Here is a 67,785-nt window from a genome sequence, read left to right as displayed (position 1 = left end):
CGCCCTTGGCCGAGCCACCTGTGGGTGGCTCGGCTTTGGCCGAGCCCCCTTAGGCGGGTTTTCCGGTTTCCGTCGTTCGGGTTCTGTCGTTCGGGTTCCGTCGTTCGGGTTCCGATTTGTTGTTGATTTGGACTTTGATTCGGTTGCGTGGTTGACTTGTTCGGATTCGATTTGTTGATCCGGTTCCTGATTAGGCAGTAAGTCCACTTCTGAGTTCGAGTCCGAAACCGATCTTGATTCGATCGTCATATCACCGAGTTCGTTCTTGTTTAGATGACTCGGTGATTCCCCGAAACGTTGGTTCGATTCCGCGTGCGAGTGGATGCGTTCCAATGCTTGGGTGCGATTTGTTGGCTTCGTCGCCTCGTTAATCTGCTCCGTTGCGTATGGTTTGGCTTCGGCGTTAGCGGGATAACGGTAGTGCTTGGATACGTCGCCCGATGGTCCGTTTGTCGAAATTAACGTCATCGAGCTGTATTGTGGGACCTATAGGCAATTTTATACGCCTACAGATACCCCCTCCAAAGTATTTCAGCCTCGTTCTTTTATAGAAGAGTCTGGAATACTTTGGATGTGATTGTCCCAACCTTCAGTCGGCGTAGCGGGACTTTGGAATGGCTTCTGTTCTGGATTCCTTCAATTCCTTCAGTTCATTCAGTGCTTTGTAGAACGCCTGTGAGGATTCCGGTGCTGCATTTATTGTCTGACCGTTGTTAGAATTTTGAACTTGAAACCGATTCTTGATTTCTTGACTTTTAGCTCGAGTTAGTTGCTTCAACATAGAACTGATCATCGATTGACTGCGTTGAATTTTTTTTGTTTACAACGCGTTGTCCGGCGTTTAAAACTTCGTTGCGACGCGTTGTCCGGCGTCCAGGCTTTATTGTGACGTATTGTTCGACGTCTGACACAGTTTATACTCGTACGTCTGCTGGAGTATACACAGTTTAAGCTCTTAAGGTATTTGGAGTGTGGACCTTATCCCCAAGTTGTTGGATGCTCAAGTCACGAGACCAACTCATAAAGTTGATACGTCAATGACTCGCATGTATAGAATTTTTGGCAAATTCTCAGCCATCAACGGATTTGATGAGCCTTTACCGACTACCGTTTGAGTCGGGCTAGCCTGCGGATTGTTTAAACCCGTTCCGCAAGTGACGTTAAGCTAAAAGAGTTAACCCCTTTTAGTGCTACGATATTGAATACGTAGACTTCGTCTTTCTCCTGTGAAAAGACTAAACAGCAACGTGTGTTAGACGTTGACTTTAGGATTTTTGGCAAATTCTCAGCCTTAAACGGATTTGATTAGCCTTTACCGACTACCGTTTGAGTCGGGCTAGCATGCGAATTGTCTAACTCCGTTTCGCATGTAACGTTGTGCTAAAGGGAATGAACTCCCTTAGACTTCGCGCTATGATGTCGAATACATAGACTTCGCCATTGTTACGGGAATAGGCTACCCGGCAACACGTATTAGATGTTGACTTTATCCCTACTTAGGCTTCGGGATAAAATACCCCAGAATCGGACTCTGGTGTCTTTTTGTTCGGAAAAAGACTAAACCGGCGACACGTGTTAGGTGTCGACATATCCTTTCTTAGGATTCAGGATGACATTCCCCATGCGTGTGAGGCATGGATTTTGGTGTTATTAATAACAACCTGTCACAATGTTGAATATGTGAACGGGTGTTCTTTTCAACGGTTTAAGAACTAACCGGCAGCGCGTGTTAGGCGCAGACTTATCCTTACTTAGGTTTCAGGATAGAATACCCCAGAATCGAACTCTGGTGTCTTTTTGTACGGGAAAAGACTAAACCGGCAGCGCGTGTTAGGCGCAGACTTATCCCTGCTTAGGATTCGGGATAAACTTCCTAGGATGAATCCTGAATTCTTCGAAAAGGATTGGTATGGGGAAGGAAGAATTTTATATTCTATTCCCCGAACAAAGAAGGAAAGGAGACTCGAGGTGGGATCTCCACCCCCAGAATCCGGAAAGGTGAAACTAAGAGTGGGATCTCCACTCCGAGAATCAAAAAGATTCGGATAACCCTAACTGTCGGAAGGTTTGATTATCGAACTAAAGATGAATTTCTCGTTTATCGAGAATGAATCGTGGTTTTGGTCCTAACTGTAGGAAGGTTTGACCAAGTGGGAGGTTTGAGGTGACCCTAACTGTAGGAAGGTTTGATCACTCGATTTGAAAGTGGACCTCTCGTTCATTGGAGGAATCGAGAGGGTTTTTTGGTTTTGGTCCTAACTGTAGAAAGGTTTGACCGAATGGAAGGTTTAAGACGATCCTAACTGTAGGAAGGTTTGATCGCTTGATTTGTGGACCTCTCGTTCATTGGGAGAATCGAGAGGGGATTTTGACTGTGGTCCTAACTGTAAGAAGGTTTGACCAATCGGGAACTTTACGTCCAGACTCTAACAGAGAGAGTGTTGAGTGCACAGACACAGTGAGAACTTGAATGGGAGTCCTTATTCATTACATTGCTGTGGTTTTGGGAACTTCCCGTTACATAAATCGTCCACCCCCAGTTTCCTCTGCGGAACTGGTTCGGACATTATTATCAGTTAACTAACCGGGTTATCCTTAAGAATATTAGCTTAATATTCTCCAGGAACTTCCCGTCAAAAGTGGGGAAACAGTTTAGACTCATATACCTATTGGAGTATCAGGGAGTAGTTTAACCTCTTATACCGGTCGGAGGATTGAGAAACAGTTTATACTCGTATACTCTTTGGAGTGTCAGGAAGCAGTTTATACTCTTATACCGGTCGGAGTTTTGCCGTTTTTATTTGGCTTACCTTAGCGTTATAACGCCGGCTTCGACCAAGGTCTGAATGCTATTCCTGAGAGCAAAGCAATCCTTGGTGGGATGAACAACCCTTCTGTGGTATGCACAGTACTTTGGGTCCGTAGTGTTATCAGCTTCCTCCTGATTCGTGATAGGTGGTAGCTTGATCTTGTTGCCTTCGAGGAGCGATTCGAAGATGGTTGGAACGTCTTCGTCCTTGAAGGAATACTCTCTCTGGAGTCTCGGACCCGAAGTCTTCTGCTGCCTTCGGGATTGCTGTTGTGACGCTTGATTAGCACCACCAGCAGCTGCAGGTGCTTTGCCCTTACCACGGGAAGCGAAGTTTGAGTCCAGCAGATTAACCGTCGGTTGGTTCCTTTCGGCCTTCTTCCTTTTAAGGAAGCGTTCGGCTTGTTCACCGCGCACCTTCAGATCCTTCCAAGTGTCAGACGGTGCTGTCCCCATTGCCTCCAATACGTCCAATGCGAGGTTGTTGTGGCAAGTCTGGAGAATGAATTCCTCGGTGATCGGGTCCCGGCAATTCATCGCCTTGTTCCGGAACCTTTTGACGAAGGTGTCGACTAACTCCCCGTCTTTTTGTTTCTCGTCGAGCAACGATCCGATAGAGATCTCGGTGTCGTCGTCGAAGAAATTTGCAAGGAACTTCGTCTCCATGTCATCCCAGCTGTTCACGCTTCCTGGCTTGAGGCGACGATACCAATCGAAGGCAGCTCCGCGAAGAGTGCCGACGAATGACCGCACCATCAGAGGCTCGTTCCCAGAGATAGCACCCAGGTGCGATTTGAAATAAATCAAATGCTGGGTGGGGGAACCCCTTCCATCGAACGGCGTGAAGTTGATTAGACTAAACTTCGCCGGATAGGGGATTGATTCCCATTCCCTCGGGTATGGACAAGGAATGCCCGTTTTCTTTACCTCTTGAGCAGACAGCAACGTATTGATTTTACTCTCGAGGCTTTTGATCTTCAAGTCTTCACTTGTATCCCCGTTGGCATCCTCACTACCACCCCCTGCATTGATGGGAGGGTTATTGGCATTGTGAGCTTCATCCCCATCCGCGTGCTCCTTTTCCTGAGCAACCTGGTTACGGTGGCTTGGTTCACCTTGTTGGTTCCTGAATGCTTGGATTTGCTGTTCATGCATCTCTCTCATCTGCTGCATGGCCGTCTCCATCTCGAATTTAAAACTTTCTTTCTGCTTAGCCAAAGCGTCTTCAAGCATTTTGGCCATTTCTTCCGCGCCTATCATGAATGACTCGCGGGGTTGTCCTTCGCTGGACACTGTATTGTCCGATGCGACAGCAGAGCAGGAATCCGATTCTTCATCTTCCGAAGGCAATCTTATCCGAACCCTACCATAAGTTCCTCGTGCGATGGCTCCGGACTGCAGACGGGTTACACGCCGGGACGCTTCCAGAAACGATTTGAGATCAATCTGTGTCGATGTCTCTTTGCTGGTCATGTTGGCGGTGACCTTCGGAAATTCTCCATCCTTAACCACTGTTCTTCTTTGCCGGAAGCGCCTATGCCTTGGTTTTGGCGTTTCGGTGCCGAGCCTTTCGAACACTGAAATTCTCTCGGGGACTCCCTTGATGCAGTTGCATTGAGACAGTACTACCCGAATGAGCTTGGCACATGGGCACTGAGTTTCGAGCCCTTGAGGGCTTCTTTTTCTTGTTTTGTTCGTACCCCCAGCACGATAGTACAACTCGTCCATTTGATCGGAGTAACCTATCGCGTGTTGGCATGATTTCCCAGGTATAACGTTATCATCCTCGGATGACAACGTTTCCTTCTGAGAGCAAACTGCCTTATTTGGACTTCCGAGAGTCACTCGCCTCGAAACACGCCTTTGTAGACATGAATTCTCAGCGGGCTCCCGAACTTCGATGCGCAAGGTAGTGCGCTTGGGTGCCGTAAACTCTTTGTCATGTTGAGGGTTGTGTCGACCCCCAGCATGTTGATTAGTTCGGAGCCTCTTCATCGGGCCCGAGCGTTCATGGACTTCGTTGCGCTCGTCGGGAATTGGACCGAGGCGCTCCAAGATTGACCTCCTTCCTCGGGATGGTTCGGGAGGTTGAACTCGTTTTGAAGGCTGTAAAGGTCGATCCTCGGCCTGACTCACCACTTTGGACTTTGGCCTCCATATTTTGTGAGTTAGTGGTGATTTCTTGGCTACTCCATTCTGCCACCTTCTACGGGCTTCTTGAACTTGAGCTCGTGCTTGTGCTGAGAGTGCGCGGCGCTTCTGAATGCGATCCTCCAGCGTTGAACGGTTCCGTTTGACACGGATCCATTCGTTCGTTGGTGGCTTGGAGGAGTTGCCATTCATTGGTTGTTGAGGTCGTTCGCCTCTTCTGTTCTTCAGATCCGTGTTGTAACGGATCCCGTCCACAGATTCCATTGCCTTTGCGATTTGTTTCGCAAGGCGCTGACGTTGCCTTTGGCGGGCTCTCTTTGAGAGAGTCACTACGCCCTCGGCAACGGAAGATTCGGCCAGAGCAGATCTGACCTGGTTGGAAGGAGAGATCTCACCCGATGCAGCTTCGGCATCAAACGGGGCGAGATCTTCGTTGGCAGCTTCAACTTCTTCGTACCAACGAAGTTTTCTCTTGGAAGAGAGCTTTGGAGACTTGGACTTGCGAGGGGAGGTGGATTCGGACGAGGATGACAGATACTCCTCGAACTTTTGTTGGTCGAATTCGTACTCGACCTCCTCCTCGACCGGGATCGGGATCCGCGGCTGCGACGCGACAGCTTCGGCAGTAAAGCTGTTGGCTCCCACTGTGGTCGCCAGATTGTTCGCGGGAAAAATCGTAGCTTTCTTCATTGTTGATATCATTGCTATCTCAGTTAACAACTTTATGCGTTACAAAGATCCGGTCTTTTTATAAGATCCGGTTACAATGAAAAATCAAAGAAAACAAAGTAAAGATTACAATTTTCCTTATTTGTCGAACTAATCGCGAGCTCCTGTTTTGCGGTCGCTCGCTTTGGTGGGTTCTTTGCCTGCGCCGGGGTTATTTGCCGTGGACCACCGCGTGATCTCGATCCGGTCGGATCTACACGATATGACGGGTAATATTCCACCAAGGGAATAATAGCCGGGAGGGATTGTTTCACCAAGGAAACAACCGCTCGAATCTCGGGATCTAAGAACCAAGCTTAGATCCGGAGTGTGATCGTGTAGATCTCAAATCCAATCCTCTCGAACTCCTGCCTTATTTGGCGTTGGTGATCGCCGAGCACCGGATCTGAAAGTCCAAGTCTCCAAGCCTTCAAAGTTGTGATCTTTTTTAGATCTGAGTCTTCAATCCAGCAGGGCTTCGCCTCTCTCCAAAATTTCCAACCTCTGAAACAAATGAGCACAAGGCCTATTTATAGGCACTCAGAACTGTGCATTTGCACAGTTCCTGGCCGAGCCACCTACAGGTGGCTCGGCCTTGGCCGAGCCACCTACAGGTGGCTCGGCTTTGGCCGAGCCCCCTTAGGCGGGTTTTCCGGTTTCCGTCGTTCGGGTTCCGTCGTTCGGGTTCCGATTTGTTGTTGATTTGGACTTTGATTCGGTTGCGTGGTTGACTTGTTCGGATTCGATTTGTTGATCCGGTTCCTGATTAGGCAGTAAGTCCACTTCTGAGTTCGAGTCCGAAACCGATCTTGATTCGATCGTCATATCACCGAGTTCGTTCTTGTTTAGATGACTCGGTGATTCCCCGAAACGTTGGTTCGATTCCGCGTGCGAGTGGATGCGTTCCAATGCTTGGGTGCGATTTGTTGGCTTCGTCGCCTCGTTAATCTGCTCCGTTGCGTATGGTTTGGCTTCGGCGTTAGCGGGATAACGGTAGTGCTTGGATACGTCGCCCGATGGTCCGTTTGTCGAAATTAACGTCATCGAGCTGTATTGTGGGACCTATAGGCAATTTTATACGCCTACAATAACTTGCGTAACCGATTAAAAAGGTAGTGTTTGTCGGCCTTCAGCTGGACGACTAGAGAGGCAGTGTATCCTCGAATCACCTGCCGATAATCAGTTACCATCACATTAAATGCTCTGACAAAGTCATCATGGCTCTTCTGCCCCCAAAAGTCTTTGCATCACATTAAATGCTCTGACAAAGTCATCATGGCTCTTCTGTCCCCAAAAGTCTTTGCACTAACATCATGGATGACCATCTTCATAAGCGGCCGACACCTGTTATCACACAGGTGACTCATACCACTCACAGCCAACACCTATCAGTTGTCCACCTATTCAGCTACCTGCCTGGACTCAGCCATAGTTCCATATCTACCTCTCTTAACTAGGTATAAACATGGGCTCATCACCTGCTAATCAGGGGGATCCTCAAGCCGCCAGGGGGACACATGTATGCAACTTCTGCATACTTAGAACTACTTTCAGTTCATTGATATTGTTATGGCATTTTCAGTCGTCAAATTATGGCCCCTTATCAACAACAGACAAATATCCCCCGTTACGCACCATTTAGTCAACTTGACACTTAGGACAGCCAGAGTCTCAACCTAGCTGACTTGTCGAATCGACACCTCACTAGGTCGACTCGAATGATGGTACTTGTTGGTCCTCTCATCAAAGATGACTTGCTGTAAGTCCACTCAATTAGTTACCTAGCCAGCATATCGTCTGGTCGACTCAAAAGATGTTACTTCTCGACACCGCTCGATACAAGTCAAAAGACCACTTTGACCTTGAAACCCCGTTAACAGCATGTCGACATCACATTAAATGCTTGACATGCGTCATCATTTCTCCATCCCCGGTACTATTTATAACACATCGCACAACGCCGGCTTCGTACACTACCTATCACATCTCATTAATGCCAAATGACCGTGCCTATTCCGTGATCACTCCACGGCCGACACTTGTAAAGTCAGCGCCGACTCAGCCGCCAGCTCAGACCTGAAAAAGACTAAAATGCCCCTCCTACATGGTTATAAGAGGGAAAACTATTCCCAATGTGAAGGTAAGCAATTTCTTAGAATTTTTTTCTTCACTGCACTTGAGAACTCGCACAATTCGCCACTTTCCCACTCAAGTACATCATTTTCTTGATCGTCAGAGGAACAACGGGGTGTAGGCATCAAAAATTACCTATAGGTTTTCGCACACAACTCAAAATAAAGAGAAGGTGATGAACGCTATTATCCGAGTCAAAATAGGATTATCCGATACCGTAGAGAAGCAAAGTGAGTCGGCAAAGCATACAAGTCAAAGAAATGTCGAAACATCGAAACGTGTGCAAAACGACCGAACAAGACCAAAATCGAGAAATCGGTAAGACCTAGCCACTTCAACGTGACCCACACTCATGCTAGCCACTTCGACGTGACCTACACTCATGCTAGTCACCTCGATGTGACTCTCACTCATGCTAGCCACCTCGATGTGACTCTCACTCATGCTAGCCACTTCGAGACGAAGCAATGATGATGAACGTCATCACCTGAGTCAAACAAGATTATTCAGTACCATAAAAGATCTAATGAGTGCATGAATCAAGTCAACAAAGCATACGGGTCAATGAAACGATGAAATACATAAAACGACAGAACAAGACCAAACCAAAAAATCCGGAGAAGCCCCTGGCAGCCGAGTCGCATCAAAACAACTCGGCCAAGGCCGAGCCACCCTAGGGTGGCTCGCGTCCAGAAACGCTCAAAATATGTTTTCGATGATATTCTAGGGATTCTTTCATTCCAGAACCTCCCCAACTGCTTTGATATCATCCCTAAATGTGATTAAGTGGTTATTAACCGAAGATAAGGCCAAATCACTTCTTCCTATCTAAAAACACTGCATCCAAAGCCTATAAATATAAGCCTAAGGCAATTTACACGGGAGAATGGAAAATTAGAGGCGAGGTGCTGTCAAATTGGAGAGGGAACCACAAATTTCAGAGGAGGACTAGCAGATCTTGGTGAACTCCAGCATAAAGAGGGAGCTATTCGAAGGATCTGAGGCCTGTTTCATCATTCCTTAAGATCAAACTTTGTTTTGATCTTGAGAAGAGTAGTAATCTCACTTTGTTGAGATTATTTACTTCTGTGATTGTTTCCTTTATGAAGCAAGAGTATTGATCTTTTATTCAGATCGACCAGATCTGATCCGCGGTGGTCCACGGACTAACGTGTTTCCGGCACAGGCAAAGATCCCACGCAAGCAGCGGGTGATAAACGTCCTCTGTGTGTGTTTCTAGGAAGTTATAATTTTCTTCATTTTATTTGTGTAAGAGAAATCTTATAAAAAGACTCACTCTTTTGAACTTGTTATAAGTTGATAAACGATTATAACGAGTTCCCAAATAAAATCAATTTTCGATGCAAACACGGGGGAAATAGTCCCTGTCCTCTTACGAGTTGCTATTTGTGCAGGGAAGAGCAGTGCAAGTCAAAACCATATATTTGGAAAAGTTAGCGGCCCCTAATCAACCTCACCCCCATTACATTATATGTGTGATTATTACCATTAACATATATCTTCTCCACTCAAGCTCAAAATATTGATTTGACCATCGGAGGAACCATCAGATAATCCAACTCTAGTCCTCTAACGAGTGTTATTATTCAACTCTTTTATGCAGACAAGGTACCAGACTTCAAGAGAGATGAGGGAACCTACATAACAAGCTCCTTCGCTTAACTCGGGATTACCCGCTAATCTCATCCATGTTTGATAGCTAACATCAACAGAGAGATAAACCAAACACAGTTTTGAGAAAACTCTAAAAACCAATTAATTACAAAATTACCACTATCAGAGGGTTTCTGTAAAAGTTTCTATAAAATTAGTGAACGAAACATCCTCTATATTAAGGCCCTATTTGGTTGGTCCAAAAACTGCAGAAAAAAGCCCATTAGAATACTGACACAGTAATATTTTACTGTTCCCCCCACAATTAGCTGTTTGGCTTGTCAAAAATAAAGAGGAAAGAGGGAGAAGATTTAGGCGCAAACTAGGATTTTCTGGCTAAAACTTTTCCGCCCTTGTAAGCCCAATTATGGAGAAAAAACACTCACTTTTCTCTCCACCTACTTTCCACTTCCCCCTCTTTCCATATTCCTCCTTCCCCATCCCTCCTGCCTTGCAAAGACAACTGGAAAGCTAGTAATCTTGTCGGGTATTGGTGGCGGCAACTGACGAAGACCGATCCACTCGTTGCTTTCAGGTCAGAAACTTCTTTTAATTTGTTATTTTATAGTTTTTTTTATGTTACTAGATCTTTGATAATTTGTTCATTTTAGGGGGTTTTAGTGTTGGCTTTTCAATTGGTGGGTTTCATGTATCCATCTATGTTATGATTTACTATCGGTGTTTATGTTTGATTAATTTGTCTGTGATATTGAGGTCTGATTGGCACTTTGTAATATGTGAGATGGCAGACTCTGTTTAGAAACTTGCTTAACAGCAAATAACAGTTGGTAGTTTGTGATATTTTGTTTCTAGGATATCCATAGGACTACGTATTTTGTTTTTGCACAATCCACGAGACTAGTAGTCCTGTTTACTATGCTGCACCTTTTCGTGCACATCAATGGGGCTGATAGTCCCATGGATTTTGTTTTTGCATAATTCATGAGAGTAGCAGTCCCGTGAACTCTCAATTATGATATTTTTTTTTTGGCTTCATTCCAAACATTGGTATGCTAATTTGATAAATAGTTTTCATAAAAGTCCTGCAAATCTCTAAGATATTCATATTACTTAATCAATTAATAAATACTTGCCATTATTCCCTCAAATACTTTAAAATTTTGAAAATTACTTCATCAAACTTAAAATTAATCTCTCAAATCTTTAGAGGTATGGAATTACTGTCTTAAATGGTCATAATTAGTTGAAAGTAGTCCTTAATGTCTCTAAACATTTTCCAAATAACTACCTCAAATTTAAAACTAGTCCCTCAAATTTTTAGTCAATTTGAATTTCCTCCCTCAAATGTTTATATTTTGAATTTAGTCTCTCAAATGGGTTCATAAAAACTTAAATTAGTCTCTCGAAATATTTAAAGATTACAAATTACTCCCTTAAATGTTCATAATTAGTTGAAATTGGTAGCTCAAATCTTTATAAATTTTACAAATTACTACCTTATATTTAAATTTAGTCCGTCGATTCGTTAACCATTTTAAAATTCCTCCCTCAAGTTTTTATATTTTGGAATTAGTCTCTCAAATGGTTAGTATCCTCACCCCACTTATGTTTGACAATAATTTTGTCTTATTCAGGTCATAAACACCACAGTCATAGTTTTTTAGTTTGAACCAAATACTAGAAAATAAGGAAATCAATTCACACATCAACTACTTTCTTGTCGTTTTAATTGAACCAAATTAAAGAAAGTGATGGAAAGTAATTATGCCCCATGTCTTTTGACGAAACAAACATGAAAAATACTATTCCAAGAACATCAAGAAAACACCAATAAGTAAAAGAAAGTACGTAGTATCTACTCCTCTATAGAAATGGGAGAACACAAGATTCACTATTCATACCACATGAAATGCTACAATAGCATTTATTGTAGCAAACAGGGGACGAGACACTGTAGTTTTTTTTAAAAATATTACTGTAGCACACGAGAATGTTGTACCGTTTTTAAAAACACTGCAACAGAGGCGGAATACTATAACAATCAAAAAATCAAAAAATTACTATAGTATTTAAACATGAACTACTGTAGCAGGGAAAAAAAATGATATCTCGTGCTTTGTATATTCTCACTAGTTTGGAAAATGAAGCAAAGCAACCAAACAACCCCTAAAAAGATTTTATATAGCGGGCCCTTGCATGATTTTTTCCCCCCTAACAGGGCCCTATGCTCTCCTGGATTCTAAGTCAAATTATTTGAGCGCCGGTTGGTCGAAGATAGACCGGAGAAATTTCGGTAAAAGGGTCGATATCGGGTCCCACACCGCTGCTTTCAGCTGGCCACGTTCGGCCGGTGGTGATGACTCAGCGTTTCACTGCTGTTGCCCCGGTCGCGCCAGCACCTAGTACTCCGGGTGACGTGGCGTAGGCAAACTAGGCTGCTCGTTGGGCCCCGCACTTGTATCGTACCCGGGACCCACTAGACTCCTCGGCTGACAGCGAATTGTGGCTGTGCTTTGGACGCTATACGAAGGAAAGGGGGTAAAAAAAAATAAAAAAAAGCGGCGTTCGCATTGCAATCCCACCAAACCGTTATACCTTTCCAACTGGGGACTATTAGATCAGCTGCGTACACCGAACACCATCTATCATTACAACGGATAAATGGTAGCCACGTCAACTCCCTTGTTTTATTTGCAGTTTGCAGCAGTCTGAGACAGCCGCGACCAACACCATCCAAAAATTTACGCTCGTATTACAAAACAGACAACAGCCTTACCATCCACTCTTAAAACCACACGACTCCAAACAGCGGTCTCGATTACACGTGGAGGAAAGCTAGAGGCTTCCAGCTCACTACGTCTCCGCCAAAGCGGGGTTCTCCATGCTGGCCCCCACTCCTCTCTCGTCCACCCTTTTCGGCATCACTGGGGCCGGTGGCCGACCCCGACCTCCTTCTCCCACCCTTTCTGAAAATTCCAAAAAAGCTCCATATTTTCACTCCCTTTTACAATTTTCGCCCGCAGTCAGTATTCAGTAGAATTTTTATTTACACAAAGAGGATATTCCTTTTATTTTATCTATCTATCTATTTATTTATTTATTTATTTGTTACAGTCAATCCTCAGTAGTTGCCGCTGCCCTCCGTAGTGATAAGCACGCTAGACCCTCATCATTCGCCTTCTGCCTCTCTCCTTTTTCTTTTAATTAATTAATTATTTAATTCTGTTTTTTTTCCCTTGATATCTTGTTGTCAAAAGATTTCAAAGCTCGCTTTCTCCTTTCACTCAGATCAATTCCTAGGGTTTCCCCCTCCCCCCTGCGACCTCTTCTACCAGCGCCGCTCGAATTTGAACGCGAATAATTAAGGTAAAACGAATTCTGCTCGCGAGTTTTTTAATTGAGCGCAGAAAAATGTGGTTGCTGTATTTATTTAATTAGGGAAAGGGACGGGGGGTTCGCTGTAGGGTTTTTATTGCAACGCGGGATGAGTCTGAGCTGTCAGCTTACGGATCCGATCTGGTCTTCTCTTGTTTCTGTGATTTCTCGATTGAATTCGGATGATGAAGAAGCCGATGCCGGTCATTAAGGTAGGGATGCTTGGTACTTGTTTGATTTGAACGAAGTTGTGTGAACTTGTGATAAATTTTGATTTTTTTTTTAAAAGAAGTAATTCACGTGTTAGATTGTATAAAGATTGCTTGTTAGAGGAATAAAATTTGATGGATTAGTCGAATTTGAAATTCGATACAGAGGAAGATCTGCTGAGTTTACGAGTTCTCTGTAGTTGGATCTCTTTTGACCGGGGGGAAAAATCTTGATTTCTGCTGGTGTCAGTGCCTTTTTGGTTCTTTTTGTCAAAAACTATCATAGTTTCTTTTCATTTAGGGTATTGATATTATGCTATTGACGGTTACTGATAGTCGTTTTCGTCATTCTTACAAGTTTCTAATTGTCTTCAACTGTTTGTCATTTGTAAGCTCTCCTTTGGAATTCTCTATGCTGGCAGAGTATCATTTTGCTTATATTTACTTCCAAACCCTTTGCTGTGGACAGTCCACAGAGGTTCTGCATTCTGTTCCTATCGGTCTTGATGCTGGAAGTGAAATGTTTTGTCATGTGGTATGCAACATTTGACACCAAGAATTTTAAAATTCTTGCTTCGTGCTTAAAGCAGCGTGTTGTATAAGCATGTGGGTTTGCGCGATTGCTGCTGCCTCCCAGCACTTTGAGTGTTTCTCTGGCTAAACCACTTGGCTGATTTCTTGGGAGGACTTTTTGGGTGATGAATGTGATGTTACTTTTTTTTCTCCTTGGATGATAACCGAAGGTGATGTTACTTGGTTTCACAATTTTGCTGCTTGGGAAGGTTTTACTCATTATATCCTGTGGCTGAAAGAACAGAAGAAGCCAATGATTTGGGTGTTTTGTTTTCCTTCAATTTCTGATGAATTGAAATTCACCTTTGTAATTAATCGGCATATTTACGGTCGTGATAGGTCCTCATTTGCTTCATTCCCTTCACCAAGTTATGCGTCATTCTTTCCAGGAATGTCAACCGCTTGGTTTCGTGTTTCTCAGAGTCAAAATTTGAATTCTTTTCTTAGGTCGCTAGGAATTAGGATGTGTATGTTGCCTTTGAAAATTTTCTACTACTCTTCCTGCATGAGTCATTTGTTTTTTTTTTCCTATTAGAAATTTGAATTCTTATAGCTTACTCGGTGAAATTGCCAGTATGAATGTTTATGCTTGCTTCAGACTGACTATATATCTATTCATGCAGAAGCCATCTGCTTCCTTCTTCGAGCCAAAATCAGCAAACACTGCTTTTATAAAGCCAAAGGATAACATGGCAGTTTCCATGAGGGATGTCGATTCTGCTTTCCAAGGGGCTGGACAAAAGGCGTATCCTTATATTTTGTTCTTACGTTTAAGTTTGATTGTTTTCAGTTTTACTACTAGATTTTATTTCTTGGACTTATGCAATCATGTGTCGCTGTACAAACTTCTACTTCAGACACGATTGAGATGTTATTTTTTAGCTATTCCAGAAAATGTGGAGAAGAAACGAGAATAAGCTTTGACTTTACACATGTTCTGGGATGTTATTTGGTAATTACTTGAAGAAAATCTATGGAAGTGATTAGAGGCTGTGTGATACGAAATTTAGAACTCTGAACGAAACCTGTTAGAAATCAGATGATGAATGGAGAAAACAATCCTTGTAGCCACCTTCGGAAGAGAAAACCCTGAAAGTAAGAAGAGGAATACCTTTTTTTTCCCTTCTTTTTTTAAGGGTCACATTGCATACTTGGAAGATGCCTGAAATTTGGTTAAGAATATGTAGAGGCTTGTAGAGCCAAGCTCAAGTGCGTGGATGCTCATGGTTACTCTGAGCTAAAAATTATGAAATATTTATGTATTCTTTTCTTAATAAGTGCAAGAGCTTGTTTTTTCTTTGTGGTATTTCAGTCTTGCTATGTTTCTTTGAGCTATTGTATACCTGGGTATATGTATAGTTCCTTGACAGCACACAGTGGAATGGAGATATGGCGAATTGAAAATTTTCAACCTGTTCCTGTTCCGAAGTCCTCATATGGGAAGTTTTTCACTGGAGATTCATATGTCATTCTGAAGGTATGTTTGTGTTAGGCGTTAAGTTACATTAGATTGTCTTTATTTTTTATTAATTAAGTGAGCCACTTACTATTATGAGTGCCCTCAAGTTTGAGTACTGGTATTTGTAAAAGTAATTGTAAATGACTGCCGTTTTGTACCTGAAACATTGTATGGTCTTTGATCCTGTCACTCGTTGGACTACATGTTAGATGTAGTGTGATCTCTTCTGGTCGGTTACTAGAGATGAAGATATAAGCTTATGGATGCTATTTTTTTAATCAAGATCTTTGTAATTTAAACTTGCAGTAATTTTTAAGAGGAGCTTCCAAGTTCTTCTGTGGTCAGTTATCTATAAAATTTATGTTATGATATTGCTCAAAAGCCATTGTTTTATTGTATTCAGAGTGCGCATGAGCTTTCTTGGTATAGACTTGTAATCATGGCTCTCAAGTAACCTGCCTCAACGATTACGATTCAATGTCTGACCATCGTTGTGCTAGTATATTTCCAGCATGAAATATGTTTCTAGCTTGAAATATCTCTCTTCTTAACTATGGTAGCTGACTCCTTATATTTGCCTTTGCTCATTTACAACATTCTTTTCGTACTATCGTACTTTTGTAGTATCCTTTTTTTTTGTAATTATATTGGATTGGCCAGCTCTTTGTTCCTGTGGTCTTTGGGATTTTTTTTTTGTAATACAAGTTGCATATTTCATGCTTTTTGTAGATTAATATTGCTTGCTCAAGATTTTTAGCTTTTGTTATTGTACAGACAACTGCTTTGAAAAATGGTGCTTTTCATCACGATATCCACTATTGGCTTGGTAAAGATACTAGTCAGGTTAGCTGCTAATCCTTCTATTACATATATATTTATGTTGATACTTCTCCTTCCCTAGCAGTCACATGTTATGGTCATGTCACAATTTTCGTTTTTTCAATATAATTAGGATGAAGCGGGTACTGCTGCCATCAAGACTATTGAACTGGATGCAGCCCTTGGAGGTCGAGCTGTTCAATATCGTGAGGTGCAAGGTCATGAGACCGAGAAATTCCTCTCATATTTCAAGCCATGTATTCTACCACAACGGGGTGGAGTCTCATCTGGGTTCAAACATACGGAAATAAATGAACATGAGCATGAGACTCGTTTATATGTTTGCAAAGGGAAGCACGTTGTCCATGTAAAAGAGGCAAGTTAGATATGTAGTCAAACTTCACACAAATTTACTTCTTTGAGATGCTGGCTGAATGTCTTGAACGAATTGTTTGTAATGACCAGGTTCCTTTTGCTCGATCATCTCTCAATCACGACGACATATTTATTCTAGACACCAAGTCCAAGATTTTTCAATTCAATGGTTCCAACTCATCGATTCAGGAGAGGGCTAAAGCGCTTGAAGTAGTCCAATACATCAAGGATACTTATCATGAAGGAAAGTGTGAAGTGGCAGTTGTTGGTAAGTGAATTTATTCAGAGGCCTGTTGAGTTTGAGGCAGGCAGACTGTCTTGTGTTGATTGCTTTACATGTTTTAACAGAGGATGGGAAGTTGATGGCTGATGCGGAGGCTGGAGAATTTTGGGGCTTGTTTGGTGGCTTTGCTCCTCTTCCAAGAAAGTCAGCGTCTGAGAATGATAGAAGGGTGGACACCTTTTCTGTAAATCTTCTCTGGTAGTCTGTCAATCAGAAACCCCTCAACATTGCATCACACTTTAGAATTTTCATCTCAAATGTTCTTTTTCTAAAAACTTTTATCTGACCAATTGTATTTTGGGTATTTTCTAACATAAACTTTTTTCCTTCTAGTGTTGAGAAAGGACAGCCAGCCCCAGTTGCTGCTGATCCATTGACAAGAGAATTGTTAAATACAAACAAGTGTTACCTGCTGGATTGCGGGGTTGAAGTTTTTGTTTGGATGGGCAGAAATACATCTCTTCAAGAGAGAAAAACCGCAAGCACTGCTGCAGAAGTATTATCCATCCTTCTCTTTTCAATGTTTTCTAGGTTTCTTTGATTCAATTTCCAAATACATTTTATTTCTCTGTGCAGGAATTGCTTCATAGTCCCGGCCGGCCACCAGCTCATATAATTCGTGTTATAGAGGGATTTGAGACTGTGGTTTTCCGTTCAAAATTTGCTTCATGGCCTCAAACAACTGATATTTCCATATCTGAGGATGGCAGAGGCAAAGTTGCTGGTAACACAGCTTGCTAACCTTATCTTCTTGCTGTATTGACCCTTTTTTTCAATTTCTGTTCATAAGTTACTTGAAAGTTGTTTAAATTATTTATATCCTTCTCTTATGTAGCCCTCCTAAAACGACAAGGTTTAAATGTGAAGGGACTTATGAAAGCTGCTCCTGTAAAGGAGGAACCTCAACCGTTCATTGACTGCACAGGCAATCTGCAGGTACTGTTGATGATCTTATAGTTCAATGTTTGACTATCACATTCTCAAAGCTATTAGCCCGTCATTCAGCAGTTACTGATAAATCTTCATGAGTAGCCAAGTTGATGTAGATCTTGAATATTTCATCCAAGGAAGGAACTGCTTGCTTGCTTTAATTTTGATGCTCCGGCTAAAAGTAATTTCTGCCTAACATATAGGTTTGGCGTGTAAATGGCAATGAGAAGACTCTTCTTTCATCCTCTGACCAGTCGAAGTTCTACAGCGGAGACTGCTATATCTTTCAATACTCATATCCTGGAGAAGAACAAGAGGAATATCTTGTTGGGACTTGGTTTGGGAAGAAGAGTGTTGAGGTAAAGCAAACAACTTATACATACTCATGCAAGTAAGGTCTAGAAAAACTTCCGTGAATGCAATGGCATGTGGTTCTAATGGTTCTGCTGCTTCTATTTGCAAATGTATATTATAACAAACCATATTAGTATTTACATTGACTAATATTGTTATGAATCAATGACATTAAATGGGTAACAAGGAAGATTGATGTAGACATTATTCTGAAGCATCTTTAAATACAGGAGGAGAGGACTGCAGCTATCTCACTTGCTAGCAAGATGGTTGAATCTTTGAAGTCACTGGCTGTTCAGGTACACTGATTGATTTTTAAAAAAATATTATTGGCAACTTTCTCAAGATATGATCTAATGGTTTCTTGGTTCACTCTTTCAGGCTCGCCTTTATGAAGGAAAGGAACCAATTCAATTTTTTTCGATCTTCCAGAGCTTTATTGTATTCAAGGTTATTTTTCTAAAATGTATTATAAATGCCCAAGGGGTGGTCCTTCTGGTTTATATGGTGTTTTATAGTCCCTTCAACTGAAAACTTGCTGAAAGTGTTTTATTTATCTGGAATGACAGGGTGGTGTGAGCTCTGGATACAAGAAGTTTATTGAAGACAATGCCATTGAAGACGATACCTATACAGAAGATGGCGTTGCTCTTTTCCGAGTTCAAGGTTCTGGACCATATAATATGCAAGCAATTCAAGTTGAACCGGTACTGTTGTCTGTTTACTTTTCCTTGTTCTCCATAGAACCGGAACTAAATTCGAACCCACACTGCATTAAGTCCAAATCCAAAATCATTTTGTCTTTATATAAACACGCTGCTTATTTTCCTTCTATACGTTGACCAGGTGGCGTCGTGTTTGAGTTCTTCTAATTGTTATATACTTCATAGTGGCAACACTGTTTTTACATGGTCTGGGAGTCTCACAAACACGGATGACCAGGAGCTCGTAGAAAGACAGCTTGATCTGATAAAGGTATCTCTATCTGGCTTAGAAATAACAGTATCAGTTATTAAAGGTTCCTAATTATCATTTAACGGATAGTCTCAAGATTAGGTAATTCCGTTATTTTCTATTAGTTCTTCAAAAGATTTCTAATTTCATGTGTCTCATTCGAGAATGGAAAAACACTACTCTATTTTACTAAAAATAGATTATATTGTTTGTTAATTCTGTAAACTATTAAAGCTTAAATGGTGAAAATGAAGTTTTAATATTGTTTCTTAATTCAGCTTACATGGTGATTTCATTTCAAACATCGAGAGAGACTTATATCATGGCTAAGGGAAAGCCTACATATTGCAGGGTTTAAATATAATGTTGATTAACTTGGAAAGTACTCAATAGTTACATAAAATTGAAAGAGCTTATTTACTTACAATAAGAGGGCCTAAAATCATCGTATAAACGATGCCACATCCATGCTTCTGTTTACTAAATGATTTAATTCCTATCAAAATAAATTGTAACTTAGCATATATATTATAAAAATCTAAAGATAAGTATATTAGATTAATGCATAGTTGTTATGATAAGGATATAGATATCGACTAATGTTTTTTGGAGGGCAGACACGCAGTAAGTGTTTTGAGGGTAAAATAAGCAAAATGCTACTAAGGGGGTGTATATGGAAACAATCCTCTCTTATACTTAGTTCAAAGGTCAGCCGAGGATATTGAAAGTGTGAGTCATACTTTTATGTTTCAAAATTTCCTCCTAGAGTCTTTTGTTGAGGTCAATTTTCTGGCATTTGTAATTTTCAATTGAGGAGTTACATTCTAAAATCCATGTTAAAAGCTTAATCTGGCACTTAAATTTCATGTAGCATAGTCTTACAGCTACATAGATAAATTTATAGCCATCTTTATCCAAGGATGGAAAAGAAACTTTTATGGATTGCTTCTTGTAGTTTTTTTTGCAAGATGTTTTGAAGACCTAAGCGTTATCCAAATTATAGAAGGAAATGATTTTGTTTTCCTTCCAGACAGCAAGAAAATTAAACCTAATGTGGCCTATGATAACTAGTACCTCATGACCTAAACATTTAAAACTTATTTTCTTCTCTTCTGTGTTGATTTTTACAGCCAAACATACAGTGCAAACCACTGAAAGAAGGAACTGAAACTGAACAGTTTTGGAGTTTACTGGGAGGGAAATGTGAATATCCCAGTCAGAAGACTGTGAAAGAACCGGAAAATGATCCCCATCTATTCTCTTGCACTTACTCGAGAGGTAAGAGTTCTGGGAAGAACTTCATTTGCTTCTATTCGTTTCCTATGTAACTGTTTCTCCTTACTTGTTACATGGGATCATGCTGTGCTGCGTATTATATGGGGTTCATCCAGGCAATCTAAAGGTGTGTGGTGAGGATAACCTTGCTGCTTATTTCCTGATTGTAAATTGCATCTCTGTCACTAATAGTGAATAATTGATAACAAATTTGGATCCTCTGCCAATGCAGGTGACAGAGATATACAACTTCAGCCAAGATGATCTTATGACTGAAGACGTATTCATTCTTGACTGCCGTTCAGACATCTTTGTTTGGGTTGGGCAACAAGTGGACTCAAAGAGCAGATTGCAAGCTCTAAATATCGGAGAGGTATTAAATGTTAGCATGTTTAACTAGAAGAATTTTTTTAATGCTTTTGGAGAAAAGTTGGCCTTTGTTTTGTTCCTTTTCTGAAAGGAGCAATTTCTTGATTCTTCTCTCTTCTGTTTCTTAACAGAAATTCCTGGAACATGATTTCCTTATGGAAAATCTATCTCGTGAAACTCCTGTTTTTGTTGTGATGGAAGGAAGTGAGCCAACCTTTTTCACTCGATTCTTCAATTGGGATTCTGCAAAATCTGCAGTAAGAATATACTCTATTTAAGTGAAGTTCAATACTTTGATAGTTGTATATCCTGGGCAATTCTTCCCTCGTTATTATTTTTTTTTAAAAAGAATTGGATTTTCTAAAGGAAAATTTTCAATTTTGTTTGTGTGGATGTTAAGTTGTCAGATTTTATTTTTGGTTGCAGATGCATGGAAATTCATTCGAGAGGAAGCTTGCAATAGTAAAGAATGGAGCGACACCCGCAGTAGATGTAAGATTAAATTTATGTTCTTGATTGCAAATAACTGATAGATGCTCCCTTTGAGGATGTATGTTTGGTTCACTTGACACTAGTTAGTGAGGGAATACATTGCCATCAAAACTATACCATCACTGCGGCAAATGAATGAGAGAAACAGAAAATTACGAAATTCAACTTCAGCCCAACGTTTTAAAGCCTGGATTGCCACCATCACTGACATCTGTAATTTCAATTCAAATTTGACTCAAATTATTGACTGACCATAATTTCCACTGCGAGTTTGAGGGAACACTCCAAGACAAAGTTCACACTCTAGAAACTTGGGTATGATCAAACAATGTACGGACTTCTCTTATGAAATGGAGTGCTTCCTCTCAACAGGTCCTAAAAAGATCGAACTGGCTCGTTGCAAACTCAGTTATTTGGTTGAGTAGGGTCTTATATTTTATAGCCCATGAGAATCATTTGAGGTTTCTAGATTGAAATTCTTGCTAGGTTAGTGAAGGTTTACTAACTATTGTTAAAACAAGCTGGTACCTTTGTTCTCCATCCAGCTCTATTTAGGGTAATTTTCTAAGGTATAAACTGACATTCTTTTATTTTCTGAATACAAGTTTGTTTTTCATCCACAACTCATCCTAGTCAAGGTTTAGTTTTCTTGATTCACATTGTCAGTTGGCAATCCATCAGTAGGAAATTGTGTGAACTGATTGTCATATGAAGTTCTCCATCTAGCTCTAACTTTCTAAGTTATAAACTGGCATTCTTTCTTTCTTTCTTTATTTTCTAAATACAAGTTTGTTTTTCATCCACAACTCATCCCAGTCAATGTTTAGTTTTCTTGATTCACATTGTCAGTTGACAATCTGTCAGTAGGAAATTGTGTGGACTGGCCGTCATATGAAGTTCTAAATTCAAATCTCATCGATGACTGTTTGAATCTTAAGTGTTTCGTTGATCCCATGTATTTTGCATTTTCATGTCACGTGTCCATCTTACAGATCTTTCCACGTGACTAATGACTCACATGAAGAGTTTTTAAGTGTTAAATTTGCTTCATCTACATTCTTAGTCCATAATCCCTAGGCTCAAGCTTCTGGATGAAATGGTTCTCTGATAGTCAATCACAATCCTATCACTCTGATGATGTGTCCCTATGGTGCCAACAATTTTGCGATGATTTGCCGTCATCTCATCCTCAATTTCTTAATATACCTAATGTGGAATGGACCAATCTATCATTTTGTTGTTTACAAATATATTAATTAAGCTTGTAAATCATGAACAAACACAATATTGAAATTGAGTTTCAAATCACTGGTTTTCAGATTTCTCAATTAAGAGCGCCGCTTATTCCTGAATAAATTCTTGCTCTGTAATAATAAGAGCCTTGAATTTAACTCTACGAAGGAATTTCACGTCAATATTTTTCCTTTTGTCTTCCTCAGAAACCTAAGCGGCGGTCACCAGCATCATATGGAGGAAGATCAGCTGTGCAAGACAAATCTTCTCAGCGCTCTAGAAGCATGTCCTTCAGCCCTGAGCGTGTTCGTGTGAGAGGGAGGTCTCCTGCCTTCAATGCATTAGCTGCTAATTTTGAGAACCCAAACCCCCCAAGTACTCGGAATCTTTCAACCCCTCCTCCAGTGGTTAGAAAGCTTTACCCAAAATCTGTATCTCCTGATTCAGCAAAAGCAGCGCCCAAGTCAACATCGATTGCAGCCCTTGGTGCTTCATTTGAGTCCTCGAAAGAAAGCATCAAACCTAACATTATTCCTAAGTCGTTAAAAGGTAAGGAGCTATGTCTAACTTAAGAGTAAGTTACACTTGTTGGAGTAACAACTATAAAATATTTGATGAAGCTATTTTTTTTAAAAAGAACTGTAGTATGCTAATTTATCTATTATAATTTAACCTATTCCTTATCCATATTTTCATTCTCCTTATGTCTAAACTTTGGAAAGGATAAATTAATTTACCCTTGAACTTATAACAGAAGTATGACCTTTCTCACATGTAAGTAATTAACCTTGCATTTCTCGTTGTTGAAGTGAGCCCTGTGGCTAAAAAAACAAACTCAGAGACGGCCAACAAAGCAAACTCTGAGGCAAATGCTAAGGACAGTATCACCAGAATGTCCAGTAGAATTGAATCCCTCACCATTAAAGAAGACGTGAAGGAGGGTGAGGCTGAGGATGAAGAAGGGCTTCCTGTGTTCCCCTACGAGCGCCTAACAGTGAATTGTGCCGACCCAGTTACTGAAATCGACATCACCAAACGAGAGGTAAACCACCGAAAACATTTGATTTTTAGGTTAATTGTGGATATACCCCGTGTAGTACTGCTGTTTGTTGCGGGGTGGGGGTGGGGGGTGGCGGGGATCTCTATCTGAGGGTAAAAGAGGCAACAAATTTCACTCAGGTGCTCTATCTGTGTTGAAAACTAGAGTTGGTAGTGTTGGGGATTGGTGATCCCCAGTTCCAATTGATACTATGGGGTCTATCCACAGTTAACCCTTGATTCTATCCCGGAATCTATATTAGCTTCTGATACATTAATTGGTGTCAATTGCAGACTTACTTATCTTCAGCCGAATTCAAAGAGAAATTCGGCATGACAAAGGATGCTTTCTATAAGCTACCCAAATGGAGGCAGAACAAGCTGAAAATGACCCTGCAATTGTTCTAAGCTTCCCACAATGTACCTTTACAGTCGAACTTGTGATTAGAGTCATCATCGTTAGTTAGTATGGATCCATCTTGTGCCGTTGCGGAGGGCAGATCCATAATGTAGGTGTGAAGGGGACAGTGTCGGTGCTTTTTTAGCTGCTTCTGCTCCCAAAAATACTCGATGGTTTGTTGGTTTTCCCCCTTCTGCCTCTACCATGTTGTTTGTATATCCAGGTTTGCTATGTCAGAGCATTCTGGTGTTCTTTGTGGTTAGAGGTTGGTCGTGAGCTTGCATTTTTGATTTTTTGTTTTTGTTTTTTCTTTCTTTGGGTTTGATTTATTTAACAATTGTTTCATAAGTTATAAAAAGAAAAAAAAAAAGAGAAAAATAAAAAAAGAGTGTATGATGTGATTGAGGGAATGAGAAGCTTGTACAGAAGTGTGTGAGCATATTGCTGGAAGTGTCCAGCTCGCATCAGGGTTGCTTCATCAATAAAGTCTTTATTCTTTTTTGTTTTCCCCTCCTTGTATTGCTGGCTAGTTGAATTTGGTCATTTTAAGTTTGTATTCTATGTAGTGATTGCATCTATATTTTATCTAAGCTAGTCCTTTTTTTTTTCTTCTCCCTACAACAAGTATTACGTGTCTTTTCTATATCAAAAACTGTAATTTAGGAAGGGCGTTTTTCTTCAAATTTTCTGTTTTTACTATTTGAAGTGCAAAAATGTCCCGTGTTTTCGACCATGCACAGAGCCGAGACGTTTTGCGTGTGCGTGTGATTTAGGATGTTACCTAATAGTTTCAGTCAATTTGACGCCGCGCCCGTCTTTAGAGTGAGCTGACCTGGTCATTTTGGAACAGCTAATGGGGGCAGCGGGATTTAATTGCCTCACATTTTGTAACTAACCTCTCTTTCCCAAACCACCAATTCCCCTTCTCTCTCTCTCTCTCTCTCTCTCTCTCTCTCTCTCTGTGCATCTGCAAGCTTCTTCCTCTTTGTTCATCTCCCCCGCATTGAGATTGAGATGATCTCTCAGAGAGATGCCATGAGTGAGCTTTGATATTTGATCAGTTTGATAAGCTCCTCGTTTCCTCTTGTAATCAAGGTACACATTTTCGTTGCACAGGTTCATAGGGGATAATTCATTTGTTACTAAGTTGAGGTTTTGATCTACTTGAGAGCTCCTCTTTTTTTCCCCTTTTGTCTGAATAACATTTTTTTTATATATAAAAATCATAGTGTATGCATGATTATTCTTGTATTATATATGTGGGGAAATGCCCTCTTCGTGGGGACCCTTCTACTGTTTAATTTCCTGGCCAACCCTAATTTGATTAATAAATGAAAATTTTACTGTTAAACGGCCACGAACCCTCGTGCAATTTTTAACAGCATGAGTTTACCTGAGGATTGGCTCAGCTTTTATCTATTTGCATCAAAAGGTTCCAAATCACCTGATCAGCGTTTAAATCTCTGGGACTGTAAAGATTCAATGCTTTCAAATACCATATTGTCAAGCAAGCAACAACTTTAGATCCAAAGATTCACATTCATACGAGGATCATTAATCATCTTCTTATGCCACTCACATTTTCATTCTACATTGTCGTTAATGCACAGCTAGCAGACGATCGAGCTCCATGTCTACAGAAGCAAAGGAAGTCGTTTATGAGCTCAAGACTACAAAGTGCGTACCAGCTCATCCGTCGAGTACCCCTCCTGCACCATCCCAAAGAAGGCGAAATCCCACCGGAGGACCAACAGAAACCCCTTCGGTAGACGCCACGTCGTCAACAACGAAGAACGACCAACAATCATAAGCTCACACAAAAACGCCTCAAGACATCCACAGCCTCCATCTCCTACTCCAAGATCCGACGCTGCCGCCAAGAAACCGATCGAGAAGACCTCATCACATCCATCATCCTCGTCTCAACCCAAGGACAAAACACGAGCGATACGGTCCTCGTTGTTGAAAACAACCAATTCTTCATTGAAAGTGCATGCAAATAGCAAGAGCATTTCAAAGGAAACAACTGCTCCTGCAAAGAGAAAAGATGCCAAGGCACAAGCACAAGCACAAGCACAAGCACAAGAAGAGATGGCGTCCTCTGTTTCAAAGAGAGGAGAAGAAGAAGAAGAAGGCAAGGTCGACGGTGAAGAGAAGAAAGACGATGAGGTGAATATTATGAAGGAAGAAGCCGACAGTAAGTCGAAAAGCTGATTTAGCGAAAGAAACATGAGCTATCTCAGCCAAGAACGAAGTTGAAGTGAAATAGCAGAACGCAAAAAGAGAACAAAGTGAAGCTGTTGGCGCTTTTGAAACCGTCATCTCGTTGCAGGAGCCAGAAAAGACTCGGAGCCCACAGAAGCGAGGAAGTCCACATTGTCAACACAAGGAAGAAGAGAAGGCCGAGGAAGGCGAGAGTGGTCAACTCAGTAGTCGACGTGAAGAGACGGGTGATGAACGTGTTCAACATAACACCGAAGAGCAAGAGGCGTCGCCAAAGGATGTAGTGAAGGATCAAGAAGGAGAGGTAGAAAAATGAGGAAGAGAACAAAGTGGGGATGGATGAACAAAATCAGAAAGGGGCCGGAGGACAAAGAGTTAATTCTGACCCTTTTAGAGAGCTCGTTTTTCACTAGAATGTCATTAAAAAATAATATCGACAGCAAATGATATATAATATTTTACAGCAGTCTTTAGTTACCATCTTATAGCTGTAATGAACCAAACAACCAGTGATATGTCGAGTTTATCCTACAGCTTTATCATTGGAGATTCATGATGTAATATGTGCTTGATGAAGAAAAACAAATATGAATATGCTGTTGAAGAACCCTCATCAGAATTTTATTTCAGACCTTGAACACAGATCAGGTTTTCCTATAACAAATCTCATCTTCTTATAAATATTGCTAATTACCAGCCTTGTGGTCAATTGCTTCATTGTCTATTGCTATATGTATACTCTAAATCAAAACCTTTTGAGTTTGACCTTCTCCACTAGTAGAAAATCGTACATCCTAGACAGAATATCCTAGACAGAATTTTTTCCGTTTAGAATGATATTAAACTAGACAGAATATCATGTTATATAACCCTATTGAATGTTATATAACCCATTTGAATGGATATTCTAAATCAAAACCTTTTGAGTTTGACCTTCTCAGAGCTTGCCACTTTAAGCTCTTCTCTTCTCAAAATCCTTTGCCACCTGTGCCTAATCTAAAACATCCATCTTAGTCTTAATCTTAATTAACTTATATCTTGAAAAATCTTAATTATGAAAAAAATCCTAATTACAAAAATTTATTATAGAATATAATGTAATTAATATCTTATCAAGTAATATCTTATCAAAATTTAAAATCGGGAATATTTACCAAATCTTTAATTACAACACTAGTAAAAAACTAGGCATTGGCGACGGATTTGAAATCCGTCGCCAATACAAACATTGGCGACAGAAACAACCCTGTCGCCAATACCCCGTCGCCAATGTTTGCATTGGCGACGAATTCGATCCGTCACCAATACGTATTGGCGACAGATGCGTTCCGTCACCAATACTTATTGGCGACTGATGCGTTCCGTCGCCAATAAGTATTGGCGACGGATCGAATCTGTCGCCTATAAGTATTGGCGATGGAATACATTCGTCGCCAAATACTAATGTGCCCATCGTAAAAAAATTAATATTAGTGATCGATTATCCCATTATTAATGAGTTCCCCCCACAAAAAATTAAGAACTATTTTAATATTAGTCCCTCAAATTTATAATATTTTAAAAGTAGTCCAACAAATTATGTAAATTGCTAACTGTTGATGTCCAAGATCACACAGTTGATGGAAGCTATCCGTTGATGACGAAGAGTGAGGGGATGAGAGATGAGGCCCACTCCTCCTCCGACTTTATGCTCGATTCTTGGACTGAGATTCCTGATTCTTCTGTATAAACAAGAAGAACGAACCTGTAAGAGGGCGGGGCTTGTTTCCCCCGTGGTACCTCTGACGGTCAAGTCAACTGGTGAGCTTGAGTGGGGTTTGAGGGAGAGTCTCAGGACCATTGAGGTCCTTGTAAGGGGGTACTCTTTTAGAGTTATTAGTAAAAAGAAAATAGATCAAGAGAGAGAAATGATCCCCCGAATTTAATGAAGGCCCAACCTCTTAGTAGAGTCAAGATTAAAAGAAAGAAGAAAAACCCCCTTTCTTTACCATCCTTCCTCCCTTTGATAGTCCTTCGCCCCTGAGATTCTAACCCTTGGCTTTGACTATGCACGGGAGGGTGGTGGTGGGGTGAGCAGACAGGCTGCTGAGTCATCCTCCACTTTACAGATGTTGGCTGGCGACTGGAGGGGAAGTCATTCAAGCACAGGAGAGGATGTCTCTAACATATCCCGGATTTGACAGATGAGGCATGGCAGAAGATAGGATGGCTGCTTAGTCATTCTTTGCTTTACAGATATCGGCTGGCGACTGGAAGGAAAGTCATTCGAGCACAGGAGAGGATATCTTAGTGATATCTAGAAAGTGACTTGTGAGCAAAGTAAGCTGTTTATGCCTGAGATTTGTCAGAGTTGAGATCTTGATGTGATCGATTAATACTGTAGTGTTGATTGATGTATATCTGAAGGGAGCTGAGTTGGATTTTATCCCCTTAGTAGAGGCGGGTTGGTTTTCGAGTCGTCCCTATGATTTGCTGACCAGATAGTCGAGTGAGCTTCTGGACGAGGAGACAGCCGAGTAGATGGTCAAGCCGACTATTTGAGGAGTCGTATCGATTTATTAGGGGTCGACTAATCCCATACTTCGCATCGGTAAAGATGCCTCGTTTGCTCGGCGGGTCAATAGACTCGTTCTTGGCTGGGCTTTAGGCCGCTAAGCTGGTTTGGGCCATACCTCTTTTGGGCCTATGAAGACATAGTTTCTTAATATTTTTTTCTTTAAATGGTGAATTACCCTAACAGATGGCCCTTTTCACTCAAAGCTAACTTTAGTCGGGTTTGAGTGAAATAGATGAGAGCTTTCGATCAGCATAAACTCGCTCAAGATGTTGAGGGTTTTTAGCCAGTTGATCGTGGCTGAAGACGTAGTATAGGAATTTTTGTCTAACCATCATCTCCTATGAACTGATATCTTAAACTGCTTTTTTAGAGGAGACGAAGCGTTGTGGACAGAACGAGTGGCGTTCCATTGCCAATTTATTAGCATGGAATAATGTGCAGGAGCGGCGGTTGGTATTTTGAGCAATCCGTTTTAGATTCTCAAAGTGAATCTTTCTTGGTCGCTTCAAGATTGTGCCTCTTAAGTTCTTCTGCACACTTCTTTGGAGACTTTATAAATATTCTAGGGGCTGAGAGGATTTTCTCACAGACTTTTTATCTTCAAAATCGTTGAACTTTGTAAAGAAGGAACTTTTCCATGGCTTCTCCAGTTCCCGCTTCTAGCCATCGCGAAGAAAAGCTTGTCGTACTTCAGCGTCTGCGTTCAAGGGTCCTTAGGGATCAGTTGAAATGGGCATGGGAGAGGTTCGATATTCCTCGAGCCGTAACGCTTGAGGAGCCCAAGCTGACGGAGCCTATATATAATCATGGTGAGGGGCGAGTGCCACTGTACTTGGTACATCTAGAGCAGGGTCTGTAGCTGCCTCTTCATCCCTTTGTTAGGGGACTACATGTAGCTCGGGGGGTTTCCCCCATGCAGTTTTATCCGAATGCGATAGGAGCTTTGATGGCCTTCGTGGTCGTCTGCTACCGAGTTGGAGTACGGCCCAGCATGAAAGTGCTAGGTCATTTGTTGAGTGTAGGATCGACTGAAGGGGACCCACATTATTTTTATCATATTGATGATAATTTCAAGCTCTCCTTAGATCTTCCTGAGTTGGAGGAGGATTGGAGGGAGCACTTTGTGTGGGCTTATGGAGCTGATGACATATTTGTCTGCTCGACCTGGCTAGAGGCAAATCTGGAGGCCCTAATGCCAGTTGCCGATTTGCAGGCCCTAATGCCAGTTGCCCTTAGCAGTCTGGAGAAGAAGGCCTTGGAGAAGATCTGTTCTTATGCCAGGGCTTTGGACATGGAGGACTTGGTGGAGAACATATCCATGATCTTGTCTTCCACTGGCTTCACGATTAGGGCGAGCTCTCCTATTCCTCCGTCAGTGGAGCTATGTAACAGGAGGCTCGGGGCCAAGAGGGAAGGCTCTGCTGGGGGGTCTCAGAAGAGATTAAGGGGGGCTCTTGATGTGGAGGAGGATTCTGACAGAAGGCCCCACGTGATTGAGGTTGCTCCCTCTTCTGGTGGGACGAGGGATATGAGAAGGTACTTAGCCGACTCTGTGGATGTAGGGTTTGCTGGGGAATCTTCCCCGAGACCTGGACCGTATCGTCGACCCGGTAAAGAACCTCTTGCTTCGGTCGATGAGGTGGATGGTGCAAATGAGTCTTCTCCTGGCCCTGGCGGTGGCGCTGGCGAGGGAAGTTTGAAGGAAATGTCAAGCAATGACATTCATCAAGATTTTCAAGCTTGTCAAGCCCAAGGGGCTTCATTAGAGCTAGCTCTATTCCGCCGGCTCGAACACATGCTGGTCGTAGAGAGATCAACCAGGGAAGAGGCAGAGAGACGGGCTGCTGTCTTGGAGGTTGAACTGGCCGAGACGAAAAGGTTACTGGGGTGCTACCAGACCATCAGCTCTAGACAGTCCAAGACTATCTAGGGACTAGAACAAGAAGTGGATGCACTACCACATATTTGCTCTAACGCAACGGTTCAAAACCGTTGCGCTAGCCATGGAACCGTCGCCCTTGAGCAAGTGCGACGGTTCTCAAACCGCCTCATATGTTGCCGTTGCCCTACCTCTACCGTAATGGTTTTGAACTCTATTGCGACGGTTTTTTGAACCGTTGCCCCCGCATCTAATGCAACGGTTTTAAAAGGTAAGTGGTTTTTAAGCCATTGCAATGGTTTTGATTGAGCTATTGCGACGGTTTTTAAGCTATTGCAGCGGTTTTGATTGAGCTATTGCGACGATTTTCAAGCTACTGCAGCGATTTTTTTAGATATTACAACAATTTTAAAAGATCTAACGCAACGGTTTTAGTAGGCTAAAGCTATGGTTTTGATAGAGCTATTGCAACAGTTGGAGCTATTGCAACAGTTTTAAAAGACCTAACGCAACGATTTTAGTAGGCTATAAGTATGGTTTTGATAAAGCTACGGCGACAGTTGGAGCTATTGCAACAGTTTTAAAAGACCTAACACAACAGTTTGGATTGAGCTATCGCAACAGTTTAGATCGAGCTATCGCAGCGGTTTTGATCGAGCTATCGCAATGGTTTTAATCGAGCTATTGCAACTGCTCAATCGAAGCTGTTCTTGGTTTCCTACGTCAAAATAATTATAGTATTCAATTACCTGGACAATCTTTTTGAGAACATGGCCAAGTCAAATTTTAATACACAATATAAAAGTGATTATGTTGAGCATAATCAACCATAATGATAAGTGCCAACATACATCAGTATAGTATAAAAACTACAAAGTATTAAATCCACACTACCAACATTTCAACTCAGAAAATATCGTACCGAACTAACATTCAAACAATGTACTTCAACATTTGATTACAAAACATGAAACTTCTCGATCAAAGACTATATTCTCTATTTGTTTCCAAAAACTTGTTCCTCAATGTCAAATACTCACTAGGAACCTGTCAGTATCAATCTCAATCTTGGCTTTCATCATTTCTGTACCTGTGTAAATTTCCATGAATCAGCATAATTTTTGCAATGATGATAATAAAATTGGGGAAAAAAGATGTTTGAAAAGGAAGTTAAGAGAACAATGTACATCATGCTTGTTTGTTGCCACAATTCCAAATCCAACCATTTTAACAAAAAAGGGTTTGGATAAATTGGGGAAAAAGTATGTTGTTTCAAGTTGCACATGTGACAAATATTACATGGATGCTTCCCAAACAATGAATTTAGGATTGAGAATTCTAGATTTGAAATTACCTCAAATGATCTCTTCTCTTTTGAACTTGATCTAGAATCACCCACTGTTACAGTTTGTCCAAATACTAGTCAATGTCTGCACATGCATCCCTAAGGGCAAAATTGTCATATCAAGTTTTGTAAAATTCTCTAACCGTTAATTCTTGTGACTTTCTTCACGCTAATGTAGCAATGCCATTTTATCCCTAAAAACTAAAAAATTTATCCCTACTTAGTTTTAAACTCACTTACTCGAGAAGAGATTTTGCTTATAAATCTAATACATTATATATGTATATAACATGAAGTAACTTCATAATGAAAAGCACATACAGTCAATACCTTGCCCATGGTATGAAAACTAAGCTCAAGAAGAAACGATATCAGATCTGTGGGGTCCACGCCACAATCCTTCAAACAATGAGCAAAAACCAAAACATTAGAATATAGAAAAAGTACATTACACATGCACACAAACAGTCACATAAATGTAAGCATGCATACGTCCATACATGTATATATGTATGTATAAATTAATTAATGCATGAATAGTTATACGTGTGCGCATACATAGGTACATTGGACCAACATAAATGCATGTGTATAAGATGTGCATAGATAGATAGAGCATCAACTGTGTCTTCCCCTTAAAATGGAGTTAGATATGGACACAACAAAAGATTTATAAAATTTTATAAAAGTATCAAGTCCTTGATCATCGATGGGCACATGTAACAACAAGAAATATGCTAATCTTGCTGAAAGCTATGGAATGAGTGCTAGAACTTCTTACCTCAGAAGATGAGATATACTCCCCTACTATGTACCACAGTTGGGCATTGGTTTCCATCAGCTGTTTAAAGAAACAACCATAAGGTAATATCAAGGTGAATAACGAACTTATTAATGAAGTTTTAATAGAAACAAACCAGGAACTGAAAACCATACTTAATTAGCGTCGCAGCTTCATTTTCCCTGCATGGCATCAACACTTCTAAATGTTTCATGAATGTTTACGTATTAAATATCTATATGCTGAGAATCCACCAACTTGAATAAGGAAACTTAGAAGCAGAGAACCTTGAACTCAAAAGACCTCACTGAAAAACTCACAGCATAGAGGACCTGAAATTCGTTAACCTCTCTGCTTGAGCTGAGCTTATGAGTTGCAACAAGAAACACTGGTCTACCCCAAGGTGAAAGAACACTATTATCCTTAGGAACATAAAATATGAAGCAGATGGTCCAAACCATATAACTTGGAATAGAGAATAAGATGCAAAACCATTGGAAATAGTGACATCCTTAGCGAGTAATATATAAGAAAAGTACAGGGAGGGACAGAGAGAGAACCTCCCATTGCTCAAGGGCATAGGACTCTAGCTCCTCCAAGCTAGGCAATCTCCCTGTAATACTAGAGGACATTGGTTCTCTAGGTAGAGTTGCACTGCAATAACATAAAGAAATAGAAGTAAATGATTCTCTTGATATGAATGCTGTAAATGTTCCAATACCGTGCTCATTGATGGTAGACTCATATACTAAATTTATTCCAATGCTTCTTTGGAGTCTTCTTGTGGTTAATATTAGTCAAAATTTATCAGTGTCATTTTGGAGTGCTTAAGTATTTTGGCTAGTATGAAAATCAGAATTAATTTATCAGATATGGTTAAGAAATTAAGCTATTATTGTATAAGTTCCAAAAATCCCTTGACATTTTGTTAAGTGATTCTTTGTATTAAACAGTATATAATGTAAAGGAGAGTAGGGATTGTTTCTACAAGAATTTGGGTGATCCGCACGCACTGACATGGCAGGCTCAATTTCAGCAGTCCAAGCAGCAGAATTTGGACTGAGCCAATCCAAGTGTGCAACCATATGTTTTTAAGGACTATAGTGATTCTACTGGTTTGTACAAAATAAACTGCGCATGAAGGGACCAAAATAAAGTGCATAGCTTTTGCTGCAGCAAATCAGAGAGGTAATTCCAAATGAAAAGCTTAAACATTGATTTGCACTATGGAATTTAATATCTCAAGGGATAAAATCATGTTTTCATCAACATGAAGGTCAAAATCAATTTCAATAGGCAACAACTTCTGAAACTATATGATGCACAGATGCATCCAAGATGTTCCCATCTGTACGGGTCAACATGTGTGCATTGGTTCTTTCACTAGTTTAATAAGAAAAATTACATAGCAACTAAGCTTGTCCAACTATTTACAGCTAGTTATGAATTTTGCTCAATAATAGAGCAATCATGTATTATTTCAGTTTATAATACATGATGAAAGTACACTAAACAACAAAACATGCAGATGATTGTCCCTGAACTTCTTTCCTAGAACTCAGAAGAATGATCCTAATCTCAGAATCTTGAGCTCCACACCAAAGTCTCCTTTATAGGTCCATATCTAAGTTAACAATGTTCCGCATTTATATGTCAATTGAACCTTCCGACTTATCAGCCCTATGCTGGTCACAAGTGAACTCTTATGTTTCAGGAATAAAGATGGATTTCTGAATATAATCAATAAAATATGCCACATGTCAATTGCTTATATGAACCCTTTCTTGGCTCAAGAACATAAGATTATACTGATATTAGGCATGACTTATAAAACGTGATATATAACATTATCTTCTTTGTGATGATAAGGATTATATATAGCATACAAGTTTTCTGCAACTCATTTAATTGGGGAACATGACTCAGATACACATCATAACAAATTATCAATTTTTTTGGGACAAAACTTGAGAAATAAAAGTGATATATAACATGCAATAACTAAGCGGGTCATTGAAAAGATTTCATATACATCATCATAGATTTCCCGGCTAATTTATATGCTAGTCAATGATAATCATATTTTATTATAATTTTATACCCTCATTATCTATTTTATATGAATAAATATACTATTAATAATTGTTGTTAGATTAGTTTGCACATAAATGAATGGAAATATAAATAATATTATTAAATGTAAAAACCCCTCAAAATCTCTCTTCTCTATTTTTGTAGCATTTTAGAAGCACATTGAAGCAAAAAGCCAATAGAACCGGACTGCTGGACTTAGTTGTAGAGGCTTGGAATTTCAAAATCAAACATGAACTTGGATGCAAATAGTTGGAATGTAGTGGGCTTTTATGCAAAGATTTGAATTAATGACCGGATGTGGTGGATTTTCACAAAAAAATCACTGCTGCAGACTTTGGACTTTGGGCCGGATTTGTTAGAGTTGATTCCCATTTGGATGCTTTGATTTTAAAGAATGGGCCGGACTTAAATGCAAAAATGACCGGACTTAATTTCTACTCAAGACCGAAGTTGTTTTTCCTTGCTGCTGGATTTTCAAGATGGACCGGTTGCTTCAAAATCAAATGAATTTTAATTCATGGGCCGGACTTGATGACTTAGAGATTTGATGGGCCAGACTTTGCTATTTTGAAAATCAAATGGGAAGTTCCATAAGAGCTGGACTTGTGTGTTGCAACTTGGAAATTTTGCAATCAAATCTCATGACCGGACCTGCTGATCTGCTGCTACTGAGATGTGAATTTTGTTTCATGGACCGGACTTTGGATGCAAGGAGATTTTAATTGAAAATCAAATGAATCAATGGGCCGGTTGCAAACAACAAGGAATTGAATGGGCCGAGTTGCTTATTGTGAAAATCAAATGAGAAAATCAAAAGGAATTAGGCCTGACTTTTTGCTGCAGAATTGAAATTAAATGAAAATCAAATGGGCTTCTCCGGATGTGGACTTGGGTGCTACTACAAATTGGATTTTTGAATTTCTTTTGAAAATCAAATAAATCAAAGGTGAAGATTGTTGCTTGGGGCTCAAGACAAATCCAATGGCTCATATTAATTGAAGATTACTATAAATAAGGGTAGAGAGTGAGGGGTTAAGGGTATGAAAATTTTTGTAACTCCTTTTGGAAAGGAGGGCTACTCTTAATTAAGAAGGCCTTCCAAAATTATAACTTTAGTTGCAATTAATAATAATAATTTTTTCATCACTTTAATTTTTTCTCTTCTTCTCTTTATTGGATGATGAAGATGAAGATGAAGATGGAGAATTATTTGAAGGTTTGCATTTCTTTTCTTTTTCTCTTTTATTGCTTATTAGTGTAGCTTTATTTCTATGCTTGTAGTTTAGATTTTATTTTCTTGTTAAATAGCCAAGAGGCTAGAACCCTCTTGCCTTAGATTTATTTCATGCTTATAGAGTAGATTTATTTTCGTGCATTTAATTCTTGCAATTTTATTTTATAGTTTAGATTTTGCAATTTATTTTGTAGTTAAATTTTAATTTCTTGCACTATTCACCTTGAGGCTAGAACCCTCTTGGGTTTAGTTTTTCTTTTTGTTTATTTTTATTTTGTTTGATTCGCCTTTAGGCTAGAACCCTCTAGGGAATCACCCTTTTCTAAGAAGTGGGTTCAATTTTAGATTACCCATATCTATAATTGAATCCACCATCTTTAATTTCTTGTATTTTCTTTTATTCTTGAATTTTATTTTCTTTATTCTTGATTTTTATTTTCTTTTTCCTTCTTGCCTTATTGATCATATTCATTCTTTGTCACATCCACTCTCACTTACACTTGCACCTATTCACACACCATTTTCACTCTCTCAATCTCTTCACAATCACATTCACTTATCACTCCTACTTGTCACGCACACAACATAAGAACCGATTTCATATTTTCTCCTACAAAACACCTTCCTCGTGGGATCGATATCTTAAATACTATAACTTGACACGGTTGTGCACTTGCAACCTTTTTGGTACATGTTTATGCCGCATCAAGTTTTTGGCGCCGTTGCCGGGGAAGGTGCTTAAGTAGGTTTTAATTATTTTGGTTCTTTAACTTGTGTGTTTATTGTGAAAGAACTACTTGGAGATTAAAGATCAAGAATTGGAGATTGAGGAATTGGATATTCGCTTGTGGTAAGTCTTCTTCCTTATATTTTCAATTCCACACCTTTAGTTAGTTTCTCACAATTAGTGACAATTAGGATCTTAAAAAAAAAAGATTTTATTTCCGTTGACCATAATAAAATTCACCCTTCACTTTGACATTTACTAACAAGATAATAAATTCAAACAAATCCCCCCTTCTCATTTGTTTGATTGTTAACCCTAATTAAAAAAAAAGAAAAAGATTTTTTTTCCCATCCTTTTTAGTTGTTTTTAATTCATTGGGTTGCATTTCATATAGTTAGTAGGAATTCACCAAGTGATTTGAGCATCTTGATTTGGCACACACTTCAAAATATTTTTAAGGGCAAAACCCCATAATCAAGATAAGGTGAGGGATTTCATCACCCTTTCCTTAGCCCAAAAATCACTAATTCCTCACTACACCACCCAAGCCTAATAAAACTCATTAGACGTTGGCCCCTAAGGATTCGAGCTCAATAAGGAACAAGAAATCCTTAAGTGAACCGGTTTAAGTTTTCTCAGATTAGTTGGTGTCTAAGGCAAGGTTTAGGGGTTGCGTAAAGCGCTCCGCAAGGAAAGAGGTACTTAATTGATCTTTGATCACCCTCTAGTACTATCCTTACCTGGCTAACTACCTGGGTAAAACTTTGATCTTTTCACTGTAGGAGTTTTTGGTTAGGAGCTGGTCTAGTTGAGTTAGGCTAAACCCTAGAATTAGAGTTGATTGAAAAGTGATTGTTTTGATTTGTTTTAGTTAGGATTTTTCTTTTTCTTTATCTTCTCAAAAAAAAAACTAATTTTCTTTCTTTTCTTTAAAAAAAAAATTTAAAAATAAAAAGAAATATTTTGGTGTATGCAACAGTGGATTAGGGATAATACACATCGATTAATTCGCTTTGAACCAATCATAGAAATGGAGCATCCTAATCCACCCGTTCTTCATGATATGTGCTATCCCATTAGGAATGCAATCCCCTCATGCATTAGGCTCCCCGAAACAAATGGAATAAGTTTTGAGCTTAGACCGCAATACATAAACATGCTTCCCAAATTCCTTGGTAATGAAACAGAAGACGCATATATTTTTATTTCGGAATTTGAGGAAGTGTGTATTATGATTAAAATGAGAGAATTAAATGAAGATGCGGTTAAGCTTAGATTTATTCCATTTGCTCTTAAGGATAAAGCTAAAAAATGGCTGTACAGCTTACCAACAAATTCCATCTCAACTTGGGATGAATTTGTCACCGTTTTTCTTAAGAAATTTTTTCCTATTCATAAAACGGTAAAGCTTAGGAACAGCATTCAAAACTTTAAAATTATCCCGGGAGAACCTTTTTGGAAGTATTTTGACCGATTTAAAGATCTTCTCATCCAATGTCCTCATCACGGTTTAGAGAAATGGCGATTGTGCCAAATAATTTATGAGGGATTAGATTATTCTGCAAAAACTTCCTTAGAATCAATGTGCCACGGGGATTTTATGAGGAAAAATGCTGATGAAGCTTGGGAGTTTTTGGAGAGTCTTTCTGAAAAAACAATGCAATGGGAACAGTGCGATGACAGGGTTTCATCAGTTCCCCATTCTAAGTCTAGTGGTCTTTCCTTGGAGTCAAACATTGCTTCTGAAGCGAAGATGGCGACAATTCTGCGGAGGTTAGAAGCCTTAGAAATTAAGGAACGAGCTCCAGCTCAACTCAATCATGTTTCTTTCCCAGGATGTCATAATTGTCAGTCTCCTACCCACGTTTCAGAGGAATGCCCTCTCCTAGGAAATAACAACGCAATAGAACAGATGAACGCTGCATTCCAGCACCCTAGAAATGATCCATTTTCTCCAACCTACAATCCAGGTTGGAGAAATCATCCCAACTTTGCATGGAATCTAGGAAATTCTCCCGGAACTCAAAATTTCACTCCCGCTTCGACCCAACATTTTCCTAGGGGAAACACAGTTCCATTCAATTCTCATTCACAATTTCAACAACCCAATCTGCCGTATCAAAATCAGTCTCCTCCTCATCAAGCTGTAATTCAAACTCCTCACAATCCAGATCAAGATAAACGTCTCAATGTCTTGGAAAGGGGTTTAGAAACCATAATTAAGGCCTCTACTCAAACCACGAATATGTTGACTCAAACATCTAGCACGTTGAATTCCTTCATGCAATCAACCGGACAAATGCTCAACTCCAACACTCAAGCTATAGCTAGATTAGAATCCCAACTTGGTCAACTAGCTAGTGCCGTGAGTGAAAGAGAGAAAGGAAAATTTCCGAGTCAACCCGTGGTCAACCCTAATAACACAGGATGCAGTTCATCCTATGAAGCTCAAGTGAATGCAATCCATTCACTTCGGTCAGGTAGACAGGTCGATAATCAAGTGAGAACTCCGCCAAGTCAAACTCTTGATCCTGTACAAATTCCTTCTCCTTCTCCTTCTGATGAATCTATTCAACAATCACTCCCCTCAGATGACCAAGAACCTGAACCCGAACCTGAGCCTGCTTTTGATAGATTTAGACCGGTTGCTCCCTTTCCAGATAGACTCAGGTCTAGGAAACACTCTCCTCAGGAGGAGAAAATCCTAGAGACATTCAAGCAGGTTAAGGTCAACATTCCTCTCTTAGATGTAATTGAACAAATTCCATCTTATGCTAAATTTTTAAAAGAATTGTGCACTAAGAAGAGGAGAATAAATGTCCCAAAGAAAGTCTTTTTAGCCGCCAATATCAGTGAAATGCTGTCAAATCCCATACCTTTGAAACGTAAAGATCCAGGTTCCCCCATCATTTCATGTATCATTGGTAATACTCACATTGATAAGGCGCTTTTAGACTTAGGGGCCAGTGTCAATTTGCTTCCATATTCAGTCTATCAGCAATTGGGTCTAGGTGTACTGAACCCAACCAAATGCACCTTACAGTTGGCTGATAGATCTGTCAAGGTCCCTATGGGTGAGTTAGAGGATGTTCTGATTAAGGTTGGAGATTTTATTTTTCCAGTAGATTTTGTAGTCTTGGAAACACAGCCTGTTTCCAATCCCAAAGGACAGACACCTGTCATCTTAGGACGACCGTTCTTAGCCACTTCTAATGCTCTCATCAACTGTAGAACTGGTCAAATGAAGCTGTCCTTTGGGAATTTGACTGCTGATCTCAACATTTTTAATCCAGGGGACCAACCAAATAATCAGCCTCTAGAAATAAACTACATTCAGGAAAGATCAGAAGAAGAAGAAGAAGAAGAAGAGTGTGATTTAAGTTTTGAGGAAATTTTTGATGAAGAGTTAGAGTTTTTAGAAAAAAAAAAAAGAAGAAAAAAAAAGAAAAAAAAGAAAAAAAAAAGAAAGAAAAGAAGAAGAAGAAGAAGAATAAATTGTTGTTTTCATCCTCCTCAGACCAAAGGTAATTGCAGATTTTTATCAACCGACCAAATATAAGTGTTTCACTTCTTATCTGCTTTCCTTTATGCATCATAGAGTTTGCATTGAGGACAATGCAAAATTTAGGTGTGGGGATGGAAATTAGTTATTTTTTTCGCTGTATTTTACATTTTTAGTTACATTTTTGTTCTTTTTCCTTTTTAAAAAAAAATTTTAAAAATATCATCACTTGCCAAATTGATTGAGTTAAGTAATAATTAAATTATTTGATAAATTTGAAATTTTCTAATTCCTAGTTAGTTATTTACTTAAGTTTACTTTTTATGATAACTCTAAATAAATTTCTTAAGAAATGATTTTCAAAGTAGTATATTTTACTTAAGCCTTAACTTGGACTTTTATTTAAAATAATGAAATTTTTGCATGCTTAGCTTAAAGTTGAAAATAATTTTTCAAAGTGTCTTGATTTACATATTTTTCAAAATATATATACATATACAAAAAAAAAATTGCAAAAGAAGAGTGCGAAAAATGGGCACAAAAAAAAAACTCGTGAATTCTAGGTGATTCTATCTTATAAAGCCTAAGCTGACCGAGTAATTAAGCCCAATGATGTATTTTCATACTTAATGACCTAAGCCCAATTGGGTTGAGATCCATTGGCCCAAAACTCGTTAAAAGGTCACTTAGAAAGCCCGTTAAAGTAGAAAAAAAATCACCAAGGGTGAAAGAGTTAAAAATAATAATAATAATAATAAATATTTTATAGTTGTATATATGGTCTTGGAAAATATTTTAAATCAAGCAACTTGAAAATTATTTAAAACAAAGAGTTAGCATGTTCTTTTCAAAACTTTTAAATTAAATTTCTAAGTTTGGCTTGGTTTTGTATTGCTACAATGAGAAGATTTTCTTAAAAATATACCTTAGAGTTATATATAAAAATGTTTTCTTGAGTGATAACTGGCTCCAATTAGATTATCTAAAAGTTATCAAGTGAATTTAGTTATTTACTGACTTCTTTAATTTGGCAAGTTGACCGAATTTTGTGGGTATATTCACTGCAAACCCTCACGAGACTACAACTCGTCCACTAGGGTAACCTAGGGGTTTAAAGGCTTGTTGTATGCGCTAAATACAACCGCGATTCCTGCGAAAGTGAGTTAGGATCTTCTTTTTATTTTTTTCCTTTGCTAGAGGACTAGCAAAAGTTTAGGTGTGGGGGTATTTGATAATCATATTTTATTATAATTTTATACCCTCATTATCTATTTTATATAAATAAATATACCATTAATAATTGTTGTTAGATTAGTTTGCACATAAATGAATGAAAATATAAATAATATTATTAAATGTAAAAACCCCTCAAAATCTCTCTTCTCTATTTTTGTAGCATTTTAGAAGCACATTGAAGCAAAAAGCCAATAGAACCGGACTGCTGGACTTAGTTGTAGAGGCTTGGAATTTCAAAATCAAACATGAACTTGGATGCAAATAGTTGGAATGTAGTGGGCTTTTATGCAAAGATTTGAATTAATGACCGGATGTGGTGGATTTTCACAAAAAAATCACTGCTGCAGACTTTGGACTTTGGGCCGGATTTGTTAGAGTTGATTCCCATTTGGATGCTTTGATTTTGAAGAATGGGCCGGACTTAAATGCAAAAATGACCGGACTTAATTTCTACTCAAGACCGGAGTTGTTTTTCCTTGCTGCTGGATTTTCAAGATGGACCGGTTGCTTCAAAATCAAATGAATTTTAATTCATGGGCCGGACTTGATGACTTAGAGATTTGATGGGCCGTACTTTGCTATTTTGAAAATCAAATGGGAAGTTCCATAAGAGCTGGACTTATGTGTTGCAACTTGGAAATTTTGCAATCAAATCTCATGACCGGACCTGCTGACCTGCTGCTACTGAGATGTGAATTTTGTTTCATGGACCGGACTTTGGATGCAAGGAGATTTTAATTGAAAATCAAATGAATCAATGGGCCGGTTGCAAACAACAAGGAATTGAATGGGCCGAGTTGCTTATTGTGAAAATCAAATGAGAAAATCAAAAGGAATTGGGCCTGACTTTTTGCTGCAGAATTGAAATTAAATGAAAATCAAATGAGCTTCTCCGGATGTGGACTTGAGTGCTACTACAAATTGGATTTTTGAATTTCTTTTGAAAATCAAATAAATCAAAGGTGAAGATTGTTGTTTGGGGCTCAAGACAAATCCAATGGCTCATATTCATTGAAGATTACTATAAACAGTGGTAGAGAGTGAGGGGTTAAGGGTGTGAAAATTTTTGTAACCCCTTTTGGAGAGGAGGGCTACTCTTAATTGAGAAGGCCTTCCAAAATTGTAACTTTAGTTGCAATTAATAATAATAATTTTTTCACCACTTTAAATTTTTCTCTTCTTCTCTTTATTGGATGATGAAGATGAAGATGAAGATGGAGAATTATTTGAAGGTTTGCATTTTTTTTTCTTTTTCTCTTTTATTGCTTATTAGTGTAGCTTTATTTCTATGCTTGTAGTTTAGATTTTATTTTCTTGTTAAATAGCCAAGAGGCTAGAACCCTCTTGCCTTAGATTTATTTAATGCTTATAGAGTAGATTTATTTTCGTGCATTTAATTCTTGCAATTTTATTTTATAGTTTAGATTTTGTAATTTATTTTGTAGTTAGATTTTAATTTCTTGCACTATTCACCTTGAGGCTAGAACCCTCTTGGGTTTAGTTTTTCTTCTTTTTTTTTTTTTTGTTTGATTCGCCTTTAGACTAGAACCTTCTAGGGAATCGCCCTTTTCTAAGAAGTGGGTTCAATTTTAGATTACCCATATCTATAATTGAATCCACCATCTTTAATTTTTTGTATTTTTTTTTTATTCTTGAATTTTATTTTCTTTATTCTTGATTTTTATTTTCTTTTTCCTTCTTGCCTTATTGATCATATTCATTCTTTGTCACATCCACTCTCACTTACACTTGTACCTATTCACACCATTTTCACTCTCTCAATCTCTTCACAATCACATTCACTTATCACTCCTACTTGTCACGCACACAACATAAGAACCGATTTCATATTTTCTCCTACAAAACACCTTCCTCGTGGGATCGATATCTTAAATACTATAACTTGACACGGTTGTGCACTTGCAACATTTTTGGTACATGTTTATGCCGCATCAGTCAATAACTTTAAAAATCACTAAATTTAACTGGAAAAATCAATTTGAACTCAGAAAGCGGTAGTGCGAATTGAGAAATCAAAATATCATGAGAAGAGATAGGTGGAGCAAACCCTAGAAAGCTCCCGTTAGCGAGATCTGGGCTCGATTTCTGGAGCAACGAGAGTAGCTCGACGATGAAACGAACAAGATGAAAACGGCGACGAAAGTAAATGGACTCCGGCGAGGACTGAAAACGACGACGAGACCAACGATAGTAGGTCGACGACGAGAATGACAACAAGCTCAAAGATGATATCGGAGAGGAGATTGGAGATGAGATCTAATATGAAAACAGCGACGAATTCAGTGATGAGATCGCCGATTATATGAAGATCTTGGCCACGACGATTTTAGGGAGCAGAATTTTTTGGCTCGCACTAGTACAAAGCAGGGCTGCCCCAACGGTTGAAACCGTTGGGGCAAATCATGACCCTAACGGTTAGAACCGTTGGGGCTGAAAAAAGGACCGTTGGGACAAATTACGTTGGGGCTGAGTCAGCCCCAACGGTTGCCAAGTTTGCCCCAACGGTTCCAACCGTTGGGGCAGTTAGGCAAATCAAATAAAAAAAAGATACCAATCATTGGGGCTGGGCACCTTTGTACTGGGGCTCCTTGACAGGCATAGCAATAATAACTCATTGTCAGGCCAATATAGTTGGTGTTAGGCCAAGCCTTTACATCTTAGCAGATACATGTAAATGTAAATCAACGATTGTCCTGACTTAGAACGCCGTGGTCCTAGTGAATATATTGTAAATAATACAAACTATGAAGATTTTCTTTAGAAGGTTTAAATACATACCAGTCGTGCTGAAATAAATCCCCTGTCAAGGATGAGAGGGACATAATTTGGACCACTTGTGGGAACAACATTAATAACCCAAACAGATTTTCCTGCATTTAACAGTGCAGCATAGAACCCGCCTAATCGAGCATTCATGTCAAGCACATTTCTGAGCATGTTAAAAGGTGGAGAGGGATCCTCATCACCAGGCCTCTTTGGATGATCCGAGAAAATCAGAGGTGAAAGAAGAGACCAATAGTTGCGAACAGCAGAGTTCCAATTTAATGCGTCCTCGGCTAAGTCCTTTGAGTGCAAATTTGATGAACGAAAAATAAAATTGTCAATCGGTGTAAAAAGAAATTACAGTTTAAACTATGATCATTTCAAATTACCATGAATTGCAAGTTCAGTTGAGTTTGGATTAACCCGAGAAAAGTCTGTCCACTTAGACCAAGAAACTATCATCTGCATCAGTCAGTTCAAATGTTATTTATTCAACTTCATAATGCAAGATCCAAGATAAGCATTTCCCAACAAAAAAATATGCTGGATCCACTGTTACATAAGAATTGTTAGTATCTTAATGAGCATGTCATGATCAAAGCAAATGATTTAGTATCCAATTCAGTGAGGCATATTCACATTATAAGCCTACTTCATTGAATCTAAACATTTGTCTTAAGCTGATGTAATCTCTCTTATTGACCAATATGGGATATGTTAATGGTGATATTTTTAATGCATAGCTTACCAATTCACATGTAGGTCCAACTATACCTATAAAGCAATCATGCCCTGTTTACATGCAAGCATACATATCATATCGAGTCAGTTCTATACATGAGCCTCTGCTACTAAATTTTATGTAGACACACTATTTTTCTATTTTGAGGTCTTTAATATCCCTTCCCAAGTTTTCCCACATAGTATATTTGTCCTCAACACCCTCCTTCCTGGCCTAAAATAGATTCAAGCCAAGTGTTTGTACCAAATCCTCATAATATTTTTGTGTTTGATCAAACAATTTGTAAAATGAATATGAAGGAGAAAACAAAATCATATCCAAAGCTCTAATTGACAGAGTAAATCATATCCAAAGCTCTAGTTGGCAGAGTTTTGGGTTTTAAAATTTATCTCCAACTGAATATATCTCAGCAATTAGAGGGAAAATGAAACTAATTACTGATGGAACAAATTATGTAATACTGAAAGGCAAGAAATATACATGTACCTTTCAATGTAGAGGACAAAAGGCAGCAGCGACGAAGGAGGAGGAGGAGGAGGAAGAGGAGCTCGAATCTACAAATGAAGGAGGAGGAGCTCGAATCAGAGGAGGAGCTCGAATTAGGGATTTTAGGGGAGGAGGAGGCGGCGAGAACTCCGACGACGGTCGAATCAGAGGAGGAGCTCGAATTAGGGATTTTAGGGGAGGAGGAGGCGGCGAGAACTCCGACGACGGCGATGATGAGAGGAGGGCGGCGCTTGTTTTGGCTCGATCGACGGTGATTTTAGGGAGCGGAATTTTTTGGCTCGGCGGCGATTTTAGGGATTTGAGAGAGAGACAGATTTCCTTTGAGCGGTGCGGTCAAACCATGGGCTTTACTAAAGCTCTCCAAAGGCCACTAACAATTATTAAGCTCAGAAACAATTATTAGACCTATGGTAACATTTTATATTAAATGTTGTATTAGACCCTGAAAATCGTTACGATAGATATCTAACACAACAGTTAAAACCGTTGCGCCTTAACCGTTGCAATAGATCAATTATGTGGTAGTGATGCTTTGAGGTCGGCTGGCAACTCCCTTGGCGACTCTTTTTTGGCGGCGGCCAGGAGGCGACCGGGCCTTTCTTCGGGACTCGGTCGTGGACATTAAAGATATACCGCCCTTTCTCCTCTTTTTTTTAGAACTATGGAGGACATATTGTAATGAAACTTTTTGAATAAAAGACCAAATTTTGCATTTATGCCTAAGCATTTGGCTCGAGTTTTGTAGTTTGATTAAATTAATTGCATAATGTCGATCCATATGTAGGAGACTACAATTAGTTTACTTTGAATGCTCTATGCTTGGCTGAGCAATCTGATCGACAACTTGTTTATTTTATGTCGATGGATTGTCATGCTTGTAGGAATCGTACCTTAGTGCGAGTGGTTGCAAGGCCCATTCGTGAGAAGGAAGAGTGGACATATAATTTTAATCCGAACTATTATAAAAATCTCGTGTGTTCCTGTATTGGTTGCTTTTAGTTTTTTCTTTTATTATTTTTCGCTGCATATTCTATGCTTATTCGAAATATTTGTACTAATTCTATTCACGGTATTCACCCCCTCTTGGCTTGCATCCCGTTTCCATCACAATGTTCTGCACGAACAATGTTCTAATAGATATAACTATTTGCTTAGCACGGGTTAAAATACTAGTTAATTGTAAACCTAGTAAAACTTTTTCGAAGATACTAAAATTAACTGAAAAGCTAAAAGACAAATCAAATTTGGGTTACGCCATTTCAGCCGGCCCATGCTTAGTGCCGCACGTCAAAAAGCATGTGCATTATTATGCATATGCAGCTCAAGGACAAAACAAAACGCACGCTTGGTCCGTAACATTTTTGAACTTTTCTTTGTCACGTATTGTTTATGCAAAGAAATACTTTAAGAAAAGGAGGGAAAATGTAAGAAAAAGAGGAGGAAAACAAACGGAAGAAAGTGGGGAAGAGACAAAGAAAAGGACGGTGATTGCATTAAATCTCTGGCTTCAAGGAAAGGCAACCTCAGCCTGAGCCAACGCTAGTTAAGAGTGGACGATGCCCTTTTAGATCCCACCTTTTAAAATATTAATATTTTCAATCTTTCATTATATATAATTTACTTTTTTGGGTTTTTTTTATTATTACTATTATTTTTTGGCATATGAACACATTTTTCCCCTCTATTTATTTTTAAACTCATGCACTTTTAAAATCACTCTTAAATTCAGGTATCGCTAGCAATCAAATACAACAATTTATAGCAAAACATATAGTAAAGCGATGAAATATATAATGGATTCTAAAAATGATTTAGTAGGGTATTATGACAATGGATTCATCTTATAGCAAATTAAACTTTTGACCCCGTAACGGCAAGAAAAGGTAATAGAGATTTGAATGCTATGCGGGTGGTGGGATGTTACTATGTTGGAGCAATCAACGGCAAAGCAAATAAAAGTATAATATGTATGACGAGAGATTTAGTAGGAGAAACAAATAAAAAAATTATTTTTAGCTTTTGGTTACTATAGCTACAGTACTCAGCCCCCTTCTCTTTTTCTTCTCTTTTTTCCCTCTTGGGTACAAGGATGCATGAATGCCTATTTAAAGGCTTTACAAAGTGTTCATAATAGAATTCTAGTATGACTATAGTTTTTAGAGATAACTCAAATCCTTTTAGAATTAGGATTAACTTTAACCTATTGTTCAAGAGTTTGTACTGGATTCACTTTTAAATAAAATGAGGGAATGAGAGGATAACAGGGATTCTGATTTGATTGATTATTTAATCAAATTCTACTGATTTCTTCCTTTTCAAAAGACACCCAATCATTGTACTCAATCGAAAGATATTTTGTTTTGACCTTAATAATGGGCCGGGAATGTTTTTGATGGCATGAAAAGAGTGATTAAGCTGATCAGATGGAGATATTTTCCTCCATTCTTGCAATGTAAATTTTTGGTATCTAGATTAAATCTCAATACTTCTAGTTAATTTACAAAATTGGCATACATGCTAACTCGAAAGTTGTTAAATCTTAGAGTTTAATTACTAGTTCTATCTCTTTTTTAATACATTACAATTATGAGCATTATTCACGAGGGTCTTCAGTTCTCAAAGTGTTTGAATAAAATGATATTCATATATATTAAGTTTAGTATTTATTGAGTACTCACCTTAGACATGTAGCATTCGCTCCAATATTCAGTGGAAACAAAAGAAATCTTTTCAAAGCGTCCCCGCTGTAAGAATTATACTTAGCTAATTAACCAAAAATAATTATTATATTTTAGCTTTTTCCTGCATAAAAAGGTAGTTTTTTAATAGGGGGAAAAAGGAATGTCTTGATCATATCAACTTGTGCTTGAGATGTTCATTATAATTAAGTACGGAGACATTGATAGATGGCCCTAACAACATAAATAATTACATTTAGGCCCTACAAACATAAATAATTACATAAGCACACGCATAACTAATTGTTGACCTAATACTTTTCTTATTAAATTAAAAGTTTGATTGATACACAACACACACGGCCACCGGCCCACCGATATCAAAACGTATATCACTTTCGCCCCACAAGCTTGCAGATTATAAGTGGCAGACATAATTCCTTTTCTTAAAAAAAAGTCAGGAAAATGATAATGTAATTATAATTGTTTTGATCTAAATAACGTTTGTTAAACATTGAAAGCTAAGATCATGCTTTGTTGTTCACAATTTACCCCCGCACTCCTCATTTTCGCCCGTATATATCCAAAAGGCACACATATATGCAACCCTAAATAGTATCTTTGTGGTTTTAATTCAGCTAAACTTTGTACTTTTGGATGTTATAAATGATATCTTATAGACATCAATATGTAATTTACTCCTTGAGGCTATATGTAGCTTATGTACAGAGGGAATTTGTGAAACCTAAAATACGAACCGATAACATCTGTTAGTGACTTTCCTCCTGTGAGAGAATTCACATGTATCTCATTATAGAGACCTAAGCTAAGTAAGAAATAAAATCACATTAAGCATTCATAAAATCACATTAAGCATTCACTATCTTGCCAAACCTTACAAGATTTGACAAGCAAATCGTGTTAACCTCAAATTGCGAACAAACATCTGAATACATGATAATTAACTTTGAATGAGTACTGCTACAGGGACCCCAAAATAGGGGACCCTGAATGGGACAGGTGAGGCGTCACCTGTCTCCCAAAATGAGTGCTGAACAGCAACAGTGCATCACGGGACAGAGAGACGATACCTCATATGTCTCACTCAGGGTCCCCTATTTTGGGATCCCTGAGACATTTTCCATTTTGAATACAAGCATCAACTATAATCAAGGCACACTCTTTACTGTAAAGTAGTACCTTTTGTTTTTGTTTTTATTTTTAATCCCCTTCTCCTCCTCAGCCACCACATTTTTTGCCTCGTTGAAATAACACAACGATAATCAACCAAATATTCCACGAAGAAATAAAGTGATCACGAAAGCTGCACGTAATCAATATCCCACAAGAGTACAATTTTATTTTGTGGGACATCAAAGAAAGCAACCTTGACTTGTCAACAACAATTCATCTCAGTGCATGGAATCTAGCACTCCAATTCCAATCGGAAACTACTGCTATCATCAAAGTCTAAAAGCCTAAAGGGCTATGAAAACCACCTCACGTAGATTATAGAGGTTGACCACCATTTCAACAAAAATCTTTGTCTCCTACTATTTTAGTATATATGGTGCTAGCTGCATAAGCAAATTATTCCTCAGATTATAAAGTATTCATCATCAGACAAGGCTGATATTTAGTCTATCTAAGACTTTGAATATCAAGGAAAAGATAAATCATTAAACTTGTTGACCAATTAAAATTGGAGAAAGAACGTTTGTGTGTGTCTAACTTCATCGACAGAAATATCATTTGCCAGCTGCTTTTAATTTACACGGTTGTTTCAGGATCAGTGATCTATCACATTCCTACGATGACAAATGTGTTTCTTTGATAACATTTAGATTTGTACGTAGCAGCAGCCCCAACAAAATTAGTTCCTCCTTAATTTCAAGTTAACAGTGACGGATCTAGGATTTCTGAAAAGCGAGGTCACCATATAATTAATAATTAATTAACTTAAAATTTTTTATTGTTCCCAACGAGCTTCCATACTCCGAGAAAACTACATATATAATAATAATATTGCCACTAATAATAGTATCAAATACATAATCTCACTCGTAACGCAACCATAAGGTATGTATGTAGCTGAAAGCTTTTTAGTTTGCAATATTAGAAATGTAACGGCTCATATATGGTTGATATATAAGTCATTATGTGATTGATGGATCACACATGGGTGTTAGAACCTTATTTGGATCCTCTCCACTACAAAAAAGTAGTGGAGAGACTAGTACTTTTAATCCCAATCGTTGATTACTTAGTGGACGGTTATGATACAATTTAAATCTAACACTCACCATACCCCGTGTATTAATTGCACTTATTCCTAATTTACACTCGAAGAAAAAATCATAATCACTAACTAGATACTCAATAGTTATGATTATGTAGTGGTCTCTCTACTATTTTTTAGATAGTGTAGAGGATCTGAATCCTTAGATCTTCACAAAATCTGAATGTAACTCAAGAGCGCATAAGGAGCCGCCTTGGTGAAAGTGGGATCCCGACTTCTACCTACGTGGATCCTCCCCTGAGCAACAAGTTGCCGAAAAAAAGTGTCACATCACACCTTCATTTTCTTTAGAATTATTATTATTTTTTGATAGAGAGCGTGACTTAGCCTTGAAAAGTATGATTTTAGACTATATATTAACAATTGTGATGCGGTAGAAATTGTATTTATTTCTTCCGATACACAAAATAGATTGAAGAGTGAAAAATTGGGCCATTTATATATTAGACACGGTGATTTTGGTTTTAATTACTTTTCTTCTTTTAGGTTCAATATGTTTCTAATATATATGATTTGTTTTGTGAAGTTCTTTAAGATTTTCATAAAATTGTGGATCTCACGCTGAACTTTTTGTTACGTCAAGATCTTTTTCCAAATTTTCTCGTTTGTTTTGAGAGAAGATGAGCTGGAGAAAGTGATTAGCATTTGCTAAAAACAACAATTTTTTCATAATTAATCCAGTGAAGAGAGAAAAAAACGAAGTGGAGAGTAACTGGAACTCATGCTCAAATTACGAGTGTCACAAAAAAAAGTTAGGAAACAAATTTCCACGTTGTCTTAGATTTGTAATTGTTGCCAAAAACAAATAAGAGCATATAAAGTCCACCTTAGGAAAAACTAATAAGGCAAAATATTCAAAGAATCTAAAATTTTTGCGGAAAAAGATTTTTTTTTTCTTCTTCAATTGATCACGGCTAAATAGCACTTAAATGCCTTATAGTTTCACTTATTTAGCACTTATATATTCCGAGTTGTATTTCACAGCATTTATGTAGCTTGAGTTGTTCAATTTGGCATGTTACTGCCTTTTGCTATGCAAACATGAAATTTTTCATCTGAAAGTTCTTATATAACATTCTTTTAGAGCTTTGTAACCATTAATATGTATTAAATTACTATTAAACATGCCTAAATCTAATTTAATTGTATCCTATTTTAAAATAGAATTAAAAAAAGTTAACAATAAATTTAACAAGCTTAATATACAGAAAGTTATAAAATTAGCATATGAATGTTATATGACAACTTTCGGATAAAAATTAATTTTCATTTTAACAAAATTAAGAATATTAATTTATTAATTCTAAATAATCTTAGATATATAAATGTTAGGAAATACAATTGAGAATATAAAAAGATCGGAGAAAGTGAAACTATTATGTATTTAACTATTTAAGTGCACATTTATCATTGATATCGAAACATGTCATTTCGCAACCGAACCCAAAGAGGGATACAAGCACCAGTCCACTTGTGCGCCACGTGGGCTTTAACAGTGCAACCAATGGACTCCTTCCACGTGTCAAATTAGTGGACATAGGGATGCCACTTTTGGGGGCGGTGGGCATTGTCTCCGTCCGAGGACCGAGACCGTCGCTCTCCGATGTTTCGCTCAACCTCTTTCATGCTTGGCGACGTGTCAAATTGCTATTCGGCTTAGGCTCTATACCTAGTTGTTGCTGTTCCCTGCTACGTATCCAACAGCTGATGAATTGAGACGCATGAAATGCTTGGGTTGGTCACGTGTCACTAGTAGTTTACGGAACACTCCCACTTTACCGAATACGGATCACGTTTCGAGCCCATCGATTTTCTAAGTACCAGCAAATTGAGAGTAAAAATATCATTCTGAAATGAACAATTTTTCAAAAAAACCCTATTTTGTTTTTTAATTTTTAAAATCGACCATTTTTTTTTATTTACCAAAACCGATCCGTTTTTTGCCACGTCAGCCTAATCACTTTCCTAAACAGTCGGGGTTACCAACCCTGACTATTTAGGAGGGTGTTAACCCCCAATTAGAAGCCTTAAACCCTAAAAAATTATGTCCTAAATAGTCGGGGTTGGCAACCCCGACTGTTTAGGAAAGTGATTAGTCTGACGTGGTAAAAAACGGGTCGGTTTTGGTAAATAAAAAAATCGATTTTAAAAATTTTAAAAGAAATGGGGCTGTTTTAAAATTTTGTTCTTCTGAAATAGGTCTGTTAACACTTTTCGCTTCGTAACCCCCTTCAATTATTTATTTTGCAAATTATGTTATGTGGGTACTTCTAATCTGAAGCCGTACCTATGTCCATCACGTACCGGCATCCATACCCAAACTCCTTCGACACTCCATACATATGTACACATATTTATTCGGTCATATTTTAAATTATATAATATATATTTTGATTTATAACATTTGTCATACATTTTTTGGATTCATATCCTTGTAGGCACTAAAAAAATACCAAGAAATAAAGGAGCGTCGAAGCTCACAGTAAGCATGACGAGGCTCGTCATCATGATGAATCTCATCTCAGCCAATGAAGCCCATTCAAGAGGCGAATTTCATCAACAAACGAACATCGCCCATGGCCATTACCGGCGAACCTCGCACATAGCCGTTATTGACGAACCTCATCTGGCACCGTTTCCAGAGGCTACTTTTAAGGAAGCAGTTAATGACCACTAACTCACTCATTTAAGGAGAGTTAATGATCACTAACTCACCCATTTAAGGAGAGTTAATGACTACTGACTCATCCATTTAAATGGGAGCTAATGGTCACTAACTCCCTCATTTTAAGGGGAGTTAAAGCCCACTAACTCACTCCATAATGTTCCCAAGCCTATAAATAGGTATGGTCGACATGAAGCAAAAGGGGGAGGTAGATGAAATGTCTTTGCTATGGAGAAGAGAGAGAGAGAGAGAGAGACTCTGAGGCTAGTCAAAAAGCCTATTTCACATCCATTCTCATTGATCTTCATAGATTATCGGCTAATCATTTGGCCTTGTAGGCACTCAAAAATGTTAAAAGAGCATCGAAGCTTACAACAAGTATGTCGAAGAATCCTCTTCTACTTATCTTTTAAGAAAATATATTTTAGCAATGTATATCGTACTGATGGCATGTATAAGATCAGTACTATTGTACGCAACTCAGTTGTTAATGAAGTATCCTCTTCTACTTACTCCTCTGTATTATGGCACAATAGGCTAGGACATGTAAATTATAGAAAGCTGTCTAGCATGGAGAAGTTAGGATTACTTCCGAAATGTGGGGGTAACAAACCTGATAAGTGTGAAGTCTGTGCGCAAGCGAAGCTGACAAGGAAGTCATTTCAAATGTGGGGGTAACAAACCTGATAAGTGTGAAGTCTGTGCGCAAGCGAAGCTGACAAGGAAGTCATTTCAAAGTGTCACAAGGAGCACCAACCAATTGGATCTGATTCACTCAGATACTTGTAATTTCAAGAGCTTCGTCACTGGAGGCGGCATGAAGTACTTCATCACCTTCATTGATGACTACTCTCGCTTCTGCCATGTCTACTGCTGAAATCTAAAGATAAAGCCTTCAGAAAGTTTGTCGAGTTTCAGACTCGAGTGGAGAAGCAGCTTGGACTTCAGGTGAAAAGACTCAAGAGTGACAGAGGATGAGAGTACCGATCTAAGGAGTCGGAAGCATACTTCAAGGAGCATGGAATCATTGCTAAAACTACTACTTCGTATTCTCCGTAATCTAATAGAATTGTAGAAAGGAAGAATCTCACGTTGACCGAGATGGTGAATTCAATGTTAATCACATCCGGTCTACCTACATGCTATTGGGGAGAGGTTTTGCTGATGACAAACTGGATTCTGAACAGAGTACCATATTTCAAAACTGATAGTAATCCTCATCAGTTATGGTTGGGATATCCAGATCCTTTGTATAGTCTTAAAGTGTGGGGGTGTCTTGCATATGTCCGAGTTCTAGACATCAAAAGGCCTAAGCTCGGACCAAAGGCAAACAGATGTGTGTTTCTTGGTTTTGCTGAAGATAGTGATGCTTGCAGGTTCCTTGATCTTAGAACCAACTCCATCATTGAAGCTCGGGATGTTGCTGAAGATAGTGATGCTTGCAGGTTCCTTGATCTTAGAACCAACTCCATCATTGAAGCTCGGGATGTAGAATTCTTTGAGGATAAGTTGCAGGTTCCTTGATCTTAGAACCAACTCCATCATTGAAGCTCGGGATGTAGAATTCTTTGAGGATAAGTTTATCAAAGATAATGGATTATTACTCAAAGATATAGTAGAGAATGCTAGTACGTCAGATGCATCAGAGGAGCCAGTTTCACGAGAAACTGAAAGTGTCAGTAATGAAGGAGTTACTGAACCATCTTCTAAGCATGTTAGGAGACAGAAAGATTTTGGAGATGATTTCATCACCTATAATGTGGAAATAGATCCATAGACTTTTCAAGAAGCAGTGCAGTCAACAGACGCTCTCCTGTGGAAAGAAGCTATAGATGATAAGATGGATTCATTGATCCAAAATCACACATGGGAGCTAGTGGATGTACCTAAAGGTGTTTGCGTCGAAAGTTGCTGTTTTCATTGCTATCGAATCTATTACAACTTTAGTCGTTACAATAAACTCGAATAAAATAAAAAGTTGATCTTTTTATAAGATCTCCTTACACAATGAAAATAAATAAAGAAAATTTACAACTTTATCAAACAAATGCAGAGATCGTTTATCAGTCTTCTGCTTGCGTGGGATCTTTGCCTGTGCCGGGGTTTATTCGTGGACGATCGTCGATCTGGATCCGGTTAATAAAAAATTTGGCAGAGCTTCGCTTTCGCCGAAGTAGTGTTTGATTTGAAGCGTTAAGATCGACCAAGCGAAATCAGAACTCTTCTCGAGATTAAGACCAAGCCTAATCTCGAGGACTGGACGGGAACGGGCGTCGGATCTCTCGAACTCTCCTTTTTTATGCCGAAGAACTCGCCAAGATCTGTCAACCCTTGCTGAAATTCGTGCTCCTTTGACTCCTCAATCCGGCAGCACCTCCTCCTCTTGATAATTAATCCCCCCCAGAAATGAGTACCCGAGCTCGTATTTATAAGCTTCGGAAGCGGTTATTTGGGATAATAATGAATGATCTCTCCTTATCTTCAGTTAATAACTGATTAACAACGTTTGGGGATGATATCAGATCAGTTGGGATGCTCAGGAACTAACAAATCCCGAGAAAACCCATCAAAAACTGAACAGGGGGTTAAAACAGCATGCGGGAGAAATCTGACCCGCGGGGGGCGGGGGGCGGGGGGGGCCGACCCGGCCGACCCACGCTGGTGCGGGTCGGTTTCGGCTGTCCCGTATCGGCGCGGGTTCCGTAGCTTGGCACTTTCTTTTGGTTTTTCGACTCTTTCGGGACTTGTATTTTTCACCGTTTTACGTGTTTGACCGTCTTGTTGACTTGCATGCTTTGTTGCGGGATTGACTATCGAAATCGCGTTGGTTGATATACGCGCGTGTTGATTGATGCACGCGTGTTGACCGATGCACGCGAAATGATGTTTGGACGCGCGTTGATTGATGCGCGCGAGCTGATTGACGCGCGCGTGTTGACCGACGCGCGCGAGCTGATTGATAAGCGTGCAGGCCACTCGGTTTGCTGTTTTGCTTCAGGCGCTTGTCAATGTCAGATAATCCTCTTAGACTCAGATAACGACGTTCATCGTCTTCTTTCCGTCTCGAGCTGTGTGCGGACACCCATAGGCATTTTTAGACGCCTACAGAAGGTGCTAGGCCTATTAGTTGCAAGTGGATCATCAAGAAAAAGCTTCGTCCTGATGGTACTATTGAGAAGTACAAAACAAGACTGGTGGTGAAAAGATTCTCTCAGAGAAAAGGGATAGATTTCTTTGATATCTATGCACCAGTTTGCAGGATCACTATCATCAGAGTGCTTATCGGATGGGCGGCGATAAAAATGTTCGTCATACATCAGATGGATGTAAAGACTACCTTTCTTAATGGAGATCTCACAGAAGAGATCTACATGGAGAAATCAGAAGGACTTGATGCTCTAGCTGATAAAGTTTATAAACTTATTAAGTCTCTATATGGACTTAAGCAGGCACCGAAACTCTAGCATGAGAAGTTCGATGGGGTTATTCGCAATAATGGGTATCAAGTTAGTGAGTCTGACAAGTGCCTATACATCAAGGTCACTGAAGGAAAGGTGGTGGTTATCTGCCTCTATATGGATGATATGCTCATCATCAGGAACGATTTGGAGATAGTAACATCTACCAAGAAATTTTTCTCGGCACAGTTCTGCATGAAGGACCTTAGAAATGCGAACATGATTCTCGGAATCAAAATTATATACTCTGAAGAGAGTATTGAATTGTCCCAATCTTATTATGTCGAGAGCATACTAAGGAAGTATGGCTACTACGACCTGCCAGAACTATCAGTGTCGTATGATTACAACAAGAAGCTTCAAACGAATACTGGAATACCAGTAGAGTAGCTAAGGTACTCAAAGATAATTGGAAGTCTTATGTACGCGATTAGCTGCACAAGGCCAAATATAGCATTCGTTGTAGGAATGCTTACAAGTAATTCTGGAAAACTTCAGTGGGATGTTGTCCAGAGATTAATGAGATACTTAAAAGGAACAACAGGTTTGGGCCTATTCTACACTGGATATCCGGCTATAATCGAAGGCTATTCAGATGCGAGCTGATGCTCAGAACCAGATGATTGCAGACATACTGGAGGTTTTGTTTTCATCATGGGCGGAGCTGCCATCTCGTGGAAATCTAAGAAGCAAACTATGATTGCACAGTCATCGATGGAATCTGAGTTCTTCGGACTCTGTGCTGCAGGAGATGAAGCTGAGTGGCTCAGTTGTATTCTCCGAGATCTTCCATCGATAGAATTACAAGACGCAATTACAATCTATTGTGATAATCAGACAACGGGTGTTGTGGCAGCGAACTCATTGTTCAATGGAAATAAGTGGACCATTCGTCTGAAGCATGACTATTTGAGAGAACTCATTTGCCAAGGAGTCATCTCGGTGATTGACGTCCGGTCTTCAGAAAATGTGGCTAATCCTTTGACTAAAGGTCTAAAAAAGAACATAGTCGAAAGGACGTTTCCTGCAATGGGTCTTAAAGTTTTGTGAGTCTTACAAATACTTATCATGTTCATCCAATTATTAGTTCAAAGCTTACGCTACTAATAATAAATATAACTGGTTTAAAAGTCAAGTAAGATTTATAAAGTTTGGTGAGTCTTACAAATACTTACCATTTCGTCAAGTTATTAGTTCAAATCTTACGCTACTAATGATAAGATGATTGGTTCAAAAGTCACTTACCATTTCGTCAAGTTATTAGTTCAAATCTTACGCTACTAATGATAAGATGATTGGTTCAAAAGTCTAGTAAGATTTACAAGTGAAATCCTACCAAATCTTACGCTACTAATGATAAGATGATTGGTTCAAAAGTCTAGTAAGATTTACAAGTGAAATCCTACCATGTAAAGAGATTGTCTAGCCCGTTAAGCCTTAATGAGTCCAAAGCATTTTGGATGCGAGATGTTGAATATGTAACATGCCTAAAGGACTCACCGATAATCCTATCATGTAAAGGGGTTGGTTGTTAAGCCTTAATGGGTCCAAAACATTTCGGATGTAGGGTGTTAGATAGGAAACACGCCTAAAGGACTTACCTAGAATCCTATAATGAGAGAGGATGACTCTTAATCCTTAATGAGTTCAAAGCATTTCAGATGCGGGATGTTTGATAGGAAACATGCCTAAAGAACCCACCTATGCCTGGATGGAGATTTGGTTGTCTCATGTGGTGTCTTGTGGAAAGATACCTAGAGCCCTAGTAGAAACCAGGATAAGCACAGGGCCATTAATGTGCAAAGGTAAAGGCAAGTGTGGTTCAAAGTGAAAACTACCACAGATGAGTTTGATCTTGTGTGATCGCTGGATTTTAGACATGTGCTGGTTCAAGTCTCTACGACACCTTGCATCTATCTTCTATTTAGTTAGTCTAAGGGGGATTCAAGTCCTTACGACATCTACCTTATGCATAATGATTGAAACGACAACATCATAACACAATACTAGTTTAAAAACTTATGGGGGATTGTTGGATTTTTTGGTCAAAACAGCTTTTCAAAATGAGTTTTCAAACTATATATATATTAACTATAAGTACTTTTCATAAATGCTTAGTAGCCTAGTGAAAAATTAATGTTTTGGTGTTTCAAAAGGTCCCTTGTTCGAGGCTTACCAACGGCAAGCCGAAAAGTATTTTATTTGAATTAATCCCTCATAAGTTCTAGTGGGTTGTGAGTCATAGGCCATGGGCCGTGGGCTGGGGACCAGGGACCGTGGGTTGTGGGCCAATAGGCCGGGGATCGGGGCTAATCGGGCTGAGGCACTAAGTGACACTTTGTTAGGCACACTTTGCACTTCGTACGGAGGCATCGGGGTGAGGTGGCGCCACGTTGGCTGCCACTATGGTCACCACGAAGGTTGCCTCACAGGCTGCTTCGCAGCATGCAGATGAGCTACGCATTCGCACGAGGGTGTAACCCTAGCGTTCCCAAAGTCAGACGAGGTTCATCTGATTCACAAGATCAGATGAGATTCGCCTATTTGACGAGGTTCGCTTGTTCGACGAAGTTCGTCCGTCATACGAGGTTCACTTGTTTGACAAGGTTCACTCGTTCAACGAGGTTCGCTTATTTGACGAGTTTCGATCGTTCGACGAGGTCCGTCTGTCATACGAGGTTCACCTGTTTGACGATGTTCGCTCGTTCGACGAGGTTCGTCTGCCATACGAGGTTCGCCTGTTTGATAAGGTTCGTTTGTCAAACAAGGTTCGTCTTATTTACTGAGTCGTGACCCTCGCGTTACGTAGCAACACATCCATTGATTGTCTCGTATTCAGGAGTTACCGCATGCAGCAGTTACAACAGTATTTAGAGCAATTTAATACATTAATGTTATAATCTTAATTGCTATTGAGAATTGTAACAATCACATTAATTGCGAGTGACTCTTGAGCTGGCCTTAGAGGCCTATAAAAAGCGCCCTTGGGCAGCTCATGAACAGACTCTCGTGAGCGTGGAATACGAACGTCAGTATACACATGCGAGCTTGAAAACGAACGTCAGATCGACGTTGTTGTTGTTGTTGTTGTGTTGCTGCTGCAGAATCTGTGCCCGCAGGAACTTGCCCTTAAACCGAAAGGTTTTGAACCGAAAGGTTTTGAGATCGAGGATATCTTTGCCTTGACTGAAAGATCTTATAGATCGAGGAGATCTTGACAGTACTGGATTGGTGCACACCAGAGTACTGTACTGTTGTTCCTGGAAGCAGTTTGGCCTTGGGATCCTTGTACCGGAATAGACCAAATATTGCTTTAAGCACAATGTTTCTTAAACACACAATGGTTAACTTGAAAAAGTTTAAAATTACAGCACATCATATTTCACTGTTTAATTCCAGATTTAACCACAATTTCTAACAGGTCTCACCACGTGTTTATCTCTTAATAGCCCATTAAGTGAGCTGCCACTTTAAGGTGGGTCTCACCACGTGTTTATCTCTTAATAACTCGTTAAGTGAGCTGCCACATTATACACAGTATCTCTATATTATATATACGTGTATATAAATATTTATTTTTCCATTGGAGAGGAATGTTACACGACCAAGAGATGGGGCATGTATTAAAGAAGATCAAGACATTATCTTTAGAAGAGAAAAGAAAACACAAATCTTTGTTATGATTGAAATCAACAATTATTATATTAATTTGAGATCTTTTGCTTAACATTTTTAAACTGTATATTATTTTATATATGCTTTCTAAAAAGATGTTTGGCATCTCCTAAATGTACATATCCAAAAAAAAAAATTCAAAGGCCTAGGAGTGTATCAAAATGGTTCTAGGCCAATAGGTTTGGATAGGAAATGAATGATGGACTCTAGAAAAGTATAAAATCTTGGTGGAATCTACCTAATTAATTGTACATCTTCTTTAATCAAATGTGTTGATGGAGCCTACTTTATTTATTTGTTTGTTTGTTTGTTTTGTACTAAGGAGGTCGCTGCTGCTAAGGAAATTCGGAATACTCTTACTGCAAAAACTTTAACATAGATATTTATGTCAAGAGACAATAGTATAATTTACCTTCCCTTAAGAGATTGAATTTTAGTTTATGGTAATTCGGGTACATAAAATAGTCATAACTACGGAAAAAGAATTCAATTAGGTATCCTTAGTTTTAATCTGATGGGAAGAATTATCCACAAATACTTCACTTTGCTACATGAACAATTTCACTTTATGCTTCTTGTGGAATTACAAGTTGAATCGTAATATGTTAAATTCATTAGAATTGAACGTAGAGATAGTAATATTGCGGAACACATGGAAACTGAAAAAGAAATACTTTATATCTTATAAAAAAGACGAATATTATTTCAAAAAAAAAAATCTATTAATGTACATATATTAAAATAGCGGTCATTCCTGTCGCATTCCAGCAGTCAGCGGCAATTGTTTTAGTTTAAACTAATAAATTATGATATTATAGTAAAACGAATGGACAATATGTTGTGTACATTTTATTTAATTAAAAAAAAAATCCACACACCCTAAACAAAATATTCAAAAAAAATTAAAAGAAAGAAAAAGGTTTGCCCTAAGAAGAACATGACATCTAAACGACCATGATCGTGACAATCCCCACAAGACCGCCCGTGCTCGCTGCCGACATCTAAGGCGAAAACCCCAAACTTGAGGGTCCTTTCCGCAAAAATGCAGTCAATAACGAAGGAGATAAAAAGCTGTTGACACCGAAACCGTGGTGGGGGATCCAACCAAAGAAACGGACACAAAGAGGAGATCTAGAGAGAGGGGGGAGAGAGAGAGGGAGCTTGAGAGCGAGGCGCATGGCGCGAGCAACGAGAAACGTGTTGCCAAGTCACTAGCTTACGTGGCACTTGCCACAGTCCTCTCTCTCTCTCTATATATATATACAACTAATAACTCAATTAATTTCCAAGTGTACGTAAACCCAGTATTAACTATTATTTCCCTGACGAATTAACAAAGAAGCTCGATCGTCCGAGGAGGTACGTACAGCTGGCAGGGAGGTGGTTCCGGTGCTCGCGGTGAGGTACGCCGCCGTACGCCGGCGGAGGATCCTAAGGAGCCCCCCCGCTCGCCGGCATGGCGTGGTGGCACAGGGTGCTGTTCCCTGTTAAGAAGGCTTGGGTCGCCGTCTCCGCCAAAGTCAAGGCCGCCGGCAGAAAGGACGGTACTGAGATTATTATTCCTTTTTTTTCTTTTTTCTTTTTGGCTATTTTTGAAAGTTTTAATTTCATTAAAATCTCATATAATTGTTTATTATTATTAGAAGGTTATAAATTGCGTATAAAACCCTCTCGATCACTAACCTGTGCTTTCAACAGCACTTAATTATATAATCACCTCAACCCGCTCATCAGCATTTATAATTAATTATGATATCTGGATTAATTTTCGGAGAAGCGAAATGACGAGTGTTAATATACGAGACCAAACTATATACCAGAGAGATTGCTTACAACGTTTGATTGCATTTGAAGCATAAATTAACAGGCTCTTTTTTTTTTCCCATTGCATTTTGATCGAGTGTACGTTAAATTAATAATCCTCTTATTGGGTTTTTTTTCCTTTAAAAATTACTGTTTTTATAGGGACGTATTCATGATTCATTTCCAACTCTCGCTGTAGAGTTTTAAGAAAATTAGTAACAATATAATTTCGAATGCAAAATTATTTCTTATTATTAATCCTCTTATTGGGTTTTTTTTCCTTTAAAAATTACTGTTTTTATGTGGGTCGGTAAAAAAATAAAAAAGAAAGGTGTGAATAATTAGTGACTTTTTACCGCCAATTGGATAGCCGAAAAGTGAATTAATTTGCCACGGCACCTCCCTTTATCCACCAAGAGCACTAATGTTGGACTATTGGCTAGGGAGGATGAACTAGTTTCCTCATTAGGAGATAATTAATTAAAAGTTAATATCTCCCTTTGCTTGATTTACTTGCAAAGGGTACATCATCATATCTTTAATTAAGTGGCCTATATGACCAAATTATCCACTGGCTGAATTTATCGGGCGCAAGTTAAAGGGAGATAATCAAGGAGTTTAACCTTTGCTTTGGATTGGCATTAATGGTTTAAGCTTTATTCCTAAGGATAATTTTAGGAGTATATTCCCTTGGCAAATAGGGCCAATGTTGTATAATAACTCAGAGAGGCTACAAGTGTAGCATGGTCACCGTACCCACCACAAATTAATAAATAAAGAGGTGGGGGAAGAAAAGAGTTAATTAGTCTCCAAAATCCCTATCTATTTGTGGTTATAAAGGTGGCCGCATGAATTTGGATTTGGGTCCTCGCCGCTTCTAAAAGGAAGTGGATCTGATTAAAACCATCTATTATTTTGTTAACAGTTGTCATTTCTCTAATTAGAATGAAAAATAGGAATGAGTCTCGTATATATTGGGTATGTTTAGAATATTTTGGATCCTCGCAGCTTCTAAAAAGCAGTGGATTTGATTAAAACCGTCTATTATTTTGTTGACAGTTGTCATTTCTCTAATTAAAATAAAAAATAGGAATGAGTCTAATGCACATTGAGTATGTTTAGAAATTGGATCCTCGCCGCTTCTAAAAGCAGTGGATTTGATTAAAACCGTCATTTCTCTAATTAAAATGAAAAATAGGAATGAGTGTCATATACATTGGGTATGTTTAGAATATTTTGGATCCTCGCAGCTTCTAAAAAGCAGTGGATTTGATTAAAACCGTCTATTATTTTGTTGACAGTTGTCATTTCTCTAATTAAAATTAAAAAAACATGAATGAGTCTAATGCGCATTGCGTATGTTTAGAAATTGGATTCTCGCCGCTTCTAAAAGCAGTGGATTTGATTAAAACTGTCTGATATTTTGTTGACAGTTGTCATTTCCCTAATTAAAATGAAAATCAGGAATGAGACGCATACACATTTGGTATGTCTGGTATTTGGATCCTCACTGCTTCTAAGAAGCGGTGGATTTGATTAAAACCGTCTATTATTTTGTTGACAGTTATCATTTCTCTAACTAAAATGGAAAATATGAATGAGTCTAATACACATTGGGTATGTTTAAGTGCTAAAATTCATAATGGAGTGCTGAGTAATAGATATTTTTAATCAAAACAGTGGTCTCTCTGCTACTAGACAATTGAATCCTTGATTTGCTTAGCAATATTACTCCAATAAATCTGGATGCATTGTGTTAACATTGCTAACTGGAACAACAAAATATAGTTAATATAACTCACAGCATCTGTTTCCCAAATGAAATATTTCACTACTATCAAATTACTAAATTTTGAAAATGAGAACGACAATTGAAGAATGTTATGACCCATATGCCATTCAGATAATTAGGCAGAAGTTTGTGTTTATGTTAGCATTTTCTTTAGGGGGCTCACGAGAAATTTTTATCCAGAGACAACATTTCATCTCCTTATTTCTTGGGGGTTTTAATGATAGACAATTAAACCAACGTCCGCATGGATATTAAATTGAAGGGATCAGTACCATTTATTTGTTACTTTCTCACCAACTAACCAAACAGTTCGCACTGAGTCAAATAATTAAACATTACAACCAACAAATATACACGCTCCAAAAATTCTCTCTGTTTACCAAATATTTAGAAAATGTAGCAGGGTCCCTATCCTAAGACCCAGTTGGGGGTACTGTAGACATCATGATCTTTTTTTATGATATTTAGATGGGAGGGAGTTGAGCCATACCCAACTTTAAATAAATTCACACCATGCTACCCACATGAGCAATTAATAAAATCCAAAATTAGGTAACGCAGGGATAACGGGCGCTTTGATTTCTAGATTGTTTTTAGCTCTTTTTTTATTGCTCATATTATGTCTAAACAATATCCAAATTGAGAAATCACAAAACAAGACAAAGGGTATCTATAGCCCTTGAAGAAATACCTCAGCCAGAATCAGAACTAGCTATAGCTCTTTTTAATTTGCTCATCTTAATGTCAAAATATATAATATCCTAATTGAGCAATTTCCGGCAAGACAAGGTGCATCTATTAATTACCCTTGAAATCCCCAACCAGAGATAGAACTAGGGCAGTGGTGTATTATCAGAGAATAGTTTAGGGTTATAAATGGCTAAAATCCTCATAGTACAAGGGGTGATATCTGCAAACTAACCGAAGAAAACATGCAAAATGTAAATAGTTAAACTAACTTTTGCCTGTAATGTTAAAACATTTTACAGGAGGCGGAATCCTAAAGCTCCACAACGATGTGGAAACATGTGGATACCAAGATGTACAAGTAATGTGGGAGATGATGCTAAGGAGATCAGAGAAAGGGCTCACCCTCACTCATCATCATCATCCATCATCATCATCATCATCATCAAAGCCAACCAACAAGAAACCCCTTTGGAGGTTATCAACTTCATCTAACCGAAGAGCTTCATGCGGATCCATACAACCCCACCATAACATATAACAAGCAAGCGAACCATGAGGAAAGCTCGATCATCAACTATAGCGCGACAATGTTTCTGTCTTTTTGGAAAATAAAGGGGTCCTAAGGATTGTAGTTTGTATAGCTTTCCAGTTTTCATGTGCATGTATATGTATGTACAAAGGGAGGTTCAAGGATGTGAGAAAGACCCTTGCGCTTTTAAAATGCTCAAAGACCTCGAGCAATCAAATAGAGCAGAAATCAGTTGTTCAAGTGTGCTGAAATTTATACTACATATATACTAGAATCTATAGTGTGAGTGACAGGAAGTGAAATATAAATACAACCACTAAGAGCTCAAAGCATACCCGTAAGAATCAGTGTCAACTCATTGATATCAATGGGCAAAAGGTTTTAACATTTTGCTACCTCATTCTGAGCATGATACAATGAAAGAACTCTCTGAATAATAACAAGTTCAGCATCTGTTCCATCATACTGAACACAAAAACAATCAAAGAGCTCAAAACCATTCAAATTATATGGATCACTGTCCGCTCAAAGTTCCGAATGACAAAAAGTTGATTACATTTATGACACCATATTCAAAAAAGCTCAGGGCAACATATTTGTGTAATGAAGACTCAACAAAGTTATTAATATATTTGTGAAATGAAGAGTTAAGAAAAAAAGGAAGAAAACTCAATGCAACTTAACATATCACTATGCTAAACCTTTTACACATAATAAACCAAAAAAGAAAAAAAAAAAGAATCCAAATGTTACATACATTTTGCCAATCTGATCCACAGTTCATCCCCTTCTCTTTCAAGAACATAACAAACAAAACAAATAGTAAACAGAAAAAAAGACAAGATACGAAAACTCACTTCCTTCTCATAGTCGTATTGGCATTCCCCCCAAAGAGATCATCAATTAGAGTTTCAACCTCCTCAGGTGCAAATTTAACATACTTCTCTGTCTGCCTTCCTGCATCCAAATATTGACCATACCTCGCAAGAAATGATCGATAAGCTGGAACAATAACCGCAGTGATTGAAACCCTAAGTTCTGACTTCAACTGCTCATCAGGAACAACCCAAGTACTCTGGACCTTATGAATCTCATCAAACAAAGCATTGAAGCTCTTGAATCTCTCTTTGAGCACAGGCTTATGTACTGAGCCCTTCACAGTCAAGCCAGCATCTTTGAAGCACTCCAAAACTTTCGACCACGTCTCTCTCTGGTAGTTCTTATGGTACTGTCTCAAATCAGATGACCTTTTCCTGCACCAAGTATTACCGAGAAGTCTGTTGACCTCCGGTGATCCCCTGATCCTCTGCACAATGTACCTCCCGTTGTTCATCAGAAAAATGTTGTTCAAGGCTACCTCCTTGTACAGCTTTGCCTTGGATTCAAGGTTCAATTGCAGAAGCTCCATCATTTGTGTCACTTGAGCTTCAAATGGGGTATGATCGCTACTACCGTGACTGTTGTTGCTGTTGTTCTTGCTGCTGCCTTCGATCTTACCTTCTTCGTCATTGTCATCGGAGTTTCTGTGATCTTTGAAGATTTGCTCGAGGGTGTTGATGTATTCACATGCGTATTCGAGATAGTTCATGATATAGCTAGTGAGGGGATGAATTGCACCACCTGGCACTGCATTTTTTACTGCATGGCTCTTGATTGAGTTCTCAAGCTCGCACAAGATCGCCACTGCTGCTTCCCCCAATCTACACTTGACTCCAGATATAGCCGCCTTGATGCTTGCTGCATCTGAGGATGATTCCTCCTCAACTAATTTCTCCTCTGGTTTATCCTCTTCTTCCAATTTGTCCTCTGATTTTTCTTCTTTTTCTTCTTCCAATTTCACGTCTTCTTCTGGTTTCTTCTCTGATTTCTGCTCTTCTTCTGGCTTACCTTCACGAGGAAAGAGGCGATCAACCATGGGCATCATGTCCTTCAACGTCTCATACATATCGAGCACCTTGAAGAGTTTCTCTGAAGAGCGCTTGGTTATAGCAATCGCCTCTGGAAAATTGAGAAGATTGTGAGTTGCACTGCTTGTGAAATTGTAGAAGATATCAGAAGCAATCTCCTCGTGACCAGTAAAAACCGAGTAGCAAAGGTCGTGTTCCAAAGAAAAAGTAGTAGTGATCGCCTGACAGAAGCTCTTGTTCCATTTGGCAATCTCTCCCTCCAACGACTCCCATCCCATTCTCTGCACATCATCAATGGCAATCTTCTCGAATCCAGAATCGGACATGCTAGCTTTGAAAGCATTTCGTCGACAAGCAGCAAACACCAATCGGCACTCAGCTTCATAACCAGCAGAGATCATGGAGTGGGCAATTGCTTGAAGTCTCGCTAGGGTTTCAGACGCCGGGAAAAAATCGGCAGGGTTGGGCTCAGATGATGGTGATGCAACGGGACGTTCGTGATCATGGGACATTCGGCTGAAGGAAGGTGGACGCTTTGTTTTGCTGATGCTGCCTCCTTGATCTTTGCTTGATTTTGAGGATTCATCGAGCAAGGAATAGAATTCATCTTCGAAGAATGACATGGTGTGGTGTAAGATAGCACCAGTCATGTTCATTACCTCGTAGTATTTGGGATTTGATGTGAAGGGAGAGAGAGCGTTGGTCAGTTTGGATAACACCTCAACTGCACCAAGGATGGAAGGCTCGTCTTCATTTTTCTCTAGTAATAGCTTCTCCTCGCCTGATTCATATTTTATAATCTCCTTCTCAACCAAGGCGACAAACTTCTCAATGGTAGTTTCAGGGATCTCAGGGACATTAGAGGCATTTTCATCATCATCGTCGACTTTTGCTCCTTCCCCAAGACTAAGGAGAATGGTGAGGAACTGACCAACATTGTCCATGAGGCTGGCGAGATTGTCAGAATGCACCGTCTCTTCAATAATATCGGCTTCAGCATTCTCCTCGTGTTGTTCATCTTGCTCTTCTCCTTCTTCGATCCTGTCAGGCTTCTTGATTTCATCTTCTTCTTCACCTTTTTTGTTGAGGGTTTCTTCAAATTGG

General features: G+C 39.0%; 4 protein-coding genes across 22 annotated transcripts in view; 2 read left to right on the top strand and 2 right to left on the bottom strand.

The window, feature by feature from the left end:
* Positions 12,559–24,082, top strand: LOC109841352 (villin-5-like). 4 transcript variants are annotated; one of them, XM_020410289.1, is made up of 24 exons: positions 12,559–12,802; positions 13,490–13,763; positions 14,217–14,338; positions 14,971–15,070; positions 15,827–15,895; positions 16,005–16,247; positions 16,337–16,514; positions 16,595–16,727; positions 16,863–17,025; positions 17,106–17,253; positions 17,365–17,465; positions 17,663–17,818; positions 18,044–18,112; positions 18,195–18,263; positions 18,383–18,520; positions 18,660–18,788; positions 19,898–20,045; positions 20,159–20,169; positions 20,275–20,415; positions 20,543–20,668; positions 20,838–20,903; positions 22,343–22,685; positions 22,946–23,178; positions 23,469–24,082. In XM_020410289.1, exons 3-24 carry the CDS (start codon positions 14,283–14,285, stop codon positions 23,580–23,582), a joined length of 2,934 nt encoding a protein of 977 aa, XP_020265878.1. In that variant the 5' UTR covers positions 12,559–12,802; positions 13,490–13,763; positions 14,217–14,282; the 3' UTR covers positions 23,583–24,082. The 4 variants fall into 4 exon arrangements, with proteins under 4 accessions (XP_020265878.1, XP_020265879.1, XP_020265877.1 ...); XM_020410290.1 differs by lacking the exon at positions 13,490–13,763 and having other exon boundaries at positions 14,220–14,338; XM_020410288.1 differs by lacking the exon at positions 13,490–13,763.
* On the bottom strand, positions 31,018–45,321 carry LOC109841350 (RNA polymerase II transcription factor B subunit 2-like). Of its 16 annotated transcripts, XM_020410284.1 has the most exons (9): positions 44,326–44,761; positions 43,952–44,236; positions 32,920–33,013; positions 32,680–32,752; positions 32,496–32,541; positions 32,360–32,419; positions 31,909–31,977; positions 31,588–31,631; positions 31,018–31,323 (listed from the first exon to the last, which is right to left on the bottom strand). In XM_020410284.1, the coding sequence occupies exons 3-9, from the start codon at positions 32,924–32,926 to the stop codon at positions 31,296–31,298; spliced, it is 327 nt and encodes a 108-aa protein (XP_020265873.1). In that variant the 5' UTR covers positions 32,927–33,013; positions 43,952–44,236; positions 44,326–44,761; the 3' UTR covers positions 31,018–31,295. The 16 variants fall into 16 exon arrangements, 3 of the variants coding, with proteins under 3 accessions (XP_020265873.1, XP_020265874.1, XP_020265872.1); XR_002247243.1 differs by lacking the exons at positions 32,680–32,752; positions 32,920–33,013 and adding an exon at positions 33,348–34,089 and having other exon boundaries at positions 31,588–31,677; positions 44,326–44,773; XR_002247242.1 differs by lacking the exons at positions 32,680–32,752; positions 32,920–33,013 and adding an exon at positions 33,348–34,089 and having other exon boundaries at positions 31,588–31,677; positions 32,515–32,541; positions 44,326–44,772.
* On the top strand, positions 61,064–65,014 carry LOC109841349. The gene is made up of 2 exons (XM_020410282.1): positions 61,064–61,504; positions 64,545–65,014. The coding sequence occupies exons 1-2, from the start codon at positions 61,417–61,419 to the stop codon at positions 64,781–64,783; spliced, it is 327 nt and encodes a 108-aa protein (XP_020265871.1). The 5' UTR covers positions 61,064–61,416; the 3' UTR covers positions 64,784–65,014.
* Positions 65,435–67,785, bottom strand: part of LOC109841347 (exocyst complex component EXO70B1-like) — a 24,255-nt gene continuing 21,904 nt past the window's right edge. Inside the window, exon 2 of the mRNA XM_020410281.1 lies at positions 65,435–67,785. This exon is cut by the window's right edge and continues 551 nt beyond it. Within this exon, the coding sequence (XP_020265870.1) occupies positions 65,628–67,785 (2,158 nt within the window). The 3' untranslated portion in view covers positions 65,435–65,627.

This window comes from Asparagus officinalis, chromosome 5, assembly GCF_001876935.1.
Source record: "Asparagus officinalis chromosome 5, Aspof.V1, whole genome shotgun sequence".
In the NCBI taxonomy this organism is placed as follows: domain Eukaryota; kingdom Viridiplantae; phylum Streptophyta; class Magnoliopsida; order Asparagales; family Asparagaceae; genus Asparagus; species Asparagus officinalis.
The sequence above is the reverse complement of the archived record's forward strand: the minus strand, read 5'-3'. Positions and strand labels throughout refer to the sequence as shown.

Coding starts and splice junctions, on each gene's coding strand:
- LOC109841349 (XM_020410282.1), top strand. CDS start 61,417: ATGGCGTGGTGGCACAGGGTGCTGTTCCCTGTTAAGAAGGCTTGGGTC. Junction 61,505..64,544: donor GGCCGCCGGCAGAAAGGACG/GTACTGAGATTA, acceptor AACATTTTACAG/GAGGCGGAATCCTAAAGCTC.
- LOC109841350 (XM_020410283.1), bottom strand. CDS start 44,049: ATGCAGGAAAATCTGTTTGGGTTATTAATGTTGTTCCCACAAGTGGTC. Junction 32,420..32,495: donor AGTATGGTTTTCAGTTCCTG/GTTTGTTTCTAT, acceptor TTCTTTAAACAG/CTGATGGAAACCAATGCCCA. Junction 31,324..31,587: donor AAGAGAAGAGATCATTTGAG/GTAATTTCAAAT, acceptor AAATTTACACAG/GTACAGAAATGATGAAAGCC.
- LOC109841352 (XM_020410287.1), top strand. CDS start 12,994: ATGATGAAGAAGCCGATGCCGGTCATTAAG. Junction 14,339..14,970: donor CAAGGGGCTGGACAAAAGGC/GTATCCTTATAT, acceptor GACAGCACACAG/TGGAATGGAGATATGGCGAA. Junction 16,728..16,862: donor TTTTCTGTAAATCTTCTCTG/GTAGTCTGTCAA, acceptor TTTTCCTTCTAG/TGTTGAGAAAGGACAGCCAG.